Source organism: Gopherus flavomarginatus, chromosome 1, assembly GCF_025201925.1.
Source record: "Gopherus flavomarginatus isolate rGopFla2 chromosome 1, rGopFla2.mat.asm, whole genome shotgun sequence".
Lineage (NCBI taxonomy): Eukaryota > Metazoa > Chordata > Testudines > Testudinidae > Gopherus > Gopherus flavomarginatus.
This window is the reverse complement of record NC_066617.1, coordinates 374,829,881-374,901,969: the sequence shown is the minus strand read 5'-3', so window position 1 is coordinate 374,901,969 and position 72,089 is coordinate 374,829,881. Positions and strand designations below refer to the sequence as shown.

The 72,089-nt window shown below is 44.8% G+C and overlaps 3 protein-coding genes across 3 annotated transcripts; 1 reads left to right on the top strand and 2 right to left on the bottom strand.

The window, feature by feature from the left end:
• Positions 1-36,884: 36,884 nt before the first annotated feature.
• Positions 36,885-37,832, bottom strand: LOC127052723 (olfactory receptor 52M1-like). The gene has a single exon (XM_050956677.1). The coding sequence runs from the start codon at positions 37,830-37,832 to the stop codon at positions 36,885-36,887; it is 948 nt and encodes a 315-aa protein (XP_050812634.1).
• Positions 37,833-51,965: 14,133 nt separating this feature from the next.
• On the top strand, positions 51,966-52,979 carry LOC127044524 (olfactory receptor 52R1-like). Its single transcript, XM_050939496.1, has one exon. The coding sequence runs from the start codon at positions 51,966-51,968 to the stop codon at positions 52,977-52,979; it is 1,014 nt and encodes a 337-aa protein (XP_050795453.1).
• A 7,858-nt stretch (positions 52,980-60,837) lies between these two features.
• Positions 60,838-61,836, bottom strand: LOC127045702 (olfactory receptor 52M1-like). Its single transcript, XM_050942167.1, is given in 1 exon segment — positions 60,838-61,836. A coding segment is annotated over 1 exon segment (999 nt).
• Positions 61,837-72,089: the final 10,253 nt, after the last annotated feature.

Below are 72,089 nucleotides of genomic sequence, written 5' to 3'. Positions count from 1 at the left end.
TTAAAATCTACTTTTTGTAGGTAATAAACTTGGGTTTTTTTGTTTACTCTATAACCAGTTTGTGTAATTCTTAACTGGGGGTGGGCAAAAAGCTGTGCATATCTTCCTCCACATTGAGGGAGGGAGCGAATTTCATTCGTTGACACTATATAGTCTTCTGTGCAAGACAAGACAATAAATGCCCTTTTGGGTTTACACTCCAGAGGAGACATGTAAATGAGTGCTGGGCAATCCCCAATCCCACACAGAGCTGATCTCGGCGTCCATGTTCCTTTTCAGCTGGGTGTATCCCTACCTGTGTGCGCGACAGGAGGATTGAGAGCCTGGCGCAGCAGGACAGGCCTGGGGAGCCCAGACTGCTAGAACGAGTGGGGTCAATGGTAACCCAGGACACCAGGTGGCAACCTGTCACAGGAATGACCTAGGTAATTATAGGGATGAGATTTCAAGTTTGGTGGATAAAGATAATGATGTTGATGTAATATATTTAAATTTCTATAAGGCATTTGACTTGGTACTGCATCATATTTTGCTTAAAACATAGAAAATATAAAATTAACATGGCCCACATTAAATGGATTAAAATGCTAACTAATAGATCCCAAAATATAACTGTAAAGGGAGAATCATCATCAAGGAGTGCATTTCCAGTGGGGTCCCAGAGGAATCAGTTCTTGGCCCTATGCTATATAACATTTTCACCAATGACCTGAAAGAAAACATAAAATCATTATTAGTAATGGTTTCAGATAACATACAAATGGTGAGAGTGGCAAATAATGAAGAGGACAGGTCACTGATACAGAGTGATCTCACACATGGACAGTATTTACTGTTGATTGGTTCTACAAACAGTCTTGAGCCAGGAAAATAGCCTAGGGTACCTAGCTTACAATTTAGTGCTGACGATCTCCCCTGATGTCAGTGACGCTGCAACCACTTACACCAGCTGAGGATTTGGCCTAAGACATATTAACTAGAGATAATGCATCAGCAGAAACTACTCAGCTGGGAGTGAAGAGTCTCAGCTCTTCCCCAGATTCACTGGGTAACCTTGGGCACAGCCTCTCCCTGCCTTAAATGGAGATAATTATTTATTATTTCTAGTGTGCTGCTACGAAAAGCCCCTAATCAGGGCTGCAGAGTCACAGCCTGCACTGATGTGGTTCCTTACAGCACATCCTTGTCCATTCTGTACACTGTAGAGTTCCAGGCAGCGTGTGGTCCCTGGGAAACAAGCAAGACAAGGCTGAAAACTGAACTGTGCGGAAACCTGTTTTTGCGTCTCTAGTTTTTAGCTGTTTTTTTAAAAATTCCTCCTGTTTAAGAAGGACATCAATGCCATTGATCACAACACACAAATAGCCTCACTGTCTGTAAGACAACACAGAGGAGCAATGCCAGTTCATGGCCAGAGCAGTGGTGGTGGAGCGGGGTTGGGGGTCAGGACTCCTGCTTTCTATTCTCAGCTCTGCCACAGACTCATTCTGTGGCCTTGAGTAAATCACTTTATCTCAGTGTGGCTCTGCCCATCCATGACATGGGGAGAACCCTGCCTGGCAGCCTAGCTAAAGAACTTCTAGATGTTGTGATCAAAATCTGTCATTCCAGATACGGTGCCATGTAAATTGCTGGCTCATGGTAGCTGTGGCATTTATCTCCCTCTGTGTGAGCTACTGCAGCCACCCAGCCTCTTCCCAGCATCCTCCCTTCCCAGCCAAGATGGGGCTTGTCCTTCCGCCTGTGTCAGCTGTTGTCCTCCTAGCTTCAAAGCTGATCCCTTGCCCTGCCCCCGAGGCCTGGCTCAGGACAAAGGGCTCCCAGCCCAACACCCTGCCACCCACAGACCCCAGCCAGGAGGAACAAATCATAGAATCATAGAAGATTAGTGTTGGAAGACACCTCAGAAGGTCATATAGTCCTACCCCTGCTCAAAGCAGGACCAATCCCAACCTGATCATCCCAGCCAGGGCTTTGTCAAGCTGGGCTGTAAATACTTCTAAAGATGGAGATTCCACCACCTCCCTAGGGAACCCATTCTGATGCTTCATGATCCTCCCAGTGAAACAGTGTTTCCTAATATCGAACCTAGACCTCCCCCACTGCAATTTGAGACCATTGCTGAAAGTTAAGGAAATAAGCCACACAAGGGTCTCTCCCCTCAAGACTTTGCAGCTGAGCTTTAGGGCCCACAAGTTGTATGATGCACAGTCTCAGCTGACTGCATCACAACCCTGTTCCCAACTCTCAGCTGATTTTATACAGTTTCCTGGCTTCCCTCTCTGCTCCGGACTGGCCTGCTGGCCCCAGCGCTGCATCCTCACTGCAGGTTCCTTGCCAGGCTGCAGCAGTTCCCAGCCCAGCCCCGGAGCAGAGGGAGCCCAGATTGTGGGAGAGGAAGGTGCAGATGATCCAGCAAGCAAATGGGGATGGAGAGGGGGGAAGTGAGTAACAGGGGTTGGGCTTTGATGTAAGAGATGGGGAATGGCGCAGGTCTTGGGGGAACAGGTGGGACAGCGGAAGCGGTCTTGTGGACCAGAGGTAGGTCAGGGGTCCAGGGTCTTGGGGAATAGGCAGGGCAGGAGTGGGGCCTCAGAGGTCTAGTTAAAAGCAATTAGAAGGTGGAATCCTATGAGAGAATGAGTTGTACTTAGACAGAGTGCAGCAAGGGCAGGAAAGGATTTAATGTCACTTTGATGTCCAGTAAGTGTTTGCGGGAAGGGGGCCCAGCACCATGTCACCAGCCAGCTCTGCACAGAGCTTGGTCTGAGATCCAGAGCACCAGGAGAAAACGTTAGGCCCCTTTATTAGTAAAGAGCCAGAGCAGCCTGTCCCGGATCTGTTTGGTCTTCACACAGTAGATGATGGGTTTAGCATGGGTGGCAGCAAGAGGTATAGGTTGGCAATGAGAACGTGGAAATGCAGGGGCACATTTGGGCAAATCTGTTCATGAGAGAGATGATGAGATCTGGGAAGTAAAAGCTAAAATGACAAAAAGGTGGGAGCTGCAGGTCCCAAAAGTCTGAGACGCGTGTTTTCTGTGGGGAGGCTGAAGATGGCCCTGAGGATCTGGATATAGGACACCCCGATATAAATCACATCCAGACCCATCAAACAGAATTGCCCAAAGAGGCCGTAGTAACTACTGACACGGGTGTCGGCGCAGGCTAGGTCTCACCACAGCTATGTTGTGCGCAGTACGGCTGGGGGATGATGTTGGTTCTGCAATAAGGCCATTGTCTTGCCAGTAAGGGATAGGGGTAATACAACTATGAAACCAAGCAGCACCACAACCAGGCCAATCTTGGCCACCAGGGGGTTCATCAGAGTGGTGGTATGTCTTAAGGGATGGCAGATGGCCACATAGCGATCCAAAGCCATGGCTACGAGAATCCCAGACTCCATTGCTAAGAAGCAGTGAATGAAGTACGTCTGGGTGAGGCAGGCATTGAAGTTGATCTCTCTGGAATTGAGCCAGAAAATTGCCAGCTTTTTGGGCAGGGTGGATGTATAGAGGACCAGGTCGGTGACAGCCAGCATGCAGAGGAAATAGTACATGGGATCATGGAGGTTCAGCTCCATTTTCACAGTGAACAGGATGGTGAAGTCCCCATGATGGCTATGATGTACACGGTGCAGAAGGGGATGGAGATCCAGACATGAGCTGCTTCCAGGCCAGGAATGCCCAGCAGGATGAAAGTGGAGGCAGGACCGGAGCTAGTATTTTTAGTGCCCTAGGCGCACGGCCATTTCACCTCCCCTCACGCTGGTCCCGCGGCTCCGGTGGAGCTGCTGCAGTCATGCCTGCAGGAGGTCCACCGGAGCCGCGAGACCAGCGGACCCTCTGTAGGCATGACTGCAGCAGGTCAACCAGAGCTGCCTGCCCCCCCCCCGGCAAAATGCCACCCCCCAATAATCATGGCGCCCTAGGCAATTGCCTGGGTCGCCTAAAAGGAAGCACCGGCCCTGGGTGGAGGGGTTGGTGAAGTTGGTTGTGTTGGAATCTGACATTCAGCAGGGGAGAAGGTGTCCAACTCTGAGGCAGAACGGGGTCTCCTGCATGCACTGTACGTTCCCCTGACTTCAAGTATGTGCCCAAGCTCTAGTGTGGTGGTCGCAGTACAAATACCTGGATGGAGAGAAAACGTGAATATGAGCTAGTGACCATCACCTTCAACCCCCCAGTAAAACCTCTCCAGCACATCATCAAGGATCTACAACCTTTCCTGAAGGACAAGCCCTCACTCTCACAGACCTTGGGACACAGGCCAGTCCTTTCTTACAGACAGCCTCCCAACCTGAAGCAAATACTCACCAGCAACCACACACTACACAACAAAAACACTAATTCAGGAACCTATCCTTGCAAAAAGGTCCATTGCCAACTCTGTCCACATATCTATTCAAGGGACACCATCATAGGACCTAATCACATCAGCCCCCACAGTATCAGAGGCTCGTTCACCTGCACATCTACCAATGTGTTATATGCCATCCTGTGCCAGCAATGCCCCTCTGTCATGTACATTGGCCAAACCGGACAGTCTCTACGCAAAAGAATAAATGGACACAAATCAGACATCAAGAATTATAACATTCAAAAACCAGTCGAAGAACACTTCAACCTGCTGGGTCACTCAATTACAGACCTAAAAGTTGCAATACTCCAACAAAAAAACCTTCAAAAACAGACACCAACGAGAAACTGCAGAACTAGAATTAATTTGCAAACTGGACACCGTTAAATTAGGCTTGAATAAAGAGTGGGAGTGGATGAGTCATTACACAAAGCAAAAACTATTTCCCCATGCTAATTTCCTCCTACTGCTACTCACATTTTCTGTCAACTGTTGGAAATGGGCCATCCTGATTATCACTACAAAAGTTTTTTTTTCCCTCTTGCTGATAATAGCCCACCTTAATTGATTAATCTTGTTACATTCATATGACAACACACATTTTTCATGTTCTCTGTGTATATATATATCTTCCTACTGTATTTTCCACTGCATGCATCCAGTGAAGTGAGTTTTAGCCCACGAAAGCTTATGCCAACATAAATTTGTTAGTCTCTAAGGTGCCACAAGTACTCCTTGTTTTTTGGTTGTTTTTTTTGCTGATACAGACTAATACAGCTACCACTCTGAAATGTGAATATGAGACACTACATGCACCGCTGGAGGCTGTTCTCATGGGCAAAGCAGATTGGTCACTCTTCGCACACTGAAAAATGATATTTTCATTATTCAGAGAAATGAATTATGAAGAACTGAGCCTACTAATGCCAATTCCATATTTTATGGTGCTCCCTGCTCAATAATTCCTGCAACATCATGGGGTGAGAAACCTTACTAGGCACCAGTAGGAAGCACAATGGTGGATACTGGTTATCCATCATTCTTCCTTAGGCTTTTTCTACACTACAATGTTTTTTCACAAATAAGCAGGTTTTGCCAAAGAAACAACAGCTGTCTACATACTGCAAAGTGACTTTCAATGACAGAACTCCTCAGATCCAGTGACATCATATAACCACCTTGACAAGAGTTTTAGGCAAAAGTTTTGTTGGCAAAGTGCCAGTGTAGGACACTTGTGCTTGTTTTATCAGTATAATTGGCCTCTGGAAGGTGTCCCCACATTGCTCATCGTGAGGGTTCTAGGGAAGAGTTTCAACTCCTCTCCCCTGCATTAAGGTAAATGCTTTCTCCCCTTCCCCCTTTAAAGGCTCTGGAATTTTGAAATTCCCCTTCCTGTTTGCTCGGTGTGGAGTGCTCACGTCACACCTTCCCAGGTTGTCGTGGTGGCTAAATGCTGCGGACACTGCGGAGCTTCTGGAGCTGCTCAGTATTTGGGGAGGAGGCTGTGCAGTCCCAGCTGTGCTCCAGCCATAGGACTGTCAATACCTAAGGGCAGATTTCATGCAGCATGTGGGAAAAGAGCTACAATCGGGACACACTGCAGTAAACAGCAAAGGTGAAGGAATTATGGCACATGTACCAGAAGACAAAGGAGACAAACAGTGTCTCCAGTGTGGTGCCACAGAACTGCCGCTTTTCTATGAAGTTGGATGCTATCCTCAACAGTGACCCCATTTCAACCACCAACAGCCCTGTGGTTACATTGGTGGGGGTACTCGTCTCAGCATACGTAATCTACCTCTCTGAGAGGTGATAGCTAGATTGATGAAGAATTCTTTGTTAGATCTCATGCTGTGTATACCAGGGTTAGGTTCACATAGCTACATTTCTCATGGGTGTGGGGTTTTTTTACAATTGAAAAGAAGAGCAAATACAATTTTCATTTGCATTAGCAGAGGCAGAGCATGCAAGTCACGGGAGGGGATAGTAGCACTTTTCTTCGTGCTGGTTAGATCTCAGCTGGAGTATTCTGTCCAGTTACGGTATCCAATATATAGGAAGGATGTAGAGAAACTGAAAAAGATCCAGATGAGAGTGACAAAGACGCTCCACAGGATGGAATGCAAGCCATACCAGCAAAGGCTGAAGGAAAAGGGTATGTTTAGTTTGGAAAGGGGAAGATTAAGGGGGGACATGACAGCAGTCTTGAGATGTTTGAAAGGCTGCCATTAAAATTATGGAGGAACATTATCACATAAATCAAGAGGCAATGCGGTCAAACTACAGCACAGCAGATTTAGATTTAATCTCCGATAAACTTCTCAAATTTAAGAACAGGAGGACAATGGAACAGATGTCCAGGCAGGTTGTGAAAGTCCTCCATTGGATGTTTCAGCAGGAGCCTGGATAGTCATCTGTCTTGGATAATTTAGAAACAAAAAGTCCTGCATCTTTGCAGGGGGTTAGACTAGCTGATTATTGCAGCCCCCTCCTAACCCTGTCACTCTTTGATTTCATGATATAAAATTCTAGTGTAGACCAGGTCTTATCGAAACACAAGTTATGGAGCTCAGTACTTGGGTAGCTGGGTGAAATTTAATGCCCTGTGTTATACAGGAGGTTAGATTGGATGTTCTGTTGGTCCCTTCTGATTTTGAACCCTATGGATCTATCAACATAGAAAGTAGTTCAGGCAATATATTAATTCTGTCTCATAACACACGAACAAGGGAACATTCAATTACATTGAAACACTGAACACATAAAACTGCTTACATAGTCCATATTTGGCCTGTGGAACTCCTTGCCACAGATATTATTAGAACAAAGAGCTTAGCTAAATGGTATTCACAACTGGATTGGCCATAGTTGGTGGTGCTGGTGGCACGACACATCGTTAAGTCTGTCTGACACCTTCAATTACAAGACTTAATTTTCAATTGTATATATGTTGGCCAAATATTAACCTAAATTTTCTTATGCTAGGTGTCTACTTCTGCCTGAATTGCATTTTGAAAGTTGTAGGCATAACAGTTCAGCCAATTTCTAGAATGAAGCTAGGGGAGAAGATGTCTCGACCATGTTGAAAAATTGTTATATTTCTGCTAGTGAGGTGCCCTAGCACCTCCGTGCCTTTCAGCACGTAAAGTCTGGTAACAGCTCTTCCATATCCCACAGCCTCTCCACCCCGTTAATAGCCAAAGCCCTAAACTGCAAGAGGAGGAGGTGGTAGTGTCTGTATATTAACACACAGCTGGCTCCTGAGGTTTTACTCAGTTCTTACTCCAGACAGGATGTTTTTCTGGACAGCCTGCTTGAGGGCTTGTCTACACTTAAAACACGACAGGGGGGCTGCCATAGCGCTTCATGGGGGCCTGAGCAAACTGTGGCCCACAGCCTCCAAATCTGGTCTTGTGCTAGACAGCTACTAACAACTTTCATCCTGAAGAATCCACTATGCCACTGAAATGAAGCCACCTAAGGCTGCAGCCCATCACCGATTATAGTTGATTACTAAGAAAACTAGGGATAATGCCTTTGTCTTATAGGGTCTGATGCTGTGTAAATGCCCAGGATGGCTGAGTAGACAGTAGACAGACATATCTGGAGAAAGATGATGCAAAGGAGACACAAAAACTTTCTGGAGGCACAAGGGATTTTCACTAAGGTATCAGAGATCAATAATTCTCATCAGTAACTATTATCATACCACATAGAACCTTTCATTGAAGGATCTTCTAAAGACCTAGCAAAGGAAAGTCACTATGAATATATCCCCATTATAGACATAGGTAAACTGAGGTACAGGGAGACATGAGTTGGCCAAAATCAAACAGAAAATGACAGACAGAACCCAGGAGTTCTGAGTTCCTTGCCATAAGCATTGTCTCTCCATCAGTAACTGAGTGCATGATAAGTGGGAAATGGAGTCATACTGTTGTAAGGCCTTTTCATTGGGTAGGAGTGATGGATTTCTGCAAGATGCAACCTGAAACAGGGGTTCCTGTGAGCCCTCTCACATACCAACCTGGGCCCTCTCTAACACTATGAGGCTGAAAAGCTGCAAGCCCCTCCAGGTCTTGCACTTACGCACCCATACACAGACAGAAACACATCCAGCTGCAGTTACGTGAAAGCTTTCACTAGCCATCCATGAACCAGCAATAGAGAGGCTCTAGCCAGGTCCGCCAGCTCCCCATCCTAGGACCGCAGAGCTGTGCTGTCTTGCCCTTTTCAGAAGACTGACCAGCGTACATTTATTGCCCTGCCTCCTTCCCTCAATGTGGAGAGGACAATTCACCATCCCCTGTTCCTGAGCAGATTTCTCATTATACTTTCAATAATACACAGTTAGGTAAATAAATAGAAAGCGGATGTAGTAAGTACAGAAAAATTGATTTTAAGCTTTTATAAATTATAGAAAACAGGTTAAAGTTGATTACTTAAGGAATAAACAAAATCACAATCTAAGTTCTATACCAGGGGTCGGCAACCTTTCAGAAGTAGTATGGTGAGTCTTCATTTATTTGCTCTAATTTAAGGTTTTGAGTGCAAGTCATACATTTTAATGTTTTTAGACAGTCTCTTTCTATAAGTCTGTAATATATTTCATACAACAATAGTTTACTTAAGTAAATAAGATTTTTAAAATGTTTAAGAAGCTTCATTTAAAATTAAATTGAAATGCAGCCCTCCCTCACCCCGGACCAGTGGCCAGCACCTGGGCAGTGTGAGTGCCACTGAAAAACAGCTCACATAACGCCTTCGGCACCCGTGCCATAGGTTGCCTACCCCTGTTCTGTACACTAGACAGGATTTGAATCAAGGAATGTCTCACCTGATGGGACAAACAGTCCACCCATCTTTCATACGCAGGCTATAAATCCTTTCAGCTTGGGACAACATCCCTAGTTCAGTCCTTATTCTTAAGGTGGTTCTGAGTGTTGAGTTGTGGGGGGAGTGAAGCCAAGTGACAATATCTCTTTCCCCTATTACAGCTTCTGCCATATGGAGGGAACTGCATTTTTTCGAAGCAAAAGCCCCCAGTTCAGTTAGTGGAAAAGTTCAGGCACAAGACGGAGTCCAGTGTCAGATGAACTGGTCACGTGCCCTTGCCTGCTTCGATAATTCATAGCAGGGGCCATTGCCCATCTCCTGGCTAGAACATTCATAGGAAAGTCCATAAGGTGCAGATGAGCTTCTTCTAAAGCTTACTGTGTTTCTTAATAAACCATTTCCTTGAATGGTTCATTCATAATATGCTGGCTAGATCAGCTGTAAATTACATTGTGGCTGTTACTGAAAAGCAAACACATTTAAAATACTGGCACATAGTAAATATTCATAACTTTAGGGACAAAAATAATACACACATACAACTAGGGTGATCATATTCAGCAAATCATAACTTTTCCATTGATATGTTACATGACAAACTTTATATAAAACACATCAAATCATATCATCATAGTAAATACGGGGACACGAGGGTGTTGCTTTGGGGCACATAATATCAGACCTCACCCCTTAGTTTACTGCAGGAGTATTTGTCACTTACTAATGCGGAGGCAATGTGCCCAAGGCCTTAATTAGATTTTGACCATACAACTCCCATGTGTTGCAAACATTGTGGTGTTACCCACAGGTATTCTCGCACAGTTCTTTGAACCTATCAACACTTTGTAAATCAGTCTAGTGATCTCAAAAGTCAGCAAGTGCCATCTCTGGGTCACTAGAAATGTCTGTGCACCTCTGTTTTCCATTTTGCTGTTCCAATTGCTGATATCTCAACAGAGATAGTCATCAATGCCATGAAGTGGTGTGACTCAGTTTCCCCGTTTACACAGCAGACCAGGTTTATTATGGTTTCCCTGCTGAGAGAAGCTTTGAAACTGTTTACAGATGTTAGCAGAGAAGCACTATCCCCACAGGGATTCTTCCATACTACTCATAGCACGGCTAAAAACTTCCCCCCAGAATCATTCATACTGCACCTTTTTATAGGATTTACCATCACTGCCATGTTCTTTGTTATAAGGTTTACAATTAGCAACAATTTTGAATCATCAGATTTAAGGTCATCACCAAATTTTGTATCACAGGTTGGTGTTTCTATGTATTTTTATTATACCATGACTTATTCTTGAACACTTTGGTTTGTTCCACATCCACTGGGCCATTCAATTCCTCCAATAACCTTGGCATGTATTTAGTTACTATTTTTCCTTTCCCCTCAGTGTCCCTTCAGTAGGGATCTTAGTCTAAGGTTATCTTTGGTGTCTTGGTATGCCAGGTCTGGTGATGTAAAGATATAAGAGAACTTTGTATCTTCGCTAGCCCTCTGTGAAGGAAGGGGGTAAAATGGAACATGCTTCCCAGAAGTGTAAACCCCTCTGTCTGTGGTTTATTCACAATAGATGCTTGTGTCTGCTCAAAATCTTCAACTAGAGAAGCCATCTCATCCACAGTGTTCACCCTTTTGTCCCACAGACACTGTTTTCCATCATCTTTACATACATTTAAGAAATGCTCCTGAGCAACAACATCAAACATTGCTTCAAAGCTTGTAACATCTTTGTTCCTTGCCCACTTCCTCATCAAAGCTTTCATTTCATTCCACATTACTCTTGCCAGCAGTACTCCTGCCTTCTAAGGATTTGTATTTTTCACTCTATATATTTCAGAGGTAATCCGAAATTCTTTCAAATCCATTTCTTTGAATTTAGAATAATCTAAAAGATTCTCAGCTGGCATTTTATTGACTACATCCAGAGCTTTACCAATTAACTTTGCAATTAAAGTGGGCAAACAGAGAGATAAGTGCAGTTAGTGGAAAAGTTCAGGCACAAGATGGAGTCCAGCGTCACATGAACTGGTCACATGGCCTTGAATCAATCAATGAGTCACAGCAGGGGCCATTGCCCATATTTTGGCTACAAATGGGGACAAGTTTCTTCCATGGCCCACTGTGTTCATTGATGAACAATCAAGTTTTATATCCATTCACAATGTGCTGGCTAGGCTGGATGTAAACTACTTTGTGGGAGTCACCACAGGAGGAATTACTTTTGAAATACAGGTAGATGAGTCAATGTTTGTTACTTCAAAGGCAAAAATGATACAGACACACAAATAAGATAATCACATTCAGCAAACCACAGCTTTTCCATAGATACCTCACATGACATATTTTGTACAAGATTTGTTGCAACTACATAACAGTGGTGAATGTGGGGTGCCAGGGTTTTGCTTTGGGGTACAGGATGTCACAGCAATATAGCCATAGAACTAGAGCTTTCTGAAATCCAATTTTTATTATATAAGATTTACGTCCGTGTCCTGAAAGAGACTGCAAACTACTCTGTACCATAGGAGAAAAGCCTGCCGAGGTACAGAGCAAAGGAAAATAGCCTCAGGGCCTTGGTGCTTGGTGTGCAGCTCCCCGCTCCCAGAGGGAGGCGCTAGAATGGAAGCTGCACCCCAAGAGTAAGCCTAGAAAGCCGGAGATAAAAACCCAGAGCCAGAGGCAGGGCCTGAAAGCTGCTCTGACTCTAAAGCACATGGCTCCAGTGTTTGGGACTGTCATAAACAGATAGCTAAGGGTTAATGTCTCTTTCACCTGAAGCACCTGACCAGAAGACCAATCAGGAAACCGGACTTTTTCAACTTTGGGTGGAGGGAATTTAGTGTCTGAGTCTTTTGTCTGTCTGCCTGCTTTCTCTGAGCTTTGGAGAAGTAGTTTCTACTTTCTAGTCTTCTGTTTCTAAGTGTAAGGACAAAGAGATCAGATAGTAAGTTCTATGGTTTCTTTTCTTTGGTATTTGCATGAATATAAGTGCTGGAGTGCTTTGATTTGTATTCTTTTGAATAAGGCTGTTTATTCAATATTCTTTTAAGCAATCGACCCTGTATTGTATCATCTTAATACAGAGAGACCATTTGTATGTATTTTTCTTTCTTTTTATATAAAGCTTTCTTTTAAGACCTGTTGGAGTTCTTCTTTACTTCAGGGAAATTGAGTCTGTACTCACCAGGGAATTGGTGGGAGGAAGAAATCAAGGGGGGGAGATCTGTGTGTGTTGGATTTGCTAGCCTGATTTTGCATTCCCTCTGGGGGAATAGGAAAGTACTTTTTTTGTTTCCAGGACTGGGAACAGAGAGGGGGGAAGGGAAAAAGGATTATTTCCCTTTGTTGTGAGACTCAAGGGATTTGGGTCTTGGGGTCCCCAGGGAAGGGTTTTCAGGGGGACCAGAGTGCCCCAAAACACTCTAATTTTTTGGGTGGTGGCAGCAAGTACCAGGTCCAAGCTGGTAACTAAGCTTGGAGGTTTTCATGCTAACCCCCATATTTTGGACGCTAAGGTCCAAATCTGGGACTAAGGTTATGATAGGGACCCAAACACACCCTTCTGGCGGGCGTAGAGCCATGGCAGCTTGAGTAAGGCTGTGACAGCAAACCCAGAGCTGCCACACCAATGTTAGAATACTGTGAGTGGAAAGGGAGTAGGGCCGAGTGATCCCAAACCTGTGTGATGAGGTCCTCAAGCTGTTCCCTTCACCCTACCGTGGTTCAGCTCCCCCAGACACTCCAATTGGTTCAGCACATCCTTGCCAGAGCTCCCCCTTGGGTGCACTCTGTTTCCTGTTTCTCTCTTTCAGGCCACAGGATCGTTAAAGCAAACAGATCCAGGCCTTGCAAATGCGGTTTCTAAAACCTTTCCTTTACTTTAAAGAGCATAAGAGATATTGAATACGCACAATACTATACCCGCACACCATTCCCTGCCTCAGTGGACATTAGATCATATGAACAGCCATAATGGGCCAGACATGGGTCCATCTAGCCCAGTATCCTGTCTTCCGACAATGACCGACGTCAAGTGCTTCAGAGGGAATCCCTATCCTGTCAACCATTCCAAGCTTTTGGCAAACAGAAACTGGGGACACAATCCTTCCCCATCCTGCTTAATAGCCATTGATGGACCTATCTTCCATGATTTTATCTAGTTCTTTTTTGAGTCCTGTTATAATCTTGGGGTGCCAAGGAATTCCACAGGTTGCCTATGCATTGTGTGAAAAAATACTTGTTTTTGTTTTTTAAACCTGCTGCCTATTAATTTCATTTAGTGACCCCTAGTTTTTTGTTATGGGAAGGAGTAAATAACAATTCCTGATTTACTTTCACCACACTGGTCATGAATTTATAGCCCCCTAACATCTCTCCCCTTAGTGGTCTTTTTCCCAAACTGGAAAGTCCCAGTATTTTAAATCTCTCCTCATACAGAAACTGCTCCATACTCCTAATCATTTTTGTTGCCCTTTTCCAAACCTTTTCCAATGCTAATGCATCTTTTTTTTTTTTAGATGGGCTGACCGTCTCTTGTTAGGGGGCTTATTACTTCACCCTCCCACTTCCCTGGTCCTTCTCACGTGAACAGAGCAACAATACCCCAAATCCAAAGGTGCAAACAATTCAATGTTTATTGGGGTGAACGTTCAGCAAGCTTAAATTCAAGTTCCTTTTCCTTATTTTTGAATCCCAACTTACTTCCTGTTTGCCCCTAATTTATATAGTAATATTCACAGCTATACCTTAACCAATCATTCTACTACAATTTACCTAACCAATCCTAACATATTGTAACATGATTAGCTAACCAATTATATCCCACCACCTTAATTAGTTTACACCTAGCAAAATTAATTGTACAGCAGACAGAAACAGTCAAAGAACCAGACAAAGACCATGTAAATAAACATACAAAACAATACAGAAGTGAGGATTTCACAACTAAATCTGTACAGACATAAGGATTCTCCAGCTGTGTCTACTGATAAGTGAGTTCTTACCAGACAGAAAACTACCAAACTAAATTTCTTTTTACATCTTCTAGGCTCTTCCCTTTTGCTGGAGGTGATAGATCAGAACACCTTCCTAACAGCCTCGGATAGTCTTATTTCAATGTGATTAGTTTGGAATGTGAGGATGTGACCGCACACTTCCCAGCTTATGGCTGCCTCCTAAGCCAAAGGCATTGGCCTAAGAAGAGGGCCTCAGACTGTCACAGTGAGAGAAGGCCCTTACACAGATTCTTTCTTTTATACCCCCTAGATCATTTCCATAGGCAACCTACATTCTTAAAGTATAGGCCTTTACAGACAGGCTGGAATATCTATATCCTAACACATCTGCATGCAGTATTCAAGATGTGGGCATACAATGGATTTATATAGAGGTAATATGATATTTTCCCTCACATTATCTATCCCTTTCCTAATGATTCCCAACATTCTGTTTGTCTGTTTATCACGGCCGGTGCACTGTCTCTTCCAACCCTAATCTTCTATGACTCTAAAATTCAGTTAATGTTTCTGCAATTTCACATCTGAATTCCTTCAGAACTCTTGGGTGAAACCATCTGGTCCTGGTGAATTTTAATAAATTAAACAGTAATAACATTCCTGACTAACCTAATTGCCTTCTATGAGGAAATAACTGGGTCTGTGGATGAGGGGAAAGCAGTGGATGTGTTATCCCTTGACTTTAGCAAAGCTTTTGATATGGTCTCCCACAGTATTCTTGCTGGCAAGTTGAAGAAGTATGGGCTGGATGAATGCACTATAAGGTGCATAGAAAGCTGGATAGATCAGCCGGTTTCAAGCAGAGTGCCCCAGGGCTTGGTCTTGGGGCTGTTTTTGTTCAATATCTTCTTAAATGATCTGGAGGATGGTGTGGACTGCACCCTCAGCAAGTTTGCAGAGGACACTAAACCGGGAGGAGTGGTAGATATGCTGGAGGCTAGAGATAGGATACAGATCGACCTAGACAAATTAGAGAATTGGAACAAAAGAAACCTGATGAGGTTCAACAAGGAGAAATGCAGAGTTCTGCACTTAGGATGGAAGAATCCCATTAACTGTTACAGACCAGGGACCGAATCGCTAGGCAGTAGTTCTGCAGAAAAGGACCTAGAGGTTACAGAGGACAAGAAACTGTATATGAGTCAACAGTGTGCCCTTGCTGCCAAGAAGGCTAACGGCATTTTGAGCTGCATAAGTAGGGGCATTGCCAGCAGATGGAGGGACGAGATCTTTCTATTTGACATTGGTGAGGCCTCATCTGGAGTACTATGTCCAGTTTTGGGCCCCACAGTACAAGAAGGATGTGGAGAAATTGGAAAGGGTCCAGTGGAGGGCAACAAAAATGATTAGGGGGCTGGAGCACATGACTTATGAGGAGAAGCTGAGGGAAATGGGATTGTTTAGTCTGCAGAAGGGAAGAATGAGGGGGGATTTGATAGCTGCTTTCAACTACTTGAAAGGGAGTTCCAAAGAGTTCTCAGTGGTGGCAGATGACAGAACAAGGAGTAATGGTCTCACGTTGCAGTGGGGGAGGTTTAGGTTGGATATTAAGAAAAAAATTTTCACTAGGAGGGTGGTGAAGCACTGGAATGGGTTCCCTAGAGAGGTGGTGGAACCTCCTTCCTTAGAGGTTTTTAAGGTCAGGCTTGACAAGCCCTGGCTGGGATGATTTAGTTGGGTGCTGGCCCTGCTTTGAGCAGAGGGTTGGACTAGATGACCTCCTGAGGTCCCTTCCAACCCTGATATTCTATGAAAACTTCCCCTAAAGACATCTCAATCTAAGACAGTTCCTCAGACCTGTCACTTGAAAAGAATGGCTCACGTTTGTGAATCTCCCTCAAATCCTCAGTCATTCAGACTGATGCAAAAAATTCATTTAATTTCTCCTCAATGGCCATATTGTCCTTTGCTTACTCGACAATTGCGTTGAGTGGAACAAGTATAGCAATAATGAAGCCCGTACTCAAATCCTCTTCTGGATCAACCTGCTCCTTCTTCTTCAAACAGACTCAAAAAGTAAAAGCATAAATGTTTAAGTATATCAGAAGCAGGAAGCCTGCTAAACAACCGGTGGGGCCACTGAACAAACTAGATGCTCAGCAAACTCTTTCTATCTAAGTTAGTATGTAAACACTTACATCCATTACAACACCCCCAAAACCCTTATTAAGAAATAGAAACAACCTTATCATTAGTATACCCACCCTATGTATTGTTCACAGCATCACTCATGTTATACAGGCATTTTTACCTTGAAAATACATTTCTTTGCAATAATCTGTTGCTACTAATTTCACTAATCAGTGGTTCTCAGGCAAGAGAGGAAGGGGCCATGAGCCAGGGCTCTCTCGTGTAGCTTGTGTGGAAGCAGGGAAAGAAAGAGAGGGCTTAAGTGCAGCCATTTAAGTGTCAGAGACAGAGCAACTGTTCTGTCAAGTCTTAACCTAATATCGCGAGATCTGAAGAAGCCAGGGCTCTCTCGTGTAGCTTGTGTGGAAGCAGGGAAAGAAAGAGAGGGCTTAAGTGCAGCCATTTAAGTGTCAGAGACAGAGCAACTGTTCTGTCAAGTCTTAACCTAATATCGCGAGATCTGAAGAAGCCAGGGCTCTCTCGTGTAGCTTGTGTGGAAGCAGGGAAAGAAAGAGAGGGCTTAAGTGCAGCCATTTAAGTGTCAGAGACAGAGCAACTGTTCTGTCAAGTCTTAACCTAATATCGCGAAATCTGAAGAAGCAGGGCTCATGTCAGAAGCGAATGGAAAACAATAGAATAGTCAGTGTGACCCAGCCTTGGGATAACGATGTTTTGAGAAGAGAAAGTGAGAAAATACTGGAATAGATAGTAAATACTCTATATAAAAAGCAGATGTTTTTAATTAATCCACGTCACAACGAGGTATAAATGCTTGTGTAATTTAGCTTGTACTTTGGAGAAACTGAGGCAGAGATGCTGTCTGCCAGCAGTGTCCTTCCCTGGCTATTGCTTGAATAAAGCTGTCTCTGATTTTGTTGCTTCCAACCTGAGAGTGGAGTTTTGTTTTTTCCACAATATTTGGTGCCGTGACTCAGATGAGCATATTCTGTTATCTTCATGTCATACTACTTTGGCTCATTGGCCCATTCTGAATCCTGCTTTGCTGTTACGAGGGCCCCTTGATGGAGACCATCATGATTGTGTGTCTGTTGCTTCTCTTCTTACCAGCCAAGGGAAAATCTTACTGATGTGCCTTTGCAGAATCCAGATCTTATTTATTTTGTAGATGGTTCTTTTTTGTGAAACTCGAAGGGAAAATTGGTTGTTGGTTATGCTGTCTGTTCTTTATATTCTGTTATTGAAAATGCTTTCCTTCCCTCTGTCTTTTCAGCTCAGCTTGCTGAGCTCGTGGCTTTGACATGGGCATGTATTCAGGCACAGGATCAAACTGTTACTATTTACACTGATTCTCACTATGCTTAGAGGTTTCCTAACTTCCTCTGGTTCCCCCATTAAGAATAGTCAGTATGTATCTGCTCTTTTGGATGCTTTTTTGTTGCCCAAAGATGTTGCTATTGTAAAATGCATGGCTCATCCAGCCCCTCATGATGAAGTTACTCGTGGGAATGCTTTGGCTGATTCAGCAGCCAAGGATGCAGCCCTTTCTGGCCCTCAGGCTGCTTTCATTTTTGCCTTAGTTGAGCAGCCTCTGCTGGCTTCCCTCGGTGACCTTGCTAAGATCCAGAAGATGGTGCCAGAGACTGAGAAACGTTCTTGGAGCGTTGCTGGGTGCACCTTGTACCATGATCACCTTTGGCACTTCTGGGATAAGCATGAGGGCCACTCCCAACTGAAAGACTGGACTCAGCTCACATGAGATTTTGATAGGGCACCCTATGTGACTTCCAGTAACACCCCCACTGGCCCTTGCTCAGATGGACATTCATTTGATGGAAGTTATGATGCATTACTCAAGGACCCTGAAAAGCTCTACCACTCCTAGGACCCAGGAGATGGGGTCTACGTAAAGATCCACCAGCCAAAGGCTGCTTTGGCTCCACACTGGAAAGACCCTTATTAAGTCCTGCTGACTACCAACACCGCTGTGAAGTGCCAAGGACTGACTGCTGGGACTCATGCTTCTCACTGCAAAAAGACACACAATGGTCTCTGACCTCAGGATTTTGCATCTGAGCTTTAGGTCCCACAAACTCTTGGATGCACAATCTCAGCTGACTGCATCACAGCCCTGTTCCCAACCCTCAGCTGATTTTATACAGTTTCCTGGCTTCCCTCCCGGCTCCAGACTGGCCTGCCAGCTTTAGTGCCATGTCCTCACTGAAGGTTTCTTGCCAGGCTGCAGCAGATCCCGTCCCAGCCCAGGAGCAGAGGGAGCCCAGGCTGGGAAGAAGGAAGGTGGAGATGAATTTGTAAGTGCATGGGGTTGGAGAGGAGGGGAGGGAGTAACAGGGGTGTAGCTTTGGGGGAAGACGTTGAGAATGGAGCAGGACCTTGGGGGAATAGGTGAGATGAGGGAAGGGGTCTTGTGGAAAGAGGTGGGTCAGGGGGCAGGGCCGTGGGGAATAGACAGCACAGGGCATGAGGCCTCAGACATCCAGTTAACAGCAGTTAGAAAGGTGTCATCCTATGGGAGAATGGTTGTACACAAAAAGACTCCTCAGTTTGTCACACAGACAGACCACAGCAAGGCCAGGAAAGGATTTAATGTCACTTTGACTGTCCAGTAAGTGATTGCGGGAAGGGGGCCCAGCACCATGTCACCAGCCAGCTTTGCACAGAGCCCAGTCTGAGAGCCAGAGTACCAGGAGAAAACTTTAGGCCGCTTTATGAGTAAAGAGCCGAAGTAGCCTGTCCTGGATCTGTTTGGTCCTCAGCCAGTAGATGATGGGTTTAGCATGGGGGACAGCAAGAGGTACACATTGACAATGAGAACATGGAAATGCAGGGGCACATTCTGGGCAAATCTGTTCATGAGGGAGATGATGAGACCTGGGATATAAAAGGCTAAAATGACAAAGAGGTGGGAGCTGCAGGTTTCAAAGGTCTTGAGCCGGGCGTAATTTGTGGGGAGGCTGAAGATGGCCCTGAGGATCTGGGTATAGGACAGGGCAATAAAAATCCAATCCAGACCCATCACACACACTAGCACAAAGAGGCCGTAGTAATTACTAACACGGGTGTCGGCTCAGGCCAGGTTCACCATAGCTGTGTGTGCGCAGTACGGCTGGAGGATGATGTTGGTTCTGCAATATGGCCACTGCCTCACTAGGAAGGGATTGGGCAGTATGACTATGCTGCCACGCAGCATCACGCCCAGGCCAATCTTGGCAACCATGGAGTTTGTCAGGATGGTGGAATGTCTCAGGGGATGGCAGTTGGCCACATAGCGATCAAAAGGCATGGCCACAACAATCCCAGACTCCAGTACAGAGAAGATGAGAATAAAGTACATCTGGGTGAGGCAGGCACTGAAATCGATCTCTCTGGCATTGAACCAGAAGATGCTCAGCATTTTGGGCAGGGTGGACATATACACAACCAGATCGGTGATGGCCAGCATGCAGAGGAAATAGTACATGGGCCCATGGAGGCTCTGCTCCATCTTCACGATGAACAGGATGGTGAAGTTCCCCAAGATGACTATGACGTACATGGTGAAGAAGGGGACGGAGATCCAGATATGAGCCACCTCCAGGCAGGAATGCCCCGCAGGATGAAGGTGAAGGAGTTGGTGAAGTTGATTGTGTTGGAATCTGACATGGAGTAGGGGAGAAGGTGTCCAACAATGAGGCAGAACAATGTCTCTTGCATGTACCATATGTTCCTCTGACTTCCTGTATGTGCCCAGGGTCTCAGATGATAGTAGCAGTACAAATACCTGGATGGAGAGATAATGTGAATATGAGACACGACATGCACTACTGAATGCTGTTGTCATGAGGGGAGCAGATCGGTCGTTCTTCACACACCGAAAATGACATTATCATTATTCAGGGAAATGAATTATGAAGAACTGACCCTACTAATTCAAATTCGATATTTTATGGTGCTCCTTGCTCAATAATTCCTACACATCATGGTGTGGGAAACCTTATTAGGCACCAGTAGGAAACACAAGTGTGGATACTGGTTATTCCTCGTTGTTCCTTAGGATTTTCTTACACCTCACAAACAAGTAGCTTTTGCCAAAGAAATAGTGGCAGTATACACACTGCAAAGCAACTTTCGGTGATGGAACTCCTCACCTTCAATGATATTATATAACCACCTTGACAAGAGTTTTACGCAAAAGTTTTGTTGGCAAAATGCCAGTGTAGACACTTGTCCTTGTTTTTGTCGTTGTCCCACATTGCCCTCCTGAGTGCTCTGGTGAACAGTTTTAACACCTCTCCCCTGCATCAAAGTAAACACTTTCTGCCCCTCCCCCTTTAAAGACCTGGGAATGTGGAAATTCCCCTTCCTGTTTGCTCGGTGTGGGGTGCTCACATCACACATTCCCAGGTGGTCGTGGTGGCTCCATGCTGGGGACACCGTGAAACTTCTGGAGCTGCTCAGCATTAGGGGAGAGGAGGCTGTGCAGTCCCAGATGCCCTCCAGCCATAGGAATGTCAATACCTAAGGGCAGATTTTGTGCAGCGTGTGGGGAAAAAAGCTACGATCGGGACACGCTGCAGTACACAGCAAAGGTGAAGGAACTGAGGCACATTTACCAAAAGGCAAGGGAGGCAAACAGTATCTCTGGCTCTGTGCCACAACCTGCTATTTTTATAAGAAGTTGGATGCTATCCTCATCAGTGACTCCATTTCAACTGCCAACAGCCTCGTGGGTACTTCAGTGGGGATTCTCCTGTCAGAGTATGTAATCTACCTCTCTGATAATCTCTAGGTCGATAAACAATTCTTCAGTAGACCTCATGCTGTATATACCAGTGTCAGGTTGATATAGCTATATCCCTCAGGGGTGTGATTTTTTTTTTGCCATTGCAAAAAAGAGCAAATACAATTTTTCATTTGCATTAGCAGAGGCAGAGCATGCCAGTCACGGGAGGGGATAGTAGCACTACTTGGTGCTGGTTAGACCTCAGCTGGAGTATTGTGTCCAGTTTGAGTCTCCAGTATATAGGAAGGATGTTGGGAAACTGGTAAGGATCCAGATGATCCAGTCTTTATATCATCGAGTCAAAGAATGACAGAGTTGGGAGGGGGCTGCAAGAATCAACTATTCTAGCCCCCTGCCAAGATGCAGGATTTGTTGTGTCAAAACCACCCCAGATAGATGGCTGTGCAGCCTCCTGATAAAAACTTCCAATGAATGACTTTCTACAACCTGCCTGGGCGTCTGTTCCATTGTTCTCCTCTTCTTACTACTACTATGCTGTACTTTGAACCAATTGCCTCTTGATCTATGTGGCAATGTTCCTCCATTTTTTAATGGCATAGTTAAGTCTGTCTGACACCTTCAGTTACAAGATTTCATTTTCAGTTGTGTATAAGTTTGCCAAACATTAAACTGAAATTTTCCACATTGGGTGCCTACTTAATGGCTGAATTTAATTTTGAAACTTTCAGGCATAACAGTTCAGCCAACTTCTAGAATGAAGTTAGGGGAGAAGATGTCTCGACCATATTGAACAATTGTCATATTTATGCTCGTGAAGAGCCCTAGCACCTGCATGTTTTTCGGCAGATAAAATCTGGTAACACCCACCTCCCACGCTGCCCCTAACAATCAAAGCCCTAAATTGCAAGAAGAGGATGTGGCGGTGTCTGTACATATTCCACATTACTTATACCAGCACACCTCTTATAATTTATAATTTTCATGCTATATGTTTCAGGGGTAATCTGAAATTATTTCTAAATCATTTCTTGGAATTTAGAATAATCTAAAAGATTCTCAATTGTCATTTAATTTAATATAGCCAGAGCTTTATCAGTTAAGTTTTCAACTAAAGTGGGCATCTTCTGGTTATCAGGAATCATATGAATCATATACAGCCTCTCAAAGATAGTGAAATATTCAGCAATGTCACCTGCCTCCTTGTATGCAGGACACAGCTGTTCCTATTTGTGGACTTTTGGACAGGTTCCTGCATTTCTCCTTTACAACCTGTGACCACATCTCCAGGAAAAGTCTTCTTTTTTTCTAGCTGTGTTTTAAAATGTTGAGTTGTGGGGAGAGTGAGACCAAGTGGTGGTAACACTTTCCTCTTTTACAGCTTCTGCCATATGGAGGGAACTTCATTGTCCCAAACAGAGATACCAGTATAGTGGGAAAGAAGAGGCATAAGATGGAGTTCAGTGTCACATGAGCTGATCACATATCCTTGCATACTTCAATGAGTTATAACAGGGGCCATTACCCATGTTTTGGATACAGAGAGGGACAAACTTCTACAATGGCCCATTATCTTAACTGATGAGCCATGAATTTGAATATCCATTCGTAATGTGCTGGATGTTAACTGGATGTTAACTACTTTGTGGGAGTCACCACAGGAGGGAATGCATCTGAAATACAGGTAGATAGTCAGTATTTGTTACTTCAGAGGCAAAAATGATACAGACACACAAACAGGATTATCACATTCAGCAAACCACAGCTTTTCCATAGATACCTCACGTGAAATAGTTTGTACAAGATTTGTTGTAACTATATAACAGTGAAAGTGGGGTGCCAGGGTTTTCCTTTGGGGGTACAGAGTGTCAGAGCAATATAGCTCTAGAACTAAACGTTTCTGAATCTAATTTTCTATTTTTATATAAGATTTACTTCCATGTCCTGAAAGAGACTGCAGTCTACTCTGTACTGTAGGAGAAAAGCCTGCCAAGATACAGAGCAAAGGAAAATAGCTTCAGGGACTTGGCGCTTGGTGTGCAGCTCCCCACTCCCAGAGGGAGGCGCTAGACTGGAAGTTGTACCCCAAGTGTGGGCCTAGAATCCCAGAGCTAGAGGCAGGGCCTGAACGCTGCTCTGACTCAAAAGCACATGGGTCCAGTATGTGGGACCCAAACACACCCTTCTGGCGCGCATCGATCCACAGGGGCTTGAGCGGGGCTGTGACAGTAAACCTGGAGCTGCTCCATGGACACTAGAGCACTGTGAGTGGAAAGGGAGTAGGGCTGGGTGATCCCAAACCTTTCTGAAGTGGTTCACAATTTGTTCTCCCTAAAGTGATTCAGCTCCCCCAGACACTCCAATTGGTTCAGCATACCCTTGCTAGAGCTCCCCCTTGAGTGCACTCTGCTTTCAGTTTCTCTCCAACAGGGCACAGGATCGTTAAAGAAAACAGACCCAGGCTTTGCAAACGGGGTTTCTAAAATCTTTCCTTTACTTTAGACAGCACAAGAGATACCGAATACACACAGTACAATACCTGCACTCCATTCCCTGCCTCAGTGAACATTAGATCATAAGAATGGCCATACTGGGCCAGATCATAGGTCCATCTAGCCCAGTATCCTGTCTTCTGACAGTGACCAATGCCAAGTACTCCAGAGAGAATCCATACCCTGTCGACCATTCCTAGCTTCTGGCAAACAGAAGCCAGGGACAACATCCCTGCCCATCCTCGTTAAAAGCCACTGATGGGCCTATCCTCTATGATTTTATCTTGTTCTCTTTTCCCCTCTCTTATAGTCGTGACCTTCCCAACATCCTCTGGCAAGTTAAACAGGTTGAGTGTGCATTGTGTGTAGAAATGCTCCCTTTTATTCGTTTTAAATCTACTGCCCATCCATTTTGTTTGGTGACCTCTAGTTCATAGATTACACTTCTGTATAGACTTTCTCCACACCAATCATTATTTTATGATATTTTCCAACTTATTATCTATCCCCTTCTTAATGATTCCCGACATTCTGTTCCCTTATTAGATTGTTGCTGCCGATTGTGTGGATGTTTTCAGAGAACTATCCACAATGACTCCAAGAACGTTTTCCTGAGTGGTAAAAATTCATTTAGACCCCATAATTTTCTATGCATATTTGGAAAAATGTTTTCCAATGTGCATAACTTTGTCCACACCACCCTGGAGTGAACTCTGGGATTTGGTCAGAGGCCTCTGGGGTGTCCAGGGGTCACCTCCTGTAACTCATGGATTCTCCTCCAGCTGGAGTCTGTCTTGCTGCTGCAGCCACAGCCCTGCAACCAAAGAGTCCCTTGTGCCTCCTGTGTGCCTCTCTCCCACCCCAGCTTTATCTGGCTCATCCAGTCTCTGTGTTTTAAAAAGGGCTGGATCAACCCCTCCTCTCTCTGTTCCCTTTCCTGGGGAGGTTCCATTCCTTCCATGCCCGCCCCTCTGCAGAGAACCTGGAGAAAACTGTCTTTTATGTAGAATGCAGTCACTCCCTTGTTCAGTATCGGTGAGATCTGATTATGTGCTGAGAGTCATAAATGACCATCCTATTTATAGACAGATGCCTCGGTCCCAGCCTCCTGCCCCTGGGCACAAGGCACCTGAGTGGAGAGTACTGGAAAAGCCCAAAGACATAAGGATAACAATGGTTCAAAGCATCATACGAGACTTAACGGTGTTTCCACCCATCATGGGTTTACCGGGACAGTCTGGTTTTTGGCTGCTGTGTCGGGGTGCCCACGTAACCAAGACACAGGCACCCAGCATCCCAGGGCCCTTGCCACTGGTGATGAGTTTGCTTCATTATCATTGACCAAACTCTCTCTCTTTTCTCTGAATCCCTGTTGACCTCTCACCCCAAGATGGCTGCATTTTAGAGGCACAGTGGATCTTTCAGGATGAAATTTGTTCGTAGATGAACAACACAAAGCCAAATTTGGAGGCCATGGCCCGAAGTTTTCTCTGGACCCAGTAAGGCAAAACTCCCCTTGGAGTAAGAACTGAGTAAAGACCTCAGGAACCAACTGTGTGTGAATGAGCAGAGACTGTCAACTCCTCCTCTTGCATTTCAGGGTTCTGGCTGTTAATGAATGGACACTTACCTGATTTTTATCTGCTGGAAAGCATGGAGCTAGAAGGGCTCCTCACTAGAATAATTATAAGAATTTTTCAACATTGGCAAGACATCTTCTCTCCTAGCTTCATTTGAGAAGTCAGCTGAAATGTTATGCATGAAACATTCAAAAAGGGCATTAAGAACTCCTAAGGATGAAGATTCCACTACCTCCCTAGATAACCCATTCCAGTGCTTCACCATCCTCCTAGTGAAATAGTGTTTTCTAATATCCAACCTAGACCTCTCCTACTGCAACTTAACACCATTGCTGAAAGCTAAGGAAATAAGCCACACAATGGTCTCTGCCCTCAGGGCTTTGCAGCTGAGCTTTTGGGGCCCACAATCTGTGGGATGCACAATCTCAGCTGGCTGCCTCGCATCTCTGCTCCCAACTCTCAGCTGATTTTACATGATTTAATGGATTCCCTCTCTGCTTCAGATTGGTCTGTCTGCCCAAGCGCTGTGTCCTCACGGTACTCACTGCAGGTTGCTTGCCAGGCTGCACCAGATCCTGTCCCAAGCCCACAGCAGAGGGAGCCCAGTTTGGCGGTAGGTAGGGTTGGAAGGTGAAGATGATCCAGCAAGTGGATGGGATTGGGGAGAAGGGGAGTGAGCAACAGGGTGGGGTTTTGAGGGAAAAGGTAGACCTGAGGCAGGGCATTGGAGGAAGAGGGGAAGAAGGGAGTGGGGTCTTGTGGGATAAAGAACAGCGGAAGCAGACTCATGGAAAAAGGTGTGGCAGGAGGCAGGACCTTGGCAAATCGACAGGGCAGGGCATGGGGCCTCAGAGGTCCAGTTAACAATTAGAAAGGTGGCCATCCTATGAATAGTACGCAGACCGATTCCTCAGTTTGTCACATTGACACAGCACAGTAAGGCCAGGAAAGAACTTAATGTCACTTTGACTGTCTGGTCAGTAGTTCATGGAAGGGGGCTCAGCACCATGTCACCCACCAGCTCTGCATGGAGCTCAATCTCAGAATAAGAGCACAAGATATTACGAAGAGGCCGTAGTAACTACTGACCTAGGTGTCGGCACTGGCAATCTTCACCATGGCTATGTGTGCACAGTACGGCTGGGGGATGATGTTAGTTCTGCAATATGGCCACTGTCTTACCAAGAAAGGATAGGGCAGTACAACCATTCCACTGCGAAGCACCATGGCCAGTCCAATCTAGGCCACCGCAGGATTTGTCAGGATGGTGGAATGTCTCAGGGGAATCAGAGATTGACACGTAGTGATCCAAAGCCATGGCCACAAAGATCCCAGACTCCATCACTGTGAAGCAGTGAATGAAGTACAAATGGATGAGGCAGGCACTGAAATTGATCTCCCTGGAACTGAACCTGAAGATGCTCAGCATTTTGGGCAGGGTGGACATACACAGGACCAGGTCACTGGTGGCCAGCACGCAGATGAAATAGTACATGGGGCCATGGAGGCTCGGCTCTGTTATCCTGATGAACAGGATGGTGAAGTTTCCCAAGATATCTATGGTGCACATGGTGCAGAAGGGGATGGAGATCCAGACATGGGCTCTCTCTAGGCCAGGAATGCCCAGCAAGATGAAGGTGAAGGGTTTGGTGAAGTCAGTTGTGTTGGAATCTGACATGGATAGGGGAATATGTGTCTCCTGTTTGTACCATACTTTTTCCTCACCTCCTGTATATGCCCAGGCTGATGATCACAGTGCAATTACCTGGATGGAGAGACAATGTTAATATGAGATGCTACATGCACTACTGGAGGCTGTTCTCATGGGTGATGCAGACTGGTCGCTCAAATGAGTTTACTAATCTCAATTCCATATTTTATGGTATTCCCTGTCTGAATAATTCCCACACATTGTGGTATAGGAAACTTTACAGGGCACCAGCAGCAACACAAGTGTGGACACTGATCATCCATCATTATTCCTTAGGCCTTGTCTACACCTCCAAGTTTTTTCACAAAAAAAGCATCTTTTGACGAAGAAACAGTGGAGGTGTACACACACCAAAGCCACTTTCAATGACAGAACTCCTCAGTTTCAGTGACATCATAAAATCACCTTAACAAGAGATTTAAGGCCTTTTATGCAAAAGTTTGCTCATCAAAGTGCTACTGTAGACACTTACACTTGTTTTTTCCACTAAAATTGGCCTCCAGTAGGCATCCCACATTGCCCATCCTGACTGCTCTGGTGAATAGTTTCAACTCCTCTCCCCTGCACCGAGGTGAACACCTTTTGACAGCCCCCCTTTAAAGGCCCAGGAAGTTAGAAATTCCCCTTCCTGTTTGCTTGGTGGGGAATGCTCTCATCACACCTTCCCAGGTGGCTATGGTGGCTCAATGCTTGGGACACTGCTGAGCTTCTGGAGCTGCTCATTATTTGGGGAGGAGGCTGTGCAGTCCCAGCTGCTCTCCAGCTATAGGAATGTCAATACCTAAGGACAGATTTTGTGCAGCTTGTGGGAAAAGAGCTACGATCAGGACACACTGCAGTACACAGCAAAGGTGGAGGAGCTGAGGCACATGTACCAGAAGGCCAGGGAGGAAAGAGTATCTGCGGTGCTTTGCCCCAGACCTGTCATTTTTATAAGGAGTTGGATGCTATCCTCAAGGGTTACCTGATTTCCTCCACTAACAGCCCCGTGGGTACTTTGGTGGGGGTACTCCTGTCAGCATAGATAATCCACCTCTCCGCAAGGAGGTAACTAGTTCGATAAACAATTCTTCCGTAGACCTCATGCTGTATATACTAGGGTTAGGTTGATATAGCTACATCCCTCAGGGGCGTGATTTCTTTTTGCTATTGCAAAAAAGAGGAAATACAATTTTCATTTGCATTAGCAAAGGCAGAGCATGCCAGTCACGGGAGAGGATAGTAGCACTACTTGGTGCTGGTTAGACCTTAGCTGGAGTATTGTGCCCAGTTTGGGTCTCCAATTATAGGAAGGATTTAGAGAAACTGGAATGGATCCAGATGCGAGTGACAAAGATGACCCACAGGATGGAATACAAGCCATAAGAGCAAAAGCTGAAGGAACTGGTTATGTTTAGTTTGCAAAAGGGAGGATTGAGGGGGGACATGACAAAAGTCTTGAGATACTTGAAAGGCTGCCATAAAAAAGGTGAAGGAAAGTTGTTCTTTCTTGCCACATAGGACAGGAGAAGATGCAAGGGGTCAATTGACAGCACAGCAGATTTAGATTTAATCTCAGACAAACATCCCAACTGCAAGAACAAGAGAACAATGGAACAGACGCCCAGGTAGGTTGTGGAAAGTCCTTCACTGGAGGTTTTCAACAGGAGGCTGGACAGTCATCTGTCTAGTGTGGTTAAGACACAACAAATAATGCGTCTTGGCAGGGGGTTAGACTAGCTGATCCTTGCAGCACATTCTAACTCAGTCACTCTTTGATTCAATCATATAAAATCCTAGTGTAGACCAGGTCTTACTCAAACACAACTTATAGAGCTCAATACTGGGGTAACTGGGTGAAATTTAATGGCCTGGGTTACACAGGAGGTCAGACTGAATGATCTAATGGTCCCTTCTGACTTTAAACCCTATGAATCTTTTGATACAGAGAGTAGTTCAGGCATTTATATTTATTTCATAACAGATGAACTAGGGGACATTCCAACCCTGAAACTCTGATCATATAAAATTGATAAAAGAAAACTGTTTACATAATCCATATTTGGCCTGTGGAACTCCTTGCCACAGACATTACTGTAGCAAAGAGCTTAGCTGAATGGGAGTCACAAATGAATTGGCCATAGTTGGTGGTGCTGGTGACATGACCCATCGTTAAGTCTGTCTGACACCTTCAATTACAAGACTTCATTTTCAGTTGCATATACGTTGGCCAAATATTAACCTGAATTTTCCTATGCTGGGTGTCTACTTCCGGCTGAATTGCATTTTGAAAGTTGAAGGCATAACAGTTCATCCAATTTCTAGAATGAAGATAGGAGACAAGATGTCTTGACCATGTTGAAAAAAATGTTATATTTCTGCTAGTGAGGCGCCCTAGCACCTCCATGCCTTTCAACAGATAAAGTCTGGTAACAGCTCTTCCATACCCCACAGCATCTCCCCCCGGCTAACAGCCAAAGCCCTAAATTGCAAGAGGAGGAGGTGGCAGTGTCTGTACATTAACACACAACTGGCTCCTGAGGTTTTATCCAGTTCTTACTCCAGACGGGATGTTTTTCTGGACCATCTGCTTGAGGGCATGTCTACACTTAAAATACAGCATGAAGGCTGCCTTAGAGCTTCATGGGGCCTGAGCAAACTGCAGCCCCCAGCCTCCGAATCTGGCCTTGTCCTGGACATCTACTAACAACTTTCATTCTGGAGGATCCTTTGTGCCCCTGAAATGCAGCCCCTGAGGGCTGGAGCCCATCACTAAGGAGCACAGAAAAGAGGGACATTTTGGCCCATGATACTAAAGCAAATTCAGCACCTGTGGCAAGGGCTCTGGGATGTTTAAAGGCTGCGTTAAGTGGAAAGGAATACAGACCTCTCCTCTATGCCATCATGCTTATGTTGCACTTGGTTTGTCGAACAGAAAGAGATGTGGACCTGTGATTTCTGAGACGGAAGCGTCTTCTCTGGGAATATCCCTCAGGTAACCGTGTCCCAGACCTCTCTCAGCCGAATATCTGTAGCAGCATCCCACGCCGAGAGCTGACTGGGCTGTGCACTGTTTATAATCTAGCTCTGTGCAATCCCACTGGGGTTCGCTCAGGCCCTTGGGGAGAAGCGGCAGCTGGATGCAAACAGGCTGGAGACCAGATACATCCTAGCCAGTCTCTCTCTTTCCATTTCTGTGCTTCTGTGTTTGTTATCCAGCTTTAGCTGTAACAATAATTAAGGGAACTTCCAAAAGGGAGATGAGAACTCTTGGGCTCTCCACCGCACCACTGCTTGGTGTACATTGTTTTGTTTTTTTTAATTATAGTTGATTACTAAAAAGCTAGGGATAGTGTCTAGGTCTCATAGCATCTGCTGCTGTCTAAATGCCTATGATGGATGGGCAGACACTAGACAGGCAGATCTGGAGAAACATGACTGAGGGGAGACACTTTCTGGAAGCATAAGCTTGCTAAGGGATCAGAGAATTGTAATTCTCATCAGTAAGTATTCTCATACCACGTAGAACCTTTCACTGAAGGATCTTTAAAAGACCTAGGAAAGGAAGTCACTATGAACGTATCCCAATTATATCCATGGGTAAAGGAAGGAACAGGGAGACATGAGTTGGCCAAAGTCACAAAGAGAATGACACACAGACTCCTGGAGTCCTGACTTCCCTGCCATAAAAACAGCCTCTCCATCAGTAACTGAGTGCATGGTAAGCGGGAAATGGACTTATACAGTTGCAGGGCCTGTTCTTCAATGCGTGTGATGGACTTCTGCAGGTTGCAACATGGAACGGGGAACCCATGAGGCCTCTCACATACCAAGCTGGGCCCCTTTCTCACAGTGATGCTATGGAATACTGCAAGCCACTCCAGGTCTTGCACTTACACAATCATACACAGACAGAGACACACCCAGCTGCAGTTACATGAAAGCTTTCACTAGCCACTAATGAACGAACAATAGAGAGGCTCCAGCCAGTTCCCCCCAATTCCCCAGGCTAGGACCCCAGACTGTGCTGTCTTGCCCTTGTCAGAAGATTGACCAGTGTAAATTTCTTGCCCCAATCTCAGTTCTATACGCTAGACAGAATTTGAATCAAGGAGTGTCTCACCTGATGGGACAAACAGTCCATCTATCTTTAATACACAGGCAAGAAATCCCTTCTTCTTGCGAAAACATCCCCAGTTCAGTAATTATTTGTAAGGTGGTTCCGGATGTTGAGTTGTGGAGGGAGTTAGGCCAAGTGACAATGTCGCTTTCCCCTACTACAGCTTCTGACATGTGGAGGACACTTCATTTTTTCCAAGCAAAAGCCCTCAGCACAGTTAGTGGAAAAGTTCAGGCACAGGATGGAGTCCAGAGACAGATGAGCTGGTCACGTGCCCCTGCCTACTTCGATGAGTCATAGCAGGGGCCATTTCCCATATCCTTGCTAGAATATTGACAGGAAAGTCCATCAGGTCGGGATAACCTTCAAAGGCCTATCATGTTTCTTAATGTCCCATTACTGAGAGGCCTCATCTGGAGTAATGTGTCCCGTTTTGGGCCCCACACTGTATACAAGAAGGATGTGAAAAAATTGGAAAAAGTCCAGTGGAGGGCAACAAAAATGATGAGGGGGCTGGAGCCCATGACTTATGAGGAGAAGCTGAGGGAACTGGGATTGTTAGTCTGCAGAAGAGAAGAAGGAGGAGGAATTTGATAGCTGCTTTCAACTACCTGAAAGGGGGTTCCAAAGAGGATGGATCTAGACTGTTCTCAGTGGTACCAGATGACAGAACAAGGAGTAATGGACTCAAGCTGCAGTGGAGGAGGTTTAGGTTGGATTTTAGGAAAAAATTTTTCACTAGGATGAGTGGTGAAGCACTGGAATGGGTTACCTGGGGAGGTGGTGGAATCTGCTTCCTTAGAGGTTTTTAAGGTCAGGCTTGACAGAGCCCTGGCTGGGGTGATTTAATTGGGAATTGGTCCTGCTTTGAGCAGGGGGTTGCACTAGAATCTCCTGAGGTCTCTTCCAACCCTGATATTCTATGATTCTATGTTACCGAGGGGCAAACACATTTGAAATAATGGTACATAGTCAATATTCCTAACTTTAGGTACAAAAATAATACATGCACACAACTAGGGTAATCGTATTCAGCAAATCATAACGTTTCCATTGATATATTCCATGACAAACTTTCTATAAAACACATCATAATCATATCACAACAATAAATATGGGGACATGCCAGTGTTGCTTTGGGGCTCCTAATGTCAGGATTGTTTGTCAATGAGTAATGCAGTGGCTCTGTGCCCAAGGCTTTAATTAGGTTTTGACCCTGCAACTCCCAAGTATTGCAAACATTATGGTGTTACCCATAGGTGTTCTTGCACAGTTTTCTCTACTTTTCAACACTTTGTAGCTCAGTCTAGTGATCTCAAAAGTCAGCAAGTGCCTTCTCTGGGTCACTTGAAATATCTGTGCACCATTGGTTTCCATTTTGCTTTTCCAGTTGGTGATATCTCAACACAGATAGAGCAGCAAAGAGTCCTGTGGCACCTTATAGACTAACAGACGTTTTGGAGTATGAGCTTTCGTGGGTGAATACCCACTTCGTCAGATGCCGTTGTTACCCTTCCCTTACTAGTTATAACAGGGGGCAAGAACATGATGTGGTGCTGTATGATTGAATATGACCATTTTTATCATTCTTGCTACCACGGTTATATAATTGCAACAAATGTTGTACAAAGTATGTCCTGTCAGGTGTCAATAGGAAAGTTATGATTTGCTAAGTATGATTATCCTGTGTATATGCATGTATCATCTTTGTGTCTGAAGTTATTAATATTGGCAATTCTAAGCAGAGGGCAGAGGATATTTATGCACTGGGTTTCTAACAAGGAAGCTCTGAGTAAGGACTAATGACCCTCAACCTGCTTTGGCTATTTCCAGAGAGACTTTTGCAAGCTAGGAATTTATTCCATTACTGTTGTGATCCTGATCTCTGAACACTGAAAAACCACTTGGATGTATCTGATTTATTAACCATTTATTACTCTTCTTGTTTTCTTTTATTATTAAACATTTAGTTTTTAATGGCTAAAGGGATGGCAGAGTGGGATTATTGGGTAAGATCTGAGTTATATATGGACCTGAATAAGTGACTGGTGTCTTCAGATTGGAAGGACTTGATACGTGGTGGAAATTGGTTTCCACTGACTGGTCATCATGAAATCTGGTGTGCGAATGGTGTGCCAAGGGCTGGGATGTGTGTCTAGTAAACCAGTGTGATGAGACGGAAGTTTACATTTATTACTGGCTTGGTATAATGTAACCATAGAAAAACCACCAGCCTGGGGTGACTCTACCCTGTTTCTCAGCAGTTTGTCCTGAGTTTGGCATCCTCAACCATGTCCCACTGAAGCACGGTCACACATGGACAGAATTTACTGTTGATAGGCTCTACACACAGTATTGCTCACTCCTCCCAGGAGGTATCCTCCTTTTACAGATGAGGAAACTGAGGCAGCAGGAAGGAAAATGTCTTGAGCCAGGAAAATAGCCCAGTGTCCCTTGCTTCCAATCTCTTGTTTAGTGTCTCAGACCTGGCTTGTATGGTCCATGCAGCTGCACAGATTCATGGTGCTTTCTCTCCATTGGTTTCTTTAATGCTGGGGATCTCCCCTGATTTCAGTGAGGCTGCAACCCCTTACACCACCTGAGGATTTGGCCCAAGACCAGCCAGCTGGGAATGAAGAGTCCCAGCTCTCCCGCGGATTCGCTGGATGAGCTTGGGCACATATTCTCCTTGCATTAAATGTAGATAATTATTTATTATTTCTAGTGTGCTGCTACCAAAAGCCCCTAATCAGGGCTGCAGAGTCACAGCCTGCACTGATGTGGTTCCTTACAGCACATCCTTGTCCATTCTGTACACTGTAGAGTTCCAGGCAGCGTGTGGTCCCTGGTAAAGAAGCAAGACAAGGCTGAAAACTGAACTGTGCGGAAACCTGTTTGTGTGGCTGTAGTTTTTAGCTGTTCCTTTATTAAATCCCTCCTGTTTAAGAAGGACGTCAACTCCACTGCAGGGAGGTAGGGGGGTGTCAGGATTCCCAGATTCTATTCTCAGCTGTGTCACTGATTCGTTGTGTGGCCTTGAGTAAATCACTTTAGCTCTGTGTGGCTCTGCCCATCCATGACGTGGGGAGAACCCTGCCTGGCAGCCTAGCTAAAGAACTTCTAGATGTAGTGATCAAAAGCATCAGGAAGAGTGTATGTTAGACTCAGCTTCACCGTTCAGCTTCAGCCCCTGGGCAGTGGGAGCCCTATTGTTCCAGATAAGGTGCTGTATAAATTGCTGGGTAACAGTAGCTGTGCCATTAATCTCCCTCCCTGTGAGCTACCGCAGCCACCCAGCCTCTGCCCAGCATCCCGCCTTCACAGCTAATGCAGGGGCTTATCCTATCACTGCTCTCAGCTGTTGTCCTCCTAGCTTCAAAACTGATCCCTTGCCCTGCCCCTGAGGCCTCGCTCACGACAAACAGCTCCCAGCCCATCCCCATTGCAGGGACCCTGCCAGGTACAGGCCCCCAGCAAGGAGGAACAAATCATAGAATATTAGGGTTGGAAGGGACCTCAGGAAGTCATCTAGTCCAACTCCCTGCTCAAAGCAGGGCCGACCCCAACCTGATCATCCCAGCCAGGGCTTTGTCAAGCCGGGCCTTAAATACTTCTGAAGACAGAGATTCCATCACCTCCCTAGATAACGTGTTCCAGTGCTTCACCATACTCCTAGTGAAATAGTGTTTCCCTAATATCCAACCTAGACCTCCCCCACTCAACCTGAGACAATCACTGAAAGGATGGAAATAAGCCACACAATGTTCTCTGCCCTCAGGACTTTGAAGCTGAGCTTTAGGGCAACAAGCTGTACGAGGCACAATCTCAGGGTATTTCTACACTATGAAATTAGGTCGAATTTACAGAAGTTGGTTTTTCAGAAATCGTTTTTATACAGTTGATTGTGTGTGTCCCCACACAAAATGCTCCAAGTGCATTAAATTGGCCAACTGCATCCACAGTACCGAGCCTAGCATCAACTTCTGGAGCGTTGAACTGTGGGTAGCTGTGAGTATCTATCTCACAGTTCCTGTAGTCTCCGCTGCCCATTGGGATTCTGGGTTGAGATCCCAATGCCTAATGGGTCAAAAACAGTATCGCGGGTGGTTCTGGGTGCATATTATCAGGCCCCCCTCTTCCTCCCTCCCTCCCTCTTTCCCTCCGTGAAAGCAATGGCAGACAATGGTTTCGCACCATTTTTCCTGGGTTACCTGAACAGACACCATAGCACGGCAAGCATGGAGCCCGCTCAGCTCACTGTCACTGTACGTCTGCTGGGTGCTGGCAGACATTGGACTGCATTGCTCCACAGCAGCAGCTCATTGCCTTTTGGCAGCAGACAGTGCATTACGACTGGTAGCCGTCGTCGTATTCCTGGGTGCTCTTTTAGCCGACCTCAGTGAGGTCAGTCAGGGGCACCTGGACAGACATGGGAGTGACTCAGCCAGGTCATTCCCATCTTCTGGTGAGCACCCAGGAGATGATGATGGCTCGCAGTCGTACTGCACTGTTTTCTGCCGAGCAGCCAGGAAATGACTATGGTTTGCAGTCATACTGCATCGTCTGCTGCTAGCCTAAGATGTAAAAGATAGATGGATCAAAACAAGAAATTGACCCAATTTGTTTTGTTAAATCAACAGACTCCTAAACCCAGGGTTTTGAGTTCAATCCTTGAGGGGGCCATTGTGTGTGACAGTTGTTTGTGTTTCTCCTTGATGAAAAGCCTTCCCTATTGTTGATTTCAATTCTCTGTAAGCCATGTCATCAGTCATCCCGCCCTCCATCAGGGGGATGGCAGGCAATTGTTTTGCACCTTTTTTCAATGCAGCATCAGATGCTGCAAAAGCAAAACCAGGCGAGGAGGCGACGGTAACGCGGTGACGAGAGTGATGAGGACATAGACATGATCATAAACTTCTCACAAAGTACAGGCTGGGCAATGTGCCCAGCAATGTGCACATCATGCTGATGAGCTCTGCTGATGAGTTCTGCATGATCACCAGTGCTGATCAGCTTGCCACGCTGGCCAAACAAGAAATGAAATTCAAAAGTTCGTGGGCCTTTTCCTGTCTGCCTGGCCAGTGCATCTGAGTTGAGAGCGCTGTCCAGAGCGGTCACAATGGAGCACTCTGGGATAGCTCCCGGAGGCCTATACCATCGAATTGCATCCACACTACCCCAAATTCGACCCGACATGGCCGATTTCAGCACTAATCCCCTTGTCAGAGGTGGAGTAAAGAAATCGATTTAAAGAGCCTTTCAGTCGATAAAAAAGGGCTTTGTCATGTGGACGGGTCCTGGCTAAAATCGAGGTAACAATGCTAAATTCAAACTAAAGTCGTAGTGTAGACCAGGCCTCTGCTGACAATATCGCAGCCCTGCTCCCAACCCTCAGCTGATTTTATATAGTTTCCTGGCTTCCCTCTCTGCTCCAGAATGTCCTACGAGCCCCAGCGCTGTGTCCTCACTGCTCGTTCCTTGCCAGGCTGCAGCAGATCCTGTCCCAGCCCCAAAGCAGAGGGAGTGGGGGGAGGAAGGCAGAGATGATCCAGCAAGTGGAAGGGTTTGGAGAGGAGGGGAGCAAGTAAGAGGTCGGATTTTGGGGGAAGATGTTGAGAATGGAGCGGGGCCTTGGGAGAATAGATGGGATGGGGAAAGGGGTCTTGTGGAAAGAGGTGGATCAGGGGGCAGGGCCTTGGGGAATTGACAGCACAGGGCATGGGGCCTCAGATATCCAGTTAAAAGCAATTAGAAAGGTGGTATCCTATGGGAGAATGCTTGTACACAAAGGGATTCCTCAGTTTGTCACTCAGACACAGCACAGAAAAACCAGGAAAGGATTTAATGTCACTTTGACTGTCCAGTAAGTGACTGAGGGAAGGGGGCCCAGCACCATGTCACCAGCCAGCTCTGCACAGACTTCGGTCTGAAAGCCAGAGCACCAGGAGAAAACGTTAGGCCCCTTTATGAGTAAAGAGCCAGAGAAGCCTGCCCCGGATCTGTTTGGTCCTCACCCCGTAGATGATGGGGTGCAGCATGGGGGGCAGCAAGAAGTACACATTAACAATAAGAACATGGAAATGCAGGGGCACATTTTGGGCAAATCTGTTCATGAGGGAGATGATGAGACCTGGGATGTAAAAGGCTAAAATGACAAAGAGGTGGGAGCCGCAGGTTTCAAAAGTCTTGAGCCGGGCGTCCTTTGTGGGGAGGCTGAAGATGGCCCTGAGGATCTGGATATAGGACACAGCGATAAAAATCCCATCCATACCAATCACACAGAATTGCACAAAGAGGCCGTAGTAACTACTAACACGGGTGTCAGCGCAGGCCAGGTTCACCACAGCTATGTGTGCGCAGTATGGCTGGGGGATGATGATGGTTCTACAATAAGGCCATTGTCTTGCCAGTAAGGGATAGGGAAATACAACAATGCAACCACGCAGCACCATGGCCAGCCCAATCTTGGCCACCAGGGGGTTCGTCAGGGTCATGGAATGTCTCAGGGGATTACAGATGGCCACGTAGCGATCCAAAGCCATGGCCAGGAGGATCCCAGACTCCATCACATAGGAGCAGTGAATGAAGTACATCTGAGTGAGGCAGGCACTGAAACTGATCTCCTTGTAATTGAAACAGAAGATTGCCAGTATTTTGGGCAGGATGGACGTATAAAAAACCAGGTCGGTGATAGCTAGCATGCAGAGGAAATAGTACATGGGTTTATGGAGGCTCTGCTCCATCTTCACAATGAACAGGATGGAAAAGTTCCCCAAGATGGCTATAATGTACATAGTGCAGAAGGGGATGGAGATCCAGACATGGGCTGTCTCCAGGCCAGGAATGCCCAGCAGGATGAAGGTGGAGGGTTTGGTGAAGTCGGTTGTGTTGGAACTTGACATGGAGTAGAAGAGAAGGTGTCCGACTCTGAGGCAGAACAGTGTCTCCTGTATGTACCGTACGTTCCCCTGACTTACTGTGTGTGCCGAGGGTCTAGGGTGTTGGTCGCAGTATAAATACCTGGATGGAGAGACAATGTGAATCTGAGACACTATATCCTCTACTGGAGGCTGGTTTCATGGAGGGAGTAGATTGGTCTCTCTTTTCACTCTGATAAATGACAGTTTCATTATTCAGAGAAATGAATTATGAAGAACTGACCCTACTAATTCCAATTCCATATTTTGTGGTGCTCCCTGCTCAATAAATCCTGCACCTCATGGGGTGGGAACCTTACTAGGCTGCAGTAGAAATCAGGAGTGTGAATACTGATTATCCACCATTGTTCCTTAGGCTTTTCCTACACTGACATGTTTTATTTATGTATTTATTGATTGTCAATAATCCCCTTTTGCCAAAGACACAGGGGCAGCGTACACACTGCAAAGCCACTTTCAACGACAGACTCCTCAGCGTCAGTGACATCATATAACCATCTCGACAAGACTTTTCCATAAACTTTTTCTGGCAAAGTGCCAGTGTAGACACTGGCGCTTGTTTTGATCACTGTAATTGGCCTCTGGAAGGCGTCCCACATTGCCCATCCTGACTGCTCTGGGGAAGAGTTTAAACTCCTCTCTCCTGCAACAAGGTAAACACTTTCTGCCCCTCCCCCTTTAAAGGCTCTCGAATTTTGAAATTCCCCTTTCTGTTTGCTCGGTGTGGAGTGCTCACGTCACACCTTCCTAGGTTGTCGTGGTGGCTAAATGCTGCGGACACTGTGGAGCTTCTGGAGCTGCTCGGTATTTGGGGAGGAGGCTGTGCAGTCCCAGCTGTGCTCCAGCTATAGGAATGCTGTCAAGGTTTTTCCCCCACGTTGAACTTCAGAGTACAAAAAGTGGGAACCTGCATAAACACTTCTAAGCTTAATTACTAGCTTGAATTTGGTACACTGCCACCAGCCAGAAGTCAGTGTCTGGCACACTTTCTGTTCCCCCAAAACCTTCCCTGGGGAGCCCAAGACCCAAACCCCTTGGGTCTTAAAAGAAGGAGAAATTAACCATCACCCTCCTTTTCTCCCCAGACTCTCCCCTCCCTGGGTTGCCTTGAGAGGTTTCACACTGATCCAAACTCCTTGGATCTTAAAACCAAGAGGAATTAACCATTCCCCCTCCTTTTCCCCCCAGACTTTCCCCTCCCTGGGTTGTCTTGAGAGGCTTCTCACCTATTCAAACTCCTTAGAACTTAAAACAAGGAAAAATCAATCAGGTTCATAAAAAGAAAACTTTTAAATAAAGAAAGAGAAAAAGTAAAATTTATCTCTGTAAAATGAGGATGGAAAATTCTTACAGGGTACTCAGATTCATATAGACTAGAGGGTCAAGTATCAGAGGGGTAGCCATTTTAGTCTGGATCTGTAAAAGCAGCAAAGAATGCTGTGGCACCTTATAGACTAACCGACGTTTTGGAGCATGAGCTTTCGTGGGTGAATACACACTTCTTCAGAAGAAGTGGGTATTCACCCACGAAAGCTCATGCTCCAAAACGTCGGTTAGTCTATAAGGTGCCACAGCATTCTTTGCTGCTTTTATAGATTAGAGGGACTCTCCTCCCACCACCAGCCTGAGATTCAAAGTTACAGCAAACAGAGGTAAAAATCCTTCCAGCAAAAACACCATTTACAAGTTAAGAAAACAAACATAAGACTAATCCACCTTGCCTGGCTATTACTTACTATTTTGAAACCTGAAAGACTGATTCAGAAAGATTGGGAAAGTCTGGGTGTACCTCTGGTCCCTCTTAGCCCCACGAGCGAACAACGAACAACACAAAAAGCACAAAAAAAGACTTCCCTCCACCAAGATTTGGTCCTCTGGTCAGGTGTCAGCCAGGTTTACTGAGCTTCTTAACACTTTACAGGTAAAAGAGACATTAACCCTTAACCATCTGTTTATGACAAATGTCAGTCCCTAAGGGCAGATTTCATGCAGTGTGTGGGAAAAGTGCTCTGATCGGGACACACTGCTGTACACAGCAAAGGTGAAGGAACTGAGGCAAATGTACCACAAGGCAAGGGAGGCAAACAGTATCTCTGGTGCTGTGCCACAGACCTGCCATTTTTATAAGAAGTTGGATGTTGTCGTCACCGGTGACCCCATTTCAACCGCCAGCAGCCCCATGGCTACTTTGGTGGGGGTTCTCCTGTCAGCACACATAATCTACCTCTCTGAGAGGTGGTAGCTAGGTCAATTTAAATTCTTCGGTAGACATGATACTTTATATACCAGGGTTAGACTGATATAGCTACATCTCTCAGTGGTGTGATTTTTTTTTTTTGCTATAGCAAAAAAGAGAAAATACAATTTTAATTTGTATTAGCAGAGGCAGAGCATGCAAGTCACATGAGGGGATAGTAGCAATTTTCTTGGCCCTGGTTAGACCTCAGCTGGAGTATTCTGTCCAGTTTGGGTCTCCAATATATAGGAAGAACATACAGAAACTGAAAAGGATCCTGATGAGAGTGACAAAGACGATCCACAGGATGGAATGCAAGTCATATGAGCAAAGGCTGAAGGAAAAGGGTATGTTTAGTTTGGAAAATGGAGGATTAAGGGGGGACATGACAGCAGTCTTGAGATACTTGAAAGGCTGCCATTAAAACTATGGAGGAGTGTTGCACATAGGGCAGGGAAGAGGCAATGGTTTTAAACTACAGCACAGCAGATTTAGATTTAATCTCAGATAAACTTCCCAAATGTAAGAACAGATGCCCTGGCAGGTTGTGAAAAGTCCTTCACTGGAGGTTTTCAACGTGAGGCTAGATAGTCATCTGTCTTGGATGGTTTCAACACAACAAATCCTGCAACTTGGCAAGGGTTAGACTGGCTGATCATTGCAGCCCCCTTCTAACTCTATCGCTCTTTGATTCCATGATATGAAATCGTAGTGCAGACCAGTTCTTACTCAAAGACAAGTTATGGAGCTCAGTACTGGGGTAACTGGGTGAAAGTTAATGTCCTCTGTTATAGAGGAGGTCACACTGGATGATCTAATGAACCCTACAAATCTATCTATATAGAAAGTAGTTCAGGCATTTAAATTTATTCTGTCTCATAACACACTGACAAGAGAACATTCATTTACACTGAAAAAATGAACATAGAAAATTGATTAAAAAAAAGTTCTTACATAATCCATATTTGGCCTGTGGAACTCCTTGCCACAGATATTATTGGAGCAAAGAGCTTAGCTGAATGGGAGTCACAAATGGATTGGCCATAGTTAGTATTGATGGTGTTACCAACCATAGTTAAGTCTGTCTTACACCATCAACTACAAGACTTCATTTTCAGTTGCCTATAAATTTGCTAAACATTAGCACGCTGCTGGCTCCTGAGGTTTTACTCAATTCTTACTCCAGACTGGATGTTTTTTTCTGGATGACCTGCTTGAGGGCTTTTCTTCACTTTAAACACGACAGGGGGGCTGCCATAGCTCTTCATGAGGGCCTGAGCAAACTGCAGCCTTCAGCCTCCGAATCTGGCCTTGTCCTGGACGTCTACTAACAACTTTCATCCAGAAGGGTCCATTGTGCCCCTGAAATGCAGCCACCTCAGGGCTGCAGCTCATCACCAAGGGGCACAGCAAAGAGGGACATTTTGGCCCAGGATACTAGAGCAAATTCAGCACCTGTGGCAAGGGCCCTGGGATGTTTGGTGGCTGTGTGGAGCAGAAATAAAAACAAATCTATTCTCTACCCCATCATGCATACGTTACACTTGGTTTGTTGAACAGCAAGAGATGGTACCTGTGATTTCTGAGATGGAAGCCTCTTCGCTAGGAATCCCCCTCAGGTAGCCGTGTCCCACACCTCTCTCAGCTCAATATCTGCAGCAGCATCCCATGCCGAGAGCTGACACAGGATGTGCAATGTTTATTATATAGCTCTGTGCAATCCCAGTGGGATTCGCTCAGCCTCTAGGGGAGAAGCGGCATCTGGATGCAAACAGCCTGGAGACCAGAGACACTCTAGCCAATGTCTTTCTTTCCATGTCTGCGCTTCTGTGTTTTTTGTCCAGATTTAGGAGTAAACAGTAATTAAGGGACCTTCCCAAAGGGAGATGAGAACTCTTGGGCTCTGCGCTGAGTCAGAGAGGAATTGGCTGCTCTGTGTATTTGTGTATATTTAAAAATTATAGTTGATTACTTAGAAACCTAGGGATTTTGCCTTTGTCTTTTAGGATCGAATGCCGTGTAAATGCCCAGGATGGATGGGCAGATAGTAGACAGATAGATTTGGAGAAAGATGACTGAGGGGAGACATGAAAACTTTCTGGAGGCACAAGGGATTTTCACTAATGGATTAGAGATCAATAATTCTCATCAGTAACTATTATCATACCTTGTAGAACCTTTCACTGATGGATCTTCCAAAATCCTAGCAAAGGAAAGTCACTATGAACATATCCCCATTTATCCATAGGCAACCTGAGGTACAGGGAGACATGACTTGGCCAAAATCAAATAGAGAATGACAGACAGAACCCAGGAGTTCTGAGTTCCCTGACATAAAAAACGGTCTCTCCATCAGTAACTGAGCGCATGATAAGTGGGAAATGGAGTCATACTGTTGTAGGGCCTCTTCACTGGGTAGGAGTGAGGGACTTCTACAGGGTGCAACCTGAAAGAGGGGCTCCCGTGAGCCCTCTCACATACCAGCCTGGGCCCCTCTCACACGGTGAGGCTGTGAAAAGCTGCAAGCCCCTCCAGGTCTTGCACTTACATATCCATATGCAGACAGAGACACACCCAGCTGCAGTTACGTGAAAGCTTTCAAAAGCCATCCCTGAACCAGCAATAGAGAGGCTCCAGCCAGTTCCCCCAACTCCCCAGCCTAGGATCTCAGAGCTGTGCTGTCTTGCCCTTGTCAGAAGACTGACCAGTGTACGTTTATTGCCCTGTCCCTTTCCCTCAATGGGTAGAGGACAATGCACCAGCCCCTGTTCCTGAGCAGATTTCCCTTTATATGTCAAAGATACTGTTTTCGATAAATAAATAGAAAGCAGATGTACTAAGTACAGAAAAAAATTATTGTAAGTCATTATAAATCATAGAGAACAGATCAAAGTTGTTTACTTAAGAAATTTAAAAAAATTACAATGTCAGTTCTATACCCTAGACAGGATATCAATCAAGAAGTGTCTCACCCTGAGGAAACAAACAGTTCACTCATCTTTCATACCCAGGCTAGAAATTCCTTCAGCTTGGGCCAACATCACTCGTTCAGTCCTTATTCTTAAGGTGGTTCTGGGTGTTGAGTTGTGGGGAGAGTGAGGCCAAGTGACAATGTCACTTTCCGCTATTATAGCTTCTGCCATGTAGAGGGAGCTTCATTTTTCCAAGCAAAAGCCCCAGCACAGTTAGTGGAAAAGTTCAGCCACAAGATGCAGCCCAGTGTCACATGAGCTGGTCAAGTGCCCTTGCCTGCTTTGATGAGTCATAGCAGGGGCCATTATCCATATCCTGGCTAGAATATTCACAGGAAAGTCCATCAGGTGGGGATAATCTTCTTCTAAAGCCTAAAAATGGTTTCTTAATGCACCATTTCCATGAATGGTTCATTCATAATATGCTGGTTAGATCAGCTGTAAACTACATTGTGGCTGTTACTGAGGAGCAAACACATTTGAAATCAGGGGAGGGATGGCTCAGTGGTTTGAGCATTGGCCTGCTAAACCCAGGCTTGTGAGCTCAATCCTTCAGGTAGCCATTTAGGGAACTGGGGTAAGATTCTGTTTGGGGATTGGTCCTGCCTTGAGCAGGGGTTTAGACTATATGATCTCCTGAGGTCCCTTCCAACCCTGGTATTCTATTATTCTACTGGTACATTGTCAATATTCATAACTTTAGGGACAAAAATAATACATACATATAACGAGGGTGATCATGTTCAACAAATCATAACTTTTCCATTGATATGTTACCTGACAAACTTTATATAAAACACATCAAATCATATCACCATAGTAAATATGGGGACACGAGGGCGTTGCTTGGGGCACATATCAGACCTCACTCCTTAGTTTACTGCAGAAATACTTGTCAATGACTAATGCAGCGGCAGTGTGCCCAAGGCCTTAACTAGCTTTTGCCCATGCAACTCCCAAGTGTTGCAAACATTGTGGTGTTACCCACAGGTGTTCTTGCAAAGCTCTCTGTACCTTTCAACACTTTGTAGATCAGTCTAGTGCCTAAAGTCAAAAGTCAGCAAGTGCCTTCTCTGGGTCACTAGAAAAACTCTATTTATGTCTCTGCAGAATTGCTTACCATTGTACTTTTCCAACTGGTGATATCTCAACACCGATATTCAACAACTCCATGAGGTGGCGTGACTCAATTTCACCTTTCACACAGCAGACCAGGTTTATTATAGGTTTCCTAATGAGAAAAGCTTTGAACCTCCTCACAGAAGTTAGCTGAGAAGCACTGTCCCCATACTCATAGCATGGCTACTAGCTTCCCCAAAATCATAGGATTTACAATCAATACTAAATTCTTTGCTATAAGGTTTATATATCAAACTTTGCATCATCAGATTTAACACTATCACCATGCATTGGGTCGTTCAATTCCTCTATGAACCTTGGCATGTATTTAGTTACTGTTTTTCCTTCCCCCTCAGTGTCCTGTTCAGTGGGGATCTCAGTCTAAGGTTATCTTTGGTGTCTTGGTATGCCGGGGTGAGGTAAGGATGTAAGGGGACTTTGCATGTTCGCTAGGCCTCTGTGGAGTATAGAGGAATGGGGTAAAATGGAAAATGCTTCCCATCAAGTGTAAACCCCTCTGTCTGAGCTTTATTCACAGTAGACGTTTGTGTCTGCCCAAAATTGTCAGCTAGAGAAGACATTTCATCCACAGTGTTCACCCTTTGTCCCAGAGACACAGTTTTACATCATCTTTACATATATTTAAGAAATACTCCTGAGCAACAACATCAAACATTCCTTTAACGCTTCTAACACCTTTGCCCCTTGCCCACTTTCCCATCAAATCTTTCATTTTGTTTACATATTCCACATTACTTGTTATCAGCAGCACTCTTAGGATTTGTAAATTTCACTCTGTGTATTTCAGGGGTAACCTGAAATTGTTTCAAAACCATTTATTTGAATTTAGAATAATCCAAAAGATTCTCAATTGGCATTTTATTGACTATATCCAGAGCTTTACCAGTTACCTTTGAAATGAAAGTGGGCATCTGCTGGTTATCAGGAATCTTATGAATCAGGCACAGCCTCTCAAAGATAGGGAAGTAGTCACTATCTCGTTAGACTGACCTCGTGCTTGGTAAAGCAACCCCCATTCTTTGATGAATTTATACCTGCTTCTGTATTTTTCACTTCATGCATCTGACTGAGTGGGTTCTAGCCCACAAAAACTTATGCTCAAATAAATGTGTTAGTGTCTAAGGTGCCACAAGGACTCCTCATTGTTTCTGCTGATGTAGACTACCACAGCTACCACTCTGAAATCTATTCAGCAATATCACTTGCCTCGTTGTATGCAGGACACAGCTGTTCACATTTGTGGACTTTTGGAGAGGTTTCTGCATTTCTCCTTTCTAACCTGTGACCACCTCTCCAGTCAAATCTTTTTCTTTTAGCTGTGTTTTAAAGTATTGAGTTGTGGGAGGAATGAGACCAAGTGGTGGGAACTGCCATATGGAGGGAACTCCATTATCCAAAACAGAGATACCAGCACAGTTAGTGGAAAATTACAGCACAAGATGGAGTCCAGTGCCACATGAGCAGCTCACATGCCCTTGCATCCATGGCCCATTGTGTTAATTGATGAGCCATGTAGTTGAATATCCATTTGCAATGTGCTGGCTAGGCTGGATGTAAACTACTTTGTGGGAGTTACCACAGGAGGAAATGCATTTGAAATACAGGTAGATAGTCAATATTTGTTACTTCAGAGGCAAAAATGATACAGACACACAAATAGGATAATCACATTCAGCAAACCACAGCTTTTCCATAGATACCTCACATGACATATTTTGTACAAGATTTGTTGTAACTATATAGCAATGGTGAATATGGGGATGCTAGGGTGTTGCTATGCGGTACAGAGTGTCACAGCAAGAGAGCTGTAGAACTAGAGCTCTCTGAAATCTAATTATGTATTTTCGTATAAGACATACTTCCATGTCCTGAAAAAGACTGCAAACTATTCTGTACCACAAGAGAAAAGCCTGCCGAGGTACAGAGTAAATGAGACTATCCTGAGGGCCTTGCGCTCCCCACTCCCAGCGTGCTAGAATGGCAGCTGCACCCTGACCGTGGGCCTAGAAACCCAGAGCCAGAGGCAGGGCCTGAACGCTGCTCTGACATGGATCCAGTGTGTGGGACACAAACTTCTGGTGGGCGTCGAGCCACGGGAGCGTGAGCACGGCTGTGACAGCAAACCTGGAGCAGCCACATCAACGCTAGAATCCTGTGAGTGGAAAGGGAGTGGGGCTGAGTGATTCCAAAGCTATGTGCAGAGGTCCTCAAGCTGTTCCCTTCACCCTAATGTGGTTCAGCTCCCCCAGACACTCCAATTGGTTCAGCACACCCTTGCCAGAGCTCCCCCTTGGGTGCACTCTGTTTCCTGTTTCTCTCTTCCAGGGCACAAGATCGTTAAAGCAAACAGACCCAGGGCTTCAAAAGGGGTTTTCTAAAACATTTCCTTTACTTTATACAGCACAAGAGATTCCGAATACACACTATACAGTACCTGCATGCCATTCCCTGCCTCAGTGAACATAAGATTATAAGAACGGCGATACTGGGCCAGACCATAGGTCCATCCAGCCCAGTATCCTGTCTTCCGAGAGTGACCAATGCCAAGTGCTCCAGAAGGAATCCACACCACGTCAACCATTCCTAGCTTCTGGCAAACAGAGGCTAGGGACATCATCCCTGCCCATCCTGGCTAATAGCCATTGATGGACCTGTCCTCCATGAATTTATCTAGTTCTTTTTTTAACCTTGTTATTGTCTTGGCCTTCACAACATCTTCTGGCAAAGAGTTCCCTAGCTTCACTATGCGTTGTGTGTAGAAATAGTCTCTTTTTTTTGTTTTAAACTTGCTGCCTATTCATTTCATTTAGTGACCTCTTGTTCTAGTGTCATGGGAAGGCACAAATAACATTTCTATATACACTTTCTCCACAATCGTCATGATTTTCTGATATTTTTCATCTTATTATCTATCCCTTTCTTAATGATTTCCAACATTCTGTTCGCTTTTTTGACTGCCACTGCACATTGAGTGGCGGGTTTCGGAGAACTATGAGCAATGACTCCAAGGTCTCTTTCTTGAGTGGTAACAGCTAATTTAGACCCCATCATTTTATATGTATATTTGGGATGATGTTTTCCAATGTGCGTTAATTTCTCCACGTTGCCCTGAAGCAAACTTTGGGATTTGGCCAGAGCCCTCTGGGGCGTCCTCCTCCTCTAGCTGGAGTCTGCCGCTTTCCTGCAGCCACAATGCTGCTTTTAGAGTGCCAGTTCTGCTGCCCTTCTGCCTCTGTACTGCCCCACCTTCTTGTAACTCCTTCAGTCTCTGTGCTTGTAAAGCACTGGACCAACATCTCCTTCCTATGTTCCTTCCCCACGTGGCATCTCTTCTCCTTCCTCATGCACCATTTTGGCTACAATGTGCGTCTGCATTTCCATGTTCTCATTGCCAACATGGACCTCCTGGCACCCTGAAATCCTATCGTCTATGAGATGGGGAGCAAACTGATTTCGGACAGGCTGCTCCAGCTCTTTACTCATAAAGGGACCTAAAAGTTTTCTCCTAGTGCTCTGGTTCTCCCACCAAGCTGTATGCCAATCTAGATGGTGATATGGTCCTGGGCCCTCTTCTCTGAATCAATTACTGGACAGTGAAAAAGACATTAAATCCTTTCCTGATCTTACTGTGCTTTGTCAGCCTGACAACCTGGAAACAAGTCTATGTACAAACCTTTGATTCGCTATCTTTCTAATTGCTGGTAACCGGACCTCCGAAGCCTCACCCCTTGCCCCACCTCTTCTGCCAAGACTCCACTCCTGCTCTGCCTTTTCCCTCAAGACCTTGCCCCTGCCTGTCATTACTTCCTTTCCCTGTCACTGTTAGAGGGCTTTCCCTTCACCCTCTCCCCTGGCTCTTGTCACGCAAACAAAAAGCAGGAGACCAGAAGTCCAAGGTGCAGGCAGTGTTTATTGGGGTTAGTTTCCAGCAAGCATGTTCATAACCCAGATACTGCAGAGCCTTATTTCCCAATATCCCCTCTCCCTTCTCGACTGATTGGTACCATGAGGGTGAGAGACGGCTTGATTCAAATCCTGTCTAGTATTTAGAACTTAGACTGTGATTTTATTTATTTCTTAGGTAACCAATTTTGATCTGCACACTGTTACTTATGATAACTTAATATCTATCTTTCTATAGTTAATAAATATTTTTAATATTTTTTTAACCTGACGCAGTGTGTTATTTGAAATCTAAAAGGGAAATCTCTTCAAAGGCAGAGGCTAGTGCATTCTCCTCTCCACACTGACGAAGGGGCAGACTGGGTAATAAACTTATACAGGTCAGGCTTCTGACAAGGGCAAGATGGTTCAGCTGTGTCACGGCAATACCTGGAGAGGACTGGATAAAAAACAGAAAAGCGCAGATAGGATTTTCTCTAGCCTGTTTAAAATCAGATGCTCGTTATTCCCCTAGAGGATGAGCAAACCCCACTGGGATTGCCCTGAGCTATATTATAAATGGTGCACACTTCTGTATCGGCTCTCAGCGTGGGATGCTGCTGCAGATGCTGGGGTGAGAGATGTGTGGGACATGGCTACCGGAGGGGGATTCCCAGGGAAGATGCTTCCGTCTCAGAAATTGCTGGTACCCATCTCTTGTTGTTTGACAACCCAAATGCAACTTAACCCTCTGTAGACAGCTTGAGGTCAAGAGAAGAATTTTTCCATTGACCCTAGCTAGAACCTCTTGGGGAGGTGGATCATCTATGCTGATGGGAGAACCCCTGCTGTCGGTGTGAGAAGTGCCTTTCTAGCATTTTCTGTGTGGACAGGCCCTCAAGCAGATCTTCCAGAAAAGCACCCAGTCTGGATCTGCAGATATGGAGTGCTGGGGAATGCACCACTTCCCTTCACAGTGTGCTACAAAGGTTATTCACTGACAGTTTTAAACATTTGACCCTTATTTCTAGGTGGAATTTGTCTGGCTTCAGCTTTCAACCACTGAGCCTTCCTCTGCTTTTCTCCACTAGATCACAGAGTACATTAGTTCCCATGTTTTTCTCCCAGTGAAATTATATCTTTGATGGTCTTTCTGATAACATAAATAGATGAAGATCTTTATGTCTCAAATTGTCCAACATTTTCTCCAGCCCCCAAACACTTCTCTGGCTCTTTTCTGCACTCTCTCCATTTTTTCAACATTCTTTTTGAAATGTGGACCCCAGGACTGGACACAGTCAGTTTCACCACTGCCATATGCAGAGGTAAAATCCTTCCCTTGCTCCAACTCACCACTCCCCTGTTTATGCAGCCGAGGATTGAATCAGCCCTTCTGGCCGCAGCATCACACTGGGAGCTCGTGATGAGTTGGTTGTCCACAGTGAGCCCTAAATCCTTTTCAGGGTCCCTGCCTTCATAATACAGTGCCTTAGTTTGTGGGACGGACCTGCTTTCCCTGTTCCGAGAGGATCACTTTGCATGTCACTGTATTAAAGCATGGCATTTGCATGAGCCCAGCTCATAAAACACTCTAGATTAATCAGTGTGCCTGCCTTGACCTCCTCATTGTAACCACTCTGCCAACTTTTGAGTCATCCACAAATTTTATCTTCAGTGATTCTATATTTGCTTCCAGATCCTTGATAAAAATATTGAAAAGCATCAGACTGAGAACTGATCTATGCAGAACACCACTAGATGCAGCTAGATTTGCTGACAATGGCCCATTGACCAGTGCTTTCTGAGATCTGTCTATTAGCCACTTTTTAGTCAATTTTATATATGCTCTACTGAAATTGGTTAGTGTTTTTTATCAGGATGTTTTCCTCTACTAACTCAAATACCTGAGAAATCAAAGTCTATTGCATATCATAGAATTAAAAAACTAGAAGGGACCTCGAGAGGTCATCAAGTCCAGTCACCTCCACTCATGGCAGGACCAACCACCATCTATAATATCCCTGACAGGTATTTGTCTCACCTGCTTGTTAAAATCTCCAATGATGGAAATTCCACCACCTCCCTAGGCAATTTATTCCCATGCCTAACCACCCTGACAGTTAGGAAGTTTTTCCTAATGTCCAACCTAAACCTCCCTTGCTGCAATTTAAATCCATTGCTTATATGTGGTTTCCTTGACCAACGAAATGTTTACTCTTATTAAAGGATGACATTGGATTTATTTGACAAGACTTTTTTTCTGCAAATCCTGACTGACTGACATTAATTATATTTCTAGAGGATTGTTTGAACTAATCCTATATCAGCTTTTCCGTTGTTTCCTAGCCTTTATTTTTTTTAATAATTTACCTTCAACACAGAACTGTCCTGTATTTGTGGTTTGTCGGGGGAGGGTTAGCTCTCCTGCTGCCTGTTTCTGTACTTCTGTTTCCAAGTGAGATCTGTGATTGATCGGCTAGCTTGTAGCTCTGGTCTTCATAACTCTGAGGTTTGACTGTAGACGCTGTTTAACACCCTCCTTGATTGTTCATGGACTGGAAGGTATTTCATCACCTCATGTGATATGAGTACTTCACACTGCTTCTTTGCAAACGCAGAACAAATCTGTCTCTTGAAGATATCTACCTTTTCTGCAACATTAACAAGTTTGCTTTCTCAATTTACGAAATGGCCTGCAATTTTTCTAGGATTTCTTTGGTTCTTAATAGACTAAATAACCTACCTTTTGTGATTCATAGTCCTTCCAAGCATGCATTTTTTCCTAACTTCTTTAACACCATCACTTACCAGTTTTCATAACTTCCAGTTTGTATTTTTGGCTATTTTTCCTTTCCCTCAGTTGTTCATTATTGGTTTATTTTCCTCCTGATAGCTGAATTCACTTTGTCACAAGAACTTCCAATCTTTATTCCGAATATTCTAATTTTTTCCTTCCAATCACTTTTGCTGATAATTTGCCTCAGCTTTGAAGAATTAGCATTTTGATGCATTAAGTCTCGATAGTTATTACTGGTTAGGAACTGTTCTCTGTTTGTGCATTTGAATGGAATCAGTTCCATTCTCAGGTTTGTTCTCCTCTTTCATACTTACCTTCTTTGTCTCTTCTCTGTACTCAACAGCCCCAGATTTTCAATCAGTACACGTATTGAAACCTCCCCTATTCTCATAGCCTATCCCAGAAACCCCTTTCTATCTGCTATATTCTTCATAGACACTGGGTGATCAAAACAGAGCGCATGTCCAGAGCAAGTTATTCTCCAAAACATTCATTAGGCATCCTGAGATTGCCTTTGTTTTCGCCATGCAGCAGGTGTTTCCATAGTCCTGCTATCAGTGATTCGCAGCTCTTTTCCCTGAGGTGTATTCTAGTTGAGATGTTTTCTCTGGCACATGTCTTGGCAAAGCTTTGTAGTTGTTTTTCCTGACTCTCAGATTCTGAGCAGCCAAGTGAATGGGGAATGCCCTACAGCAAGGACTCTCTAGCCTGGGTTTCAATTCATTAAGGAATGAAGATGGATAACAAGAATCACACTCGTGTTTCCTACTGGTTCCTATGAAGTTCCCCACCCTCCACCCCGCGATATGTATAAATGATTGATGCACGGAGCACCATAAAATGTGGAATTCGCATTAGTAGGGTCAGTTGTTAATAATACATTTATCTGAATAATGAAAATGCTTTTTTTCAACATGTGAAGAGCAACTAATCTGTTTCAACCATAAGAACTGCCTTTCGTAGTGCACATAGTGTCTCACGTTAACATTGTCTCTCCATCCAGGCATTCGTATTTCAACCATCATCCTAGACTCTGGGCATATATCGGACATCAGGGGTGCGTACGGTATATGCAGGAGATACCATTCTTCCTCAGAGTTGGACACCTTCTCACCTACTCAGCGTCAGATTCCAGCACAACTGACTTCATCAGTCCCTCCACCTTCATCCTGCTGGGAATTCCTGACCTGGAGGCAGCCCATGTCTGGATCTCCATCCCTTTCTGCACCATGTACGCCATAGCCATCTTGGGGAACTTCATCATCCTGTTCATTGTGAAGATGGAACCAAACCTCCATGGGCCCATGTGCTATTTCCTCCGTATGCTGGCCATCAGCGACCTGGTCCTGTTCACATCAATTCTACCCAAAATGCTGGCAATCTTTTGGTTCAATTCCAAGGAGATCAATTTCAGTGCCTGCCTCACCCAGATGTACTTCATTCGCTGCTTCTTAGTGATGGAGTCTGGAATCCTTGTGGCCATGGCTTTTGATCGCTACGTAGCCATCTGTGATCCTCTGAGACATTCTACCACCATGACAAATCCCATGGTGGCCAAGATTGGTCTGGCCATGGTGCTGCGCGGTGGCACACTTATACTTCCTCATCCTTTCCTGGCGAGGCGTTGGCCATATTGCAGAACCAACATCATCCCCCCCTCGTACTGTGAGCACATGGCTGTTGTGAAACTTGCCTGTGCCGACATCCGTGTCAGTAGTTACTACAGCCTCTCTGTGGCATTCTTGGTGACTGGTCTGGATTTGTTTTTTATCACTGTGTCCTATACCCAGATCCTCAGGGCCATCTTCAGTCTCCCCACAAAGGATGCCCGAGTCAAGACTTTTGTGACCTGTGGCTCCCACATCTTTGTCATCTTAGACTCTTACATCCCAGCTTTCTTCTCCTTCCTCACACAATGGTTTGGCCACAACCTTGCCCTGCATTTCCACATTCTCATTGCCAACTTGTACCTTGTGGTGCCCCTCATGGTACACCCCATCATCTACGGGGTGAGGACCAAAGAAATCCAGGACAGCCTGCTCCAGCTATTGACTCACAAAGGGACCAAAACAATACAGAAGTGAGGATTTCACAACTACATCTGTACAGACATAAGGGTTCTCCAGCTGTATCTACTGATAAGTGAGTTCTTCCCAGACAGAAAACTACCAAACTAAATTTCTTTTTACATCTTCTAGGCTCTTCCCTTTTGCTGGAGGTGATAGATCAGAACACCTTCCTAACAGCCCCAGATAGTCTTATTTCAATGTGATTAGTTTGGAATGTGAGGATGTGACCGCACACTTCCCGACTTATGGCTGCCTCTTAAGCCAAAGGCATTGGCCTAAGAAGAGGGCCTCAGACTGGCACAGTGAGGGAAGGCCCTTACACAGATTCTTTCTTTTATACCTCCTAGATCATTTCCATAGGCAACCTACATTCTTAAAGTATAGGCCTTTACAGACAGGCTGGAATATCTATATCCTAACACATCTGCATGCAGTATTCAAGATGTGGGCATACAATGGATTTATATAGAGGCAATATGATATTTTCCCTCACATTAACTATCCCTTTCCTAATGATTCCCAACATTCTGTTTGTCTGTTTATCACGGCCGGTGCACTGTCTCTTCCAACCCTAATCTTCTATGACTCTACAATTCAGTTAGTGGTTCTGCAATTTCACATCTGAATTCCTTCAGAACTCTTGGGTGAAACCATCTGGTCCTGGTGAATTTTAATAAATTAAACAGTAATAACATGCCTGACTAACCTAATTGCTCTCTATGAGGAAATAACTGGGTCTGTGGATGAGGGGAAAGCAGTGGATGTGTTATCCCTTGACTTTAGCAAAGCTTTTGATATGGTCTCCCACAGTATTCTTGCTGGCAAGTTGAAGAAGTATGGAATGGATGAATGCACTATAAGGTGGTTAGAAAGCTGGATAGATCAGCCGGTTTCAAGCAGAGTGCCCCAGGGCTTGACCTTGGGGTTGTTTTTGTTCAATATCTTCTTAAATGATCTGGAGGATGGCGTGGACTGTACCCTCAGCAAGTTTGCAGAGGACACTAAACCGGGAGGAGTGGTAGATATGCTGGAGGCTAGAGATAGGATGCAGATTCACCTAGACAAATTAGAGGATTGGAATAAAAGAAACCTGATGAGGTTCAAGAAGGACCCATCCATTCAGTTCATTGCAGTGATGTTTAATCTCTGAAATTCTTCCAATTTAAGGATTCTTCTGTGAACGCCTGGATTTTACCACATCTTCTTGCAGTGCAGCTGCACTTCTTTTTCCCGGATACCTTTTGAGGAGCTGCTGCCCCTCAACTGCTACCCTCAAGCAGCCATTTTGCAGCTTTCAGCTGTATCTGCTCTTCCAGCTGGTAAATATTCTTATCGCCTGTTGTACTTACCCTTTAACGTTTGTGAGGGTGGCAGAGTGTCACAAACCTGAGTACGATCAGTGAATTTCCTGGAGGGGATGTTGACTCTCTCAAATCCTTACAGCAACACACCAGAAACCTCTTTCCCGATTAATCCTTTCTATTTATCATAGCTAGTTGTATGAACCCATCAGGGAACATAAACCTAAGCCAATCTGAACAATTTCTTTGTCATAGATCTATATACTGCTAACATCCATCATTTAATTATACTCCAGATAGTGATTATTTTTAAAGGTACAGACTGTAGGGTTAATTAAAAAAAAAGTATAATAAAGAGGTTTGGTGACTTTTGGGCTAGTTTTTAAATGATTGTGGACTATTGATGCAGTAAAAAATAGCCCCAGGAATCATGGTTAAAGTTGCCCCCACAAATGATCAGAAACGGTGCCCCTTGCATTGGCACTTAAGTTCAATATTTACCTAAGTGCCTTTGTGACTCTAGTCCTGGACACCTTTCTGGAAGATGCTTTAGTCAAGCACAAGTTAAGGTTGTTCAAAGCCAAAGGAGCTGGCTGGCAACACTTGGAGGAAACAGCCAAGGTCCCAGACATCCACCTCTCACTTTCAAAAAACTCTTTCTCCCTTTCTTTGTACAAGGAGCAGACTTCCTGCAGCAAAACATTTTTATCTGCTTTTGCCATCCTCCAATAGCTCTAATGTCCCAGCTGCTTGCTCTGCTATAACCTGGGAAATGCCCCTTCCTTAGGTGGCTAGCAGCTGTAGCACCATTGTGGGATGAGAACATGGTTGCAACTGCTTTGGGGGATAGGGTCATAATTCAAAATGATCTGGACAAATTGGAGAAATGGTCTGAGGTAAACAGGATGAAGTTTAATAAAGACAAATGCAAAGTGCTCCACTTAGGAAAGAAAAATCAATTTCACACATACAGAATGGGAAAAGCCTGTCTAGGACGGAGTACAGCAGAAAGATATCTAGGGGTTATAGTGGACCACAAGCTAAATATGAGTCAACAGTGTAATCTAGGATGCATTAACAGGTGTGTTGTGAGCAAGACACGAGAAGTCATTCTTCCGCTCTACTCTGCACTGGTCAGGCCTCAGCTGGAGTACTGTGTCCACTTCTGGGCACCACATTTCAAGAAAGATGTGGAGAAATTGGAGAGGGTCCAGAGAAAAGCAACAAGAATGATTAAAGGTCTTGAGAACATGACCTATGAAGGAAGGCTGAAAGAATTGGGTTAGTTTAGTTTGGAAAAGAGAAGACTGAGAGGGGACATGATAGCAGTTTTCAGGTATCTAAAAGGGTGTCATCCGGAGGAGGCAGAAAACTTGTTCGCCTTAGCCTCTAATATTAGAACAAGAAGCAATGTGCTTAAACTGAAGCAAAGGAGGTTTAGGTTGGACATTAGGAAAAAGTTCCTAACTGTCAGGGTGGTTAAACATTGGAATAAACTGCCTAGGGAGGTTGTGGAATCTCCATCTCTGGAGATATTTAAGAGTAGGTTAGAGAAATGTCTATTAGGGATGGTCTAGACAGTATTTGGTCCTGCCATGAGGGCAGGGGACTGGACTCGATGACCTCTTGAGGTCTCTTCCAGTCCTAGAATCCATGAATGTATGATTGAATAGGACCATTTTTATCACTGTTGCTACAATAGTTATGCAATTGCAACAAATTCTGTACAAAGTGTGTCCTGTCATGCGCCAATGGGAAAGTTATGATTTGCTAAGTATGATTATCCAGATTACGTGCATGCATCATCTTTGTGTCTGAAGTTATGTATATTGGCTATGTACAGGAATCGTACATGTGTGTTGTGTTCCTGGATAACACCCTCATGTGGATAAGGCCAGGCAGCAATGTGTTGAGGGCAAACAAGGACACTTAGTTCTCACACTGAGCCATAGAAAAAACTCACCTCTGCAAGAATATAGTCAATGGGTTGCCCTTGTGAGAAATCAAAACATGTAAGGACATGGGATATGCTCACGTGACCCTGGACTATAAATTGGGCAAGTAATTTTCCAGACACCCTGGGCTGTGGGCTTTGTTTGGGACTGTAAAATCCCATGCACAGGGCTGAAAATATAGATAGAAGGACCCCTGAGACATCTTCATCTTATGTTCATTTCTCTGTACTGGGTTTCCAACAAGGAAGCATTGAACACAGACTGATGACTTTCAACTTGATTGGGTAATTTCCAGACAGACTTTTGCAAGCTAGCAGTTATTTCAGTACTCCAGTGATCCTGATCTCTGAACACTGAAAAATCACTTAGATGTATCTAATCTATTAGCCAATTATAACTCTTCTCCTTTTCTTTTATTATTAACGATTTAGTTGGCAGAATCGGGATTATTAGGTAAGATCTGAGTTATTTATTGGCTGGGATAAGTGGCTGGTCTCTTGAGATTGGAAGGATCTGATATGTGGTGAAACTGGTTTTCACCGACCGCCCATCACAGAGTCCAGTATCTGGGCATTTCTGGCTTCTAGTTAACCAGTGTGGTGATACAGATGTTTACGATTGTTTCTGCCTTGGTATAATCTAATGATAGAACCACCACCAGTCTGTGGTGAATCTGCCTGATTTCTCAGCAGTTTGTCCTGAATTTGACACCGTTAGTGGAGCATGGTGACACGTGGACACCACTGGCATGTGCTTCACAGACTATTGCTCACTACCCCCCTTTTACAGATGGGGAAACTGAAGCAGCAGAAAGGAAAGTGTTTTGAGCCAAGAACATAGCCCATGAGTTCCTAGCTGTCAATCGCTTCCATAGTCTCTCTCAACCTGGCTTGTACAGTACATGAAAGCAGATGTTTCTCTAGTTCAAGGGACCTCCCTTGATTTCAATAGGTCTGCACTATAGCCTATAGGGCTCACCTGCTTGCTTCCCTGTATATCTTTTTTGTGTGGATTTCTTATTGCCTTATGGTTTTGATTATTTGTTTCATCATAATAGGGCATAATAGATTTATATTAAAGTAGTTTATCTGTAAGGCAAGGGAGTTATAGGCCATATCCTCTATTTTGAGCTAAGGCAAAGTTAGCATACACAAGTCTGGGACCTTTCACCCAGATAGCAAAGTTGGCTCACATTTGATCAGGACCTTTCACCTAGCTACATAAGCTAAAGCACAAGTTCCACACATGTTGTGTTAAAGCTGGTTGGCATAGAGGCTTTCCTAATTTCTGACCCTTTTAAATGTAGCGAGTACACCACAACTTGGAAAAACCCGAAATAACCAGTTAGTTTAGAAATAACAAATGTGATACCTAACCACAAAAGGGCCATGGTAACTAGCTGACATATACGATAATAAGTTGAGATCATTGATATTACAACCTGTAGGAAAAAGACAGCCCGACATAAGTTAGGTGAGGAAATACAAATAAGGAAATGGGGAATGATCCCCTACTGAATATGCATCAAACATAACGATCTCAGTGTAATGTATTATAAAGGTGGCATCCCAACCTAGGAGCAGTAGAAGAAGATGTGGTCCTTGGATGCGCCAGAACGATGGCCACTGGTGATGATGGGACGGTGATGAGGACGATGATGGATAAACTTCAGGTTGTTCTACAAGGGGTGTTGTGAGTCTATGGTTGTGCAGATGTACGTTCTGTAATATCGCTATCTTACTAAGATGGGGTGTTTGTGACTGTGCTAAATGTATTAATACACCAAATTTGTAAATATAAATAGTTTGCATAGTGTGAGTGTTGCGATTGTGCTCATTGGGATTCCCAACTGTAGAATAATTTGAATAATACTGGGCCTGACAGGACACAAGGACCCTCAAAGCGATAACAGCACCTGCTTGTCCCAGCTGAGGATTTGGCCAAAGTCATTTATTTAGAGATGAAGCATCAGCAGAGACAAGTGAACTAGAAGTGTAGAGTCCCAGCTCTGCCATGGATTCACTGGGTGACCTTGGGCAACTCACTTCCTAAGTCTCAACCACAGCCTCTCTATGTATTAATGCAGGTGATTATTTATTATTTTTAGTGGGCTGCTACCCAAAAGCCCTAATTAGATCTGCAGAGTCACACACTGCACTGATTTGACTCCTTGCAGCACATCATTTGCCTCTATCCACTATTTAGAGTTCCAGGCAACCTGTGGTCCCTGGTAAACAAGCAAGACAAGGCTGAAGACTGAGCTGTGTGGAAACCTGTTTTTGTGGCTGTAGTTTTTAGCTGTTTCTTTAATAAATTCCTCCTGTTTAAAAAGGACGGCAACTCCACTGATCACGACACACAAATAACCTCAGAGCAGCGCTGATTCATTGCTACAGCAAAGGTGTGGTGGTGGGGTGGGGGTCAGGATTCCCCATTCTCAGCTCTGCCACTGACTCATGTGGTTTTGGGTTAATTACTTTATCACTGCACATGGCTAAGTAAGCCCATGACATGGGGATAATGCTGTGACACTGTACCCCATATTCTCCACAGTGATATTATTATGATGTGCTTATGACATAATTATGATACATTTTTTGCAAGATAAGCCCTGTGAGATCTCATTGGAGAAGTTATGATTTGCTGACTGTGATGATCCTATTTGTGTACATGTACCATTTTTGAGTGAGATGTTAAGAATATTGGCTATGCATCTGTATTTCAAATGGAATTACACCTGGGTAAGATGTTTTCAGTACAGACAGTGGCTGGGGAAGGGTCTATTCAGGGCAATGAGCCATTAGGAAAATGCAATAGTCTTTAGAAGAAACTTCTCTCTCACTGGGGGATCCTTCCTGTGAACGCTCCAGACAGCCTCCCAGTAATGGCTGCTTTGGCTCTACAAGGACATGTGATGAGACCACATGTCTCTGGACTCCATCTTGGGATGTCAGTGGTTTTTTTCCACCAACCAGTCTGGGAACCTAGATTTGAGACAAAGGGTTTTGTCCACCTGAGGAGACTCCTGGACACACACAAGGAACAAAGTCTGAAGTGGGGGAAATGCTGGATCCAGGCTAAAGGGATTTTTACTCTGTGCATGAAACACTTGGGGGTTTCAAGCTGTAAAGGAAGTGCTGCTGGCCCCATAAGAATCTGCTGCCTCCTTGTACCATCTCTTAGGGTGAGAATCTGCTATTCATATCCAATCTGTTCTGTATTTTAAGCTTAGTTTGTATTTTTTGCTTATTTGCTACTTAATCTGCTTGAATTCTTTGGCTAGCACTAAAATATCTTAAAATCTATGTTTTGTCTCCTCACTGAAGGAAGTGAGAAATGTTATGAGCTTATGCCATATGTTTTCCCATGCAGCACAAGATGGTATAATTTTGGGGGTTTACTCCAGAGGAGGGGGTGTGCCTGAGGAGTTGGGAGAAGCTTTCCTTTGCAGGGGCTTGTAACTGTAGCTGGGTGTGGCTCTACCTGTATGTATGCTGGTGACAGTGCCAGGTGGAAGTCTTAGTAGCTTGTCACCGCAGTACAGTGTTGGAGGGAGCCCTTGCTGGGGGGTCAGGGGCTGAATGGTACCCCAGTTCCATCTGGAAGCCTGGGAGGACCCTGCCACAAAGGCTGCCTAGCAGCCTAGCTAAAGAGCTTCTAGATGTAGTGATCAATAGCATCATGCAGAGCATATGTTAGACTCAGCTTCACTGTTCAGCTTCAGCCCCTGGGCAATGGGTCCCCTATAGTTCCAGATAAGGTGCCATGTATGTGTGTGAATAGCCAGCTAATGGCAGGTGTGCTGTTTATCTCCCTCCCTGTGAGCTACCTAAGCCACCCCAGCTTCTGCCCAGCATCCTCTCTTCCCAGCTAACACAGGGTCTTCTCCTTCGGCATCTCTCAGCTGTTGTCCTCCAACCTGAAAACTGATCCTTTACCCTGCCCCCGAGATCTAGCTCAGGACAAAGGCCTACCAGCTCAAACCCATTGCAGGGGTCTGCCTGCTACAGGCCCCCAGCCAGGAGGAGAAAAAGGGAGCTGAAAGTTAAGGAAATAAGCCACACAAGGGTCTCTGCCCTCAGGAGTTTGTCGCTGAGCTTTAGGGCCCACAAGCTGTAGGAGGTACAATCTCACCCACCTGCCTCAGAACTCTGCTCCCAACCCTCAGCTGCCTTTATACATCTTCCTGGCTTCCCTTTCCGTTCCCGACTGGCCTGTCGGCCCCAGTGCTATGTCCTCGCTGCATTCACTGCAGGCTCCTTGTCAGGCTGCAGCAGCTCCATCCTAACCTCAAAGCAGAGGGAGCCCCGCTGGTGGGAAAGGGAGGTAGAGATGATCCAGCAAGTGATAGGGAGAGGGGAGAAGAGGAGGGAGAGACAGGGGCAGCACCTTGGGGGAAGAATCACAGAAGTGGGTGGGGCCTTGAGGGAAGATATAGAACACGGGTGGAGACTTGGGGGAAAAGGTTGGGCAGAGAGCAGGGCTTCAGGGATCCAGTTACCAGTCTGTCATGTTGACAACGCACAGTAAGGTCAGGAAAAGGTAGGACTCAGCACCAAGTCAACTCCCAGCTCTGCATGTAGCTCAGTCTAAGAGCCAGAGCACCAGGAGAAAACTTTAGGTCCATTTATGAGTAAAGAACCGGAGCAGACTGTCCCAGATCTGTTTCGTCCTCACTCCATAGATGATAGGGTTTAGCATGGAGGGCACCAGGAAGTAGACATTGGCAATGAGAACATGGAAATGCAGGGGCACATTGTGGCCAAACCGGTACGTGAGGGAGGAGAAGAGAGCTGAGATGTAAAAGACTAAGATGGTGCAGAGATGGGAGCTGCAAGTCCCAAAAGTCTTGAGTCGGGCGTCCTTTGTGGGGAGGCTGAAGATGGCCCTGAGGATCTGGATATAGGACACAGTGATAAAAAGTACATCCATACTGATCACCAAGATTGACACAGAGAGACCGTAGTAACTACTGACACGGATGTCAGCACAGGCCAACTTCACCACGGCCATGTGCTCACAATGTGTGTGTGGGATGATGTTAGTTCTGCATTATGGCCACTGCCTCGCCAGCAAGACATAGGGCAGTACAAGCATGCCACCACGTAGCCCCACGGCCAGGCCAATCTTAGTCACAACAGGGTTTGTCAGGATAGTGGAATGTCTCAGGGGATCACAGATGGCCACGTAGCGATCAAAAGCCATGGCCACAAGGATCCCAGACTCCATTACTATGAAGCAGTGAATGAAGTACAGCTGGGTGAGGCAGGCACTTAAATTGATCTCCCTTGAATTGAACCAAAAGATTGCCAGCATTTTGGGCAGGATGGATGTGCACAGGACCAGGTCGGTGATGGCCAGCATGCAGAGGAAATAGTACATGGGCCCATGGAGACTCGGGTCCGTCTTCACAATGAACAGGATGGTGAAGTTCCCCAAGATGGCTATGGCGTACATGGTGCAGAAGGGGATGGAGATCCAGACATGGGCAGCCTCCAGGCCACGAATGCCCAGCAGGATGAAGGTGGAGGGGTTGGTGAAGTCGGTTATGTTGGAATTTGACATGGAGTAGGGGAGAAGGTGTCCAGCTTTGAGGCAGAACGGTGTCTCTTGCATGTACTGTATGTTCCCCTGACTTCCTTATGTGCCCAAGGTCAAGGATGATGGTTGCAGTACAAATGCCTGGACAGAGAAAGTCAATGTTAATATGAGACACTACATGCACTACTGAAGGCTCTTCTCGTTGGTGAAGCAGATTGTTCACTATTCACACACTGAAAATTGACATTTTCATTATTCAGAGAAATGAATTGTGAAAAAATGACCTTACTAATGCCAATTCCATGTTTTAAGGTGCACCATATGTCAATAATTCCTACCCTTCTGGGTCTATGAAACTTTAAAAGACTCCATCAGGAAATGCCAGTATGGATACTGGTTATCTGTCATTGTTCATTCATGAAATGAAACCCATGCTAGAGATTCTGTGGTGTAGGGAGTTCCCCATTCACCCAGTTGCTCAAAATGTGAGAATAGAAAAAATCTAAACCTTTGACAAACATGTTTTGGGGGAACATCCCAACTGGAACACATCTCCAAGAAAAGGCCAGGCATGATCCAGTCTCTATAAAAGGTATAGCAGTTTTAAAGGGGATATCTGAGACAGGGGGAGAATGCTATATGAGGACAGATTGAAATGCCTGGGACTGTTTATTTAAAAGAAGAAAGAAAAAAGGAGGCATGTGGTAGAGGAGAACAATATAAAGAATGTAAGCAATTATATTCAAATGGGAAAACAGAGAACAGTCCCCCACCAGTAATGCCTTTAGACACTAAGGCCTGGTCTACACTACGCATTTAAGCTGAATTTAGCAGCGTTAAACCGATTTAACCCTGCACCTGTCCACACAACAAGGCCCTTTATATTGATATAAAGGGCTCTTTAAACCAGTTTCTGTACTCCTCCCCGAGAGGAGTAGTGCTGAAATCGGTATAACCATGTCTGATTAGGGTTAGTGTGGCCGCAAATCAACAGTATTGGTCTCCTGGTGGTATCCCACAGTGCACCATTGTGACTGCTCTGCACAGCAATCTGAAATCGGATGCATTGGCCAGGAAAACAGGAAAAGCCCTGCGAACTTTTGAATTGCATTTCCTCTTTGCCCAGTGTGGAGCTCCGATCATCACGGGTGGCGATGCAGTCCCAAATCCAAAAAGAGCTCCAGCATGGACTGTATGGGAGATACTGGATCTGACTGCTTTATAGGGAGACAAATCTGTTCTATCACAGCTCCGTTACAGAAGACGAAATGACAAAGCATTTGAAAAAATCTCCAGGCTATGATAGACAGAGGCCACAGCACAGTGCTGTGTGAGAAACCTAACGGAAAGCCAAAGAATCAAATGGATGCTCATGGAGGGAGGGGGGACTGAGGACTTGAGCTATCCCACAGTCCCCACAGTCTCCGAAAAGTATTTACCTTCTTGGCTGAGCTCCCAATGCCTGTAGGGTCAAACACTTTGTCTGAGGTGGTTAAGGTTGTATCTTGTCAATTTACCCCTCTTGCCCCCCGTGAAAGAAAAGGGAAAAAATCGTTTCTTTACTTTTTTCAATGTCACTGTATGTCTACTGAATGCTGCTGGTAGACGTGGTGCTGCGGCACTGAACAGCAGCATCCTCTCCCCTCCCCTCCCCTCCCCGGTGGCAGACAGTACATTACGAAATGACTGATAGCCATCCTCCTCATCTCGCGAGTGCTCCTGGCTGGTCTCGGTGAGGTCGGCCGGGGGCGCCTGGGTAAAAATAGGAATGACTCCCGGTCATTCCCAGTAGATGGTACAGAACAGCTGGTAACCTTCTTCATCATAGCAACTGGGGGCTGAGCTCCATCAGCCCCCCTGCTTTCATGTCTAAAGAAAATATTCTGTACTACTTGGACTATCAGAGCAGTGGGAGGCTGGGCTCCTCTCCCCTCCCACCTTTTAATGTCCTGCCTGGACTACCATAGCAGCTGGAGGCTGCCTCCCCCTCATTTTATCTCACTTACAAGTCAGTGTTTCTTATTCCTTTATTCTTTATTACTTCATCACACAAATGGGGGGACACTGCAACCGTAGCCCAGGAGGGTTGGAGGAGGAGGGAAGCAATGGGTGGGGTTGTTGCAGGGGCACCCCCTAGAATGGCATGCAGCTCATCATTTCTGCGGGATCTGACATGGAGCGACTGTACTCTCTGGTTCTCTGGTACACTGGTTTTCTAGTACACTTGCCCCATATTCTAGGCAGGACTGACTCTATTTTTAGATACAACATAAAGGAGGGAATGACCCGGGGAGTCATTCCCATTTTTGTCTTTGCGCCCCCAGTCAACCTCAGTGAAGGCCAGCCAGGAGCACCCATGACAGCAGCAGACTGTACAGAATGACTGATAACTGTCATCTCATCGCCAATTTACAATGGCATGGCAGGCTGTACAATAGGGATGGTAACCGTCCCTGCTACCTTCCAAAGGCAAATGAATGCCGCTGTGTAGCCCTACAGTACCGTCTCTGTCAACAGCATCCAGTACACATACGGTGACAGTGACAAATGGCAAAACAGGCTCCATGGTTGCCATGCTATGGCATCTGCCAGGGCAATCCAGGGAAAAAGGGCGCGAAATGATTGTCTGCCGTTGCTTTCACGGAGTAAGGAATGAGTGACGACATTTACCCAGAATCACCCACGACACTGTTTTTGCACCATCATGCATTGGGATCTCAACCCAGAATTCCAATGGGCAGGAGAGACTGTGGGAACTATGAGATAGCTACGGGATAGCTACCCACAGTACAACGCTCCAGAAATCGACGATAGTCTTGGTACATGGATGCACACCGCCTAATTATTGTGCTTTGTGTGACTGCGTGCACTCGACTTTATACAATCTGTTTTACAAAACCAGTTTATGTAAAATCGGAATAATCCTGTAGTGTAGATGTACCCTTAGCGCTTCAAAAGTTCTAATTCCCCAAAGATGAAGCAAATTGTGAGTAAAACTGATTGGGAGGAACAATTTAGACAGAAATGTGAATGGAAATTGGCAGTGTTTTAAGAAGAGTTGATTGCATAGCTAAAAAGCCTCGATTCCACAATCAAGAAAATGAACAACTTTGGCTAAAAACACAGTTAGTGGCAAAGTGAAGGCAGCAGTGAAGAGTGAAGAAGCTATAAATAGTAAATGAGGAAAAGGGAAAATAGATACAAAGCAATACCAACTGGAAATGATGAACATTGATAAGGGACATTAAAGACAGCAGGGAAAACTCCATGCTTGCCAGAGTTAAGGATCACAACATTGAGACTATTAAATATATTAAGAACAAAAGAAATCCTAGAAAAGGTTTAGGCCAATTCTTAGAGGGAGAAAGGAAACTTGTTAATGTTGCAGAAACGGTCGATGTTGTGGAAGTAGAGAAAGAACTGAAAGGGATTGGAAGGGGATTTCAGTGGCAAACAGTCCCCTCTGGGAGCAATTCTCCGGCTAGCTGTAACCCTAATAACGCGAGATTTGTAGAAGGGAGGATTGTGTGAGGCAAGTAGGAAAGAACTGTGGGAGAAGTCATTGCGACTTTGAGTTAGATAAGTACGGAATATAGACTAGAGCTTAAACTGGTGAGAAAAATATTATCAGGATGACCTATGTTTAAACAAAATGCAGCTGTTGTAACAAAAGGTACAAATGCTACTGTTATTGTTTGTCTGAGAGAGACTTGTTTAGCTCTCTCCCCCACGACATTGCTAGAGATAATAAAGTATCTGACTTTGCTGCACCCAAAAAGAGAGTGAGACTCTGTTTTTCTCTGACAAAGTGTTCAAGAAACATTTCTGTTCTGCATTCAGAAAGAAGCAGTATGAGGTACGCATATCACATGAGATGATGAGATACTTTCCAGTCCATTAGCAGTCAAGGAGAATGTGAAAGAGCATCTACAGTACAACCTTAGTGTTACGAACACCAGATATCCAAACTGACTGTTCATCCACACATCTCATTTGGAACCAGAATTACACAACCAGGAAGCAGCAGAGCCAAAAATAAAATAAAGGCAAAATACAGGGCAGTTTTGTGTTAAACATAAACTATTAAAAAAATAAAGGGAATGTTTAAAGAAATGTTAGGACAATGTTAGGAATCAATGGAAATTCTGGTATGGGATGAGAAAACAAAAGTCTATGCATATAAATAATGCTAGGTTATCATTTTGGAACAGGTAACGCAGGCCCGACCCACAGACTAGGGCACTATAATATTGAACACGGGGACCATGAAAAGGATTTAGAGGTCACTGTGGACACTCAGCTCATGGTGAGCTCCCTGTGTGATGCTGTGACCAAAAGGGCAGGTGTGATCCTTGGATGAACTGGGGCAATGCAAGGATTTTCCCTCTGCACATGGCATTGTTGAAGACGACTGTGTCCAGGCCCAAAGTCCACATTTCAAAAAAAGGTGTTGAAAAATTGAAGAGGGTGCCCAAAAGAGCCACAAAAATTATTTAAGACTGGAAAAAATGCCAGACAGTGTGAGAGACTTAAAGAGCTTCACCTATTTATACTAAAGAGTAATAACGGGCTCTTTAATCTAGCGGAGAAAGGCAGAGCAAGGCCCAATGGCTGGAAGCTGAAACCACACAAGTTCCAGTTGGAAAAAGGGGACAAATATTTATCACTGAGAGAGATTAATCTTTGGAACAAACTGCAAAGGGGAAAGGCTGATTTTCGAACTCCATGTGTCTGCAGAGCGAGACAGGCTGCTTTTTTGGGAGATCTGCTTGAGGCCTTGTCTACACTGAAAATGCTGCAGTGGTGCTGCTGTAGTACCTCAGTGTAGACACTAGCACTGAGAGGAGCGGTTCTCCCATCACTGCAAGTAGCCCACCTCCCCAAGAGGTGGTAGCAAGGTTGATGGAAGAATTCTTCTGTCGACCTCATACTGTCTACACTGGGGTTAGGGTGAGACAGCTACATCTCTCAGGGGCTTCCTTTCTTTGGGCAATTCTAAAAAAGGAAATGCAAATTTCAGTTGCATAGCATGCTGTCACGGGAGGTGATAATATTCATCTACACGTCGCTGGTTAGGCCTCAGCTTGAGTAGTGAGTCCAGTTTTGGGCATCAGTGTATAGAAAGGATGTAGAGAGACTGGAAAGGATCCAGAGGTGAGTGGCACCAATGATCAAAGGGATGGGAGGGAAGCCATACGACAAAGGCTGAAGGAACTGGGTATGTTTCGTTTGGAAAAGAGGAGATTAAGTGGGGACATGGTAGTGGTCTTCAAATACATGAAAGGCTGCCATAAAAAAAGATGGGGAAAAGTTGTAGCTCTTTTGCTGAAGGTTTTCCAAATGAATATTGATAATGAAATTTGTTCAGGCATTTGTATTCACCATGTATCATAAAACACAAAAAAGGGGACATTCATTTACACCAAAAATTTGAATATATCACAATGATGAAAGAAAATTGTTTATATAATCTATATGTGGCCTGTGGAACTCCTTGCCGCAGGCATTATTGCAGCAAAGAGCTTAGTTGAATGTCATTCACAAATTGATGGGTCATTGTAGGTTTTGCTGGTGGCACCACCATTAGCTAAGGCTGTCTGACACCTTCCATTTTCAGTTGCTGATAAGTTTGCCAAACTTTTAACTATTTGGACTGAAATTTCCCATGCTGGGTGTCTGCTTCTGGCTGAATTGTTTTTGGAAAGTTTCAGGCACTACAGCTTAGCTGACTTCTCAAATGAAACTAGGAGAAAAGATGTTTTGTCCATGTTGAAAAATTTGTATAGTTGTTCCAGTGAGGACCCCTAGCACTTCCATGTTTTCCAGGAGATAAAAGTCAGATAATAGCTGCACCCCACCCACCCAGTTAACATCTAGAGACCTAGATGCAAGAGCAGGGGTGATAATGTCTGTGCATTAACACACCACCGGCTCCTGAGGTGTTTACTCAATTCTTACTTCAAGGGGAGTTTTGCCTCTATAAGGTCTGAGCAAACTACATGCCCCAGTTTCAGAATTTGGCCCTCTATTGTCCATCTACTAAAACCTTTCATTCTGAAAAATCCACTGTAGCACTGAAAAGCAGCTGCCTTGGGGCTGGAGGCCATCAGCTGAGGAAGGAGGACAAAGAAAAGAGGGACAAATTTGGCCATTGATACTGAAGCAAACTCATCACCTGTAGCAAGGCCCCTGGGATGTTTAATATCTGTGCAGAGCAAAAACTCACACAGGCTTACTCTCTGTCCCAGCACACTCATATTGCACTGGGTTTGTCAAGCAGGTGAACTCCTCAGCAAGAGATGGGTACCTGAGAATTTTGAGATGGAAGCGTCTTCCCTGGGAATCCCTCTCAGGTAGCCGTGTTCCACACCTCTCTCACCCCAGCATCTGCAGAAGCATCCCATGCTGAGAGCCAACACAGAGGTGTGCACCACTGCTAATATATCTCTGAGCAGTCCCAGGGGGGTTTGTTCAGCCTCTAATGGAGAAGTGGCATGTGAATGTAGACAGGCTGGAGACCAGCCCATCTGCCTTTATCCAGCTTCAGGAGTAAACAGTAATTAAGGGACCTTCCCAAAGGGAGATGAGAACTCTTGGGCTCTGTGCTGAGTCAGAGAGGAATTGTCTGCTCTGTGTATTTGTGTATATTTAAAAATTATAGTTAATTACTAAGAAAATTTGGGATAATGACTAGATCCACATAGGGTCTGATACTTTGTAAATGCTCAGGATGGCAAAGTAGATAGCAGACAGACAGATCTGGAAAGCAATCACTCCGGAGAGACAAAAACACTTTGTGCAGGTACACTGGGCTGTCGCTAAGGGATCAGAGATCAGTAATTCTCAGCAGTAACCAGAGTGGATAAAAATAAATTATTTTTGTTAAAAATTAAAAAAAATCAGATTTTTTTTATTTACATCAAATTTTTTTGTAAAACGTTTTTTAAGGAGAAAACTCATCTAAAGATAGTTTTAATGAAGATACATTATAGCTCAAAGATATCTCATCGTGGAATAGGGATTATAAATTCTAATGCTATAGTAGGGGACAATATATGCATGCAATGTTTAAGAAAAGTTTTGTAAATGAGTTCCAATAGTTCATGGATTAGGGACCCAATTTTGTGGGGTTCCTGGGGCTTCTGTATAGATTATTGAAGTTAATCTTTCTGTCTACCAAAAGGGATCCGGTGCTCAGTCTAGAAGATACCATCAGAGATGCTTAGTTTTTCAAACTGTGGATTTGTGTCTCCAGAGGTAACATGCTTGTTAACAGCAACATTTATTTAAAATAAATAAATAATATAGAGAGACGAGAAATAAGAGACCTCAGCTCAATTGTCCCCCTGCAAGCTTGAGTACATGGAGTCAATCCCTTACCTCTCTCTAAAAGTGCAAAGTTTCAAAAAGTTCAATGAATAGAAGATTGTTCGGGTTGAAATAGATCTGGGCAAGGAGAAGAAGTCTGGAGATAAATGTGAGAAGCGAGGGACATATGCTTGTTTTGTTAAAATATTATTTGTTTGCTGTTGAAGAAAATATCCAGAATACTTAACATTGTTGTTTTAGTTAAATAAAACAATTTAAATGTCTGTCTAGTGATGTTCTCCCCCTCATACAGCATGGCAAGAAAATCCTCCAAATACTAATGATTAACCTGTTGAATTGAAGATAGTTCACCTCCCAATGACTTCATAAATATCTGCTTCAATTACCTTTGGTAAATGAAATAACCAATCATTCATTTTCTGATTTAGCAGTAAAACTAATCTGAAAAGTTTTCAAAACAAATCACTGTTTAAAAAGGTATAGTGTGTACCTTCTAAAAATGAAACCTACATCTATATCTGAGTTATGAAGAATATGTATTAAGGTTATAACAACCAACAAGAATGCACTTTTATGTAAAAATCCATGATTAAATCAAGTCTTTCTGACTAGTGATTTAAATCGTGATTTAAATCACAATTTAAATCAAATCCACCCTGGCAGTAACTATCATCATCCTGTGCCACACCTTTCATTGAAGGATCTTGAAAACACCTAATAAAAGAAAGTCACTATGATTATATATCCAATGATACAAATTGGTAAACTGAGGCAGAGGGAGATATGAATTGGCCAGAGTCACACAAAGAATGTGTGGCAGGATGACAGAACCCAGGAGTCCTGACTTCCATGGTCTCTCCATCATGCCAAGAGGGAAATGGACTCCTACTCTGTTAGCAACTGTTCGTTAGGTGGGATGCAGAGGGAGGCTGAGTCAGACTTTCCAGCACTGCCCCGACTGGAGGGCACTTGGATTCCCACAGCTGAACTCTCTGCCTGCTCCTCTGGCTGATTGGGGGAATTTCTTTTGTGCGGAGCATCTGGATTTTTGAGCACTGGAATGAGACTGAATGAATTCTCCTGTCCGAGCACAGCGGGGCACCATGTCCACCTGCAGTCAGGTTACTAACACTCTGTAGCTGCCCAGCATGGCTTGAACTTCCTCAGTAGCTAGAGCCAATGGGTGTATGTGTGGGCCAGGCCCTGATTTGGCTGGATTATTGTCTTGATTATTTATGATCATTATTTGTGTTTTGGAAGCCTCCAGAGGCCCCTTTCTGCTGGGCCCTTCACACACACAGAAGGAGAAACTGCCCCTGCCCCAAAGATCTTATCAATCAAATTAAGACAGGACACAGCTACTGTGTGTAACAAACCAGAGAGGGGGCAGGCGGGAGATGGGGGAGGAGCAGCACTAAGAACGGGTGGTTACATAGGCTGCTGGGTGGGTGTGAGACAGCGGAAATGCACAGCCTGGCCCTGGCTGCTGGAAGTGTGTCCTGGGCTTTTAAGAGCAGATCATGTGTTTAGGAGAACTAGACTGGGGTGAGCGAGAACCGGCCATTGAGTGGCGGCTGCAGCAGACACACAGCTGGGAGCGCGTGACTCTCCGTTAGCTTCTGTAACCTGCTTGAGTTCTACTCATGCCTCCCTCCTTAGAGCACAGATTGTCTCATGAATTCCCAAGACAACCCCTGGTACTGGAGGGGAGACCAGAGCAGAGGGCAGAGATAACAGGGCTGTGGTGAAGGAACAAAGGAGCCATCATGGAGCTGGAACAACTGGAAACCCTCAAGGAGTTGAAACTCTCGGGCAATGCAGCAGGGCCCGGGAACAGATTCAGGCAGAGTTTTGGGATATTTCTATGCATACCAATGGATTTGGAGAGAAAGGAGACTAGCAGAAAATTGGAGTCTTCTTAAACAGTGCAGGACTTAAGGCCGTGGACGTCTTTATTCGTCTGCAACTGAGGCTTTGTCTACACTAACACTTTTGTTGGGAAAAGTTTTGTCGGTCAGGGATGTGAAAAACTCACCCCTAACTGACAAAATCACTAGTGTGGACAGCACTGTGTCAGCAGGAGGTGCTCACTGAGGGTGGTTTAAGCATGACAGCAGGAGAGCTCTCTCCCATCCGCATAAAGAGGTTACACAGGAGACCTTTGAGCAGCACATCCACAGTAGTACATCATACCGAGCAGTTGCTGGAATGTCAGGGTAGTTCCCATGGATGGATATAAACTGATCAGGAAGGACAGGCAGGGCAGAAAAGGTGAGGGAGTTGCACTGTATGTAAGAGAGCAGTATGACTGCTCAGAGCTCTGGTATGAAACTGTAGAAAAACCTGAGAGCTCTGGATTAAGTTTAGAAGTGTGAGCAACAAGGTTGATGTCGTGGTGGGAGTCTGCTACAGACCATCAGACCAGGGGATGAGGTGGACGAAGCTTTCTTCTGGCAACTAGCAGAAGTTACTAGATCGCAGGCCCTGGTTCTCATGGGAGACTTTAATCACCCTCATATCTGCTGGGAGAGCAATACAGTGGTGCACAAACAATCCAGGAAGCTTTTGGAAAGTGTAGGGGACAATTTCCTGGTGCAAGTGTTGGAGGAACCAACTAGGAGCAGAGCTCTTCTAGACCTGCTGCTCACAAAGCGGGAAGAATTAGTAGGGAAAGCAAAAGTGGGTGGGAACCTGAGAGACAGTGACCCTGAGATGGTTGACTTCAGGATCCTGACAAAAGGAAGAAAGGAGAGCGGCAGAATATAGACCCTGGACTTCAGAAAAGCAGACTGTCAATGGGAAAAAGCTATGATTTGCTAAATATGATTATCCCATGTATATGCATGCATCATCTTTGTGTCTGACATTATGAATATTGACCTGCGACTTGGACACTTAAACTAGTGTTTTATTTATGAGTAACACCCCTCAGAAAGAATTTATGTTAATATTGGACTGTTATAAGTAAAATAAATATATATCTACCTCACAGAACTGGA

Coding starts and splice junctions, on each gene's coding strand:
- LOC127052723 (XM_050956677.1), bottom strand. CDS start 37,832: ATGTCAAGTTCCAACACAACCGACTTCACCAAACCCTCCACCTTCATC.
- LOC127044524 (XM_050939496.1), top strand. CDS start 51,966: ATGCAGGAGATACCATTCTTCCTCAGAGTTGGACACCTTCTCACCTAC.